Raw genomic sequence first — 72,089 nt, forward strand, 5'->3', positions numbered from 1 at the left:
CTATTCTTTCATGCTTTCTTTCTCTATCATACTTTCCCTATTGACACACAATTTTTTGCTCCTGTCTTCCTTCCAGGTTCATCTTATGTTAGAACCTTCCTTCCTAACTTGTGCCTCTTGATTACCTTCAGATAGTAATATTCAGTTCTTCAAAGATTATCGTCTTCCATATCTCTTAGGCATACAATAAGGCCAGTACGATATTAGTATTAAAAAGATGGATCTTTGCTTCTATTTAGGCTTAGTACTTTAAAAGCCTTAAAGAAATATATGGAAGCATGAGCTCTTAAATTATTATTACTTTTATAGTTTCATTCCCAGATTAAGGTACTGCATTTCCAGGAATCCATTTTTAAAATGTAACCACTCCTGGAATGGAATAGACTTCTGGAGTTGAGAGACTTTAGGACAGGAATTCTTAACCTAGCTCTCAAGGACCCACGTTTCTGGGGGGGACCCATGAACTTGGATGGAGAAAAAAGTTACATCTTTATTTTCACTAATGTCTAAATTAGTCTAATTATCTAAACTAGTGACAGTCTCTGAAATTTATCATTTCTTCCAATTATTTAAAAACAGTACTCCGAGAAAGGGGTCCACAGGTTTTACAACACTGACAACTGGGTCCATGACATGAAACATATTAAGAACACCAACTTTAGAATACAGAGTGAGAACAATTAGTGCAACTTTATTACTTTACAGATGAGGAAACTGAAGCCCAGTGAAGCAAATTGGCTTTCCCAAGACCATGCAATGAGCCTGTGGTACAGCTGAGACTAGTGTCCAGAACTGACATCATCCAAACTTCTTTCTACCATCCCTCATGATTTATTTTCTATAGTGGATTAAGGACTCGATTCCAAGTGCCTTGTCCTCTCTCCTGGTTGGCTTTTCTTGTCTGCCTTGTCAACGGGCATTGGTCCTAGAATCCGATTTCCTGAGAGAACCAAGCATATGCTTTTCACTGGCACCAACAGCCGTCGTTAGCAAGGGCAGGCAGGGGGTAGAGAGGGGGCTGGCTCTGAACTCCTGGCAGGTGGATCAGATGGGCTGGCTGCTCATTAACCATCTGAGCAAAACCATCTGGGACTCTGGAAATTCAATTGGTATCAGGCAGCAAAGCCACCATGATGCCCGCCACCTAGCACACAATGCAAGACGGGGATGGATTGCTTTGGCTCTTCTCCTTCCCATCTAGCACAGTCACAGGAAATGAGCCTGTGGCCTTGTTGGCAGCCAGGGAGCTGTCAGTACATACTGTCCATGTGGAGTCTGTATTTTTATTTCTCCCAAGCTGTCTGCAGTTGTGACTCTAAGTTCTGAAATTCAGCCCCATGATTTCCCTCCATTAGTCTATGAGGTGCATCAGTTTAAGATCTGTTGGATTATAGAAAGCTTTTGGTGTCAATTACTTTGTAGAATATAGCCCAACAGGTTTGGAAAACCTTTGAGCATGGAACATGGAATGTTAGGACTAAAAACTTTAAGAAAACAGAGCTTAGAATGTTGAATTGAAAGGGCACTGTATTACATAAGTCATGGAATTGTTATATCTGACAGGGACCTGAAAATTTAATTCAACAAATATATTTAAGTAATTACTATATGGATCTTAGATTTCAATATGGGAGAGGCCCTAGATGTTATACAATCCAACCCCTTCATTTTACAAACGAAGAAACTGACATAAAGGGAGATTAATTGATTTTCCCAGTGTTGCACAGCTGGTAAATGGGAGACTTGGGCTTCAAACCTAGGTCTTTTATTCCTAATTTGGTTCTCACTCCCTTGTCCTACATTGTAAAGCACTGAGTTAGGTATTGGGGATACAGTGATAAAAAGGACCCTGTACCTGCACCCTAGGAACCTACATTCTCCTGGATAGGTAAATCATATACAGATGAGGATGATACAAAGGAGGAAGTAATGATGGCTGAGATCCAGAAAAAGTCTTTTAGGTATATTTGAGCATCACTACTTTAGGCTGGGATACTAGGACACATTACTCCAAGTACCAGTTCTTGACTTAATACAGCTTTTGATAGTCTAAAGGTTCTGTCTGCAGTAGACCCTCATAATATAAGACCTAAAAGGTGCCTTATAAGTCATGTGTTCTAACTCCTTCATTTTACACATGGGGAATCTGAGGTCCACAAAAGTAGTGATTTTCCTAAGATCACACAGTTATTAAATAGCACAGACATAACCAGAACTTATTATGGGTCAAATCTTGTTTCCTTGAGCTTGTCTAATCTATAGCTGGCAGCAGCTTATATGGTATAATTTCAGGGCACAATGGGAGTCAACACTCCCCCACACACTCACAAATCTTTAAATTTTAATTTTTAATTTAAATCTCTCCCCCACTTCTTAATTTATGCCTAGAAATCTTCCTCTCATGGACAGAATCCCTCCTTCCCCAGACATGATTCTGCTCAAGCTAAAATTGCAGATTTTCTAGGGAGAGGGAGTCCACATTTTATATGTATTAAGGAGGAAAGGGTATAGCTTTGAGCCTTTCCAGAGAGTAGTTTTGGCTGGAGGAGTTAGGAAAGAGAATGGAAGCACCATGGTCACCAGAAGAGTCAGGAAAAATAGTACAGAAAGGAGAATTTGGGGGGAGAAGATTAAAAATAAGTTTCAACCTCTTCATACTCTTATCAAGAACCAGTTTTCTCCAAAATCAGTGGTCTCCAAAGTAGGATTCCCATATGCCCAGTACACTATGACATGAGCCCCATTGAAGAGTAGGTAAATGGATCATATCTCACTTCCCCCAGAGGAGCTGGGATCTTATCTACAACACAACTCGATATTCCTTAAATGAATTATTGCTTAATAATTAATTATCCTATCCTTCTTGGTTCACCTGGTCTTTCAATTTACCAATTAATTGGCCTCTCAGGCCACTTATGACCTAACCATTACTAGGACACGTAAACCAGAAAATACAAAGGAAACATCACTCCACCCCCAGAATAACCCTGAATCACCTTATAGTTATAGTGGGGGCTTCTGCATAAACTCTGAATTCCCAAGCAGAGGCCAGTGAGTAGCATTGACTACTCTCATCCTTTTTCTTTAAAGTAAGTTTCATAATGTGAGTAATTAATAGTTATTAGCATAGTAGTATACATACAAATCTATAAGTATATATATACATGCATACTCTATATACATACATACCTATATCTGTGTGTATATGTATATGTGTGTATGTGTATACACTCACACATACATACAGGCATTCACATACATAGAATGATCAAAAACATTTTACTGTTAGGGATATGACACCAAAAAAATGGAGATCTCTGCCCTAGTAGTCAGAGGTCAAGATTAGGAGGGAAGAAAAATGTGAAAACATGGAAAAGACAAAAAAAAGAAGGTTCAGTATGGTAGATAAGTTTATTCAAGAAAAATAATCCTGCCTCAGACAATTTTCAGTTGTGTATTCCTGAATAAATTCGATAATCTTTCAAGATATCAGTTTCCTCATCTATAAAATAATGAGTTTTAATGTAATAACTTCTTTCTTTTCTAACTTGAACACTGTGATTTCATCAATTTTTTGATCTGAAAAGAGACTTTAAATTCAATGAGAATATTGTTAATATCATGAGGGTAGAGCATTCATACTGCCTGAGAGAATATTGTGAAATTGAACAGTATAAAGCTAGCTGTTTTACCTTCTAATGGTGTGAAAGGTAAAGAATCTATACACTCTATGCTACATTCCTTTCCCTCCATTATTTTTTGAAGGCTTATAGTAGTGGCTGGTAGAAGATAAAAATAATTTATTCACTGGTTAGAGACCTAAATTAATGTGTTCCCTCCTCAAAAGAGGACATTCAAGTTCTAGGCTGTCTAGTTCTACTAATAACTTGTATGATCTTAGGAAAATCACATCTTGGGGTCATATTTTCTCATCCATAAAATAAAGAAGGAGCCACTAAAATAGATTGTCTCTAAAGCTCCTTCCAGTTCTAGAATTCTATGTTCTAAGATCCCTTGTAACTCCAAAACTTAATGTTCTGTTTTAAAATTCTTTTTAGCTCTAAAATTCCGTGTCCTAAGGTCAACCCTTTCCAGTGGTAATATTCTATGTCCTACGTTTTAGGACATCTTTCAGGTGTGACATTCTGTGATTTTAGATTTTGATGAAGTATATAAACATTTCAAACTAAGTATGTCCATAAGCGAAAACATTATTTCTTTCTAAATCTTCTTCTCCTCCAAACTTCTGTATTTCTGCTCAGAATACCAATCAACCAAAAACAAATGTATTTATTCAACACCTAAGGCTAATTACTGAAGGTACAAGCGCAAACACAAGAGAATCCCTGCCCTTGAGGAGTTTACCTCTTACTAGGGGGATATAATATGTTCACATATAGGTAAATATAAGATACATAAAAGAGAAAAACCAAAACTTTATGGTTATTTCAGCAGATGCAGAAAAAGTCCTTGATACAGGGATCATTTGTGTTAAAAAAAAAAAAAACCAAAAACATAGGCTTGGAAGAGTCCTTCTTTAGCATGATCACAGCACATTTAAAACCAAGAACTAACATTATTCTTCAGAGAGAAACAATAGAATTATATCTAGTACAAATGAGGATAAAAGTGAGGATGCCCTCTTCTTCCCACTCCTATCTTGAATAGTTCTAGAAAGACTAGCTGTAGCAATAAAACATGAAAATAAAATTAAATGAATAAGCTTTGGCAAAGAGAAGACAAAACTATCACTCTTTTCAGACATGGTAGCAGATTAAGGAAGCCCCAGGGACTCACTGAAGAAACCAAGACAGTAGCCCCACCAAAGTAACAGAATGAAATAAAAATAAATCCATAAAATCAGCATTTCTTTTCATTACTAACAAAACCTAGGAAGAACTAACAATATGAGAAATGCCATTCAAATGGAAAACATGCATATGATATTTAAGAATTAACATCTACCAAGACCCATGCAAAATATATATAAATAAAACCATTTTCTACAGAAGTAAAGGTAGACTTAAATGACTGAAGAGTTATTCATTGCTTATTACTGGGCTTTGCCAATAAGATAAAAAAGACAATTTTACAAAAAAATAATTTTTAGATTTATGGCTATACCAAAGAAATTATCAAGGGGATATGTTATAGAACTAACAAAATAATAACAAAATTCATTTGGAAGGAGGAAAAGCCCAGAATCTCAAGAGAAAAGATGAGGAAAATATGAATTAAAGAAGCATATCTTTTCCATTTTTCTTCTCTTTGTATTCCTTTTTCCATTTCATCCTTGACTGCCCTTTGGATGATTCTCCTTAGTTGGCTACCTTGCCAAGCTTTTGTTAAACTCGATTTACCCTCCACTGCTCCCCTCTTCCTTGTGAGATGATATTGCTCATAACTGTCCTTCATCTTTCTTCATAAAATTTTGAGATGAATTTATATTCTGATCCAGTGTTACCTGTGGTAGCCATCTTTCTTCATTTAAGCAAATTAAATATTTTCTGTCGAAGGCAAATTTGGGACACTTTGTCTAATCATCATAGCAACTATTTTACACTGGCTTAAATTCTCAATGAAATTATTGTAATTATCTATATTATATTGTAATATAATCTTGAGAAAAATTTGAAAAAAATCAATAATACGGGTGTTTTTATTTTTTCTCCCATTTTGAAGATCATGGAATCCTCTGATAGAAAAAACCAACATGAAAATAGCCATATATATGCACTTTGTGGCAGCAAAAGCTGGAAACAAAAATGGGTGCAGGATTGAGAAATGGCTAAATATAAAACAAGGCATATCATAGTTCAATAAGACATGAGGAATACAAAGAATTCAGAGACAAAGAAGATTTGTATGAAGCAATGTAGAGAAAAACAAGGAGAACCAAGAGAATATAAGCAATGACTGTAATGAACATGAATTAGCATATGACTAAAAAGTGATTGAATTCTGAGTTGTGGAAGAACCAGGAAAGCTTATTAAAAAGAGATAAGGAAGCAGATTTTCTCCCTCATAGCAGAGGGAGGGAGGACCTACTAGGAGAGAAAATTGCATATAATGTCAGATGTGGCCTTTGCAACAGATGTCCTTCCTTTGTCATAAAAGATGGTGTGGAGGTGGAAGGTGGGGAGGATTACTGTGATGTAATAACAAAAAGCATCAATAAAATGATTTTTTGAATAAAAATTATCGGGGGAGGACCACTAACCATACTATTCTTCCAGTCATCCAAGGAACCACTTTGGAGTTATTTTTGATTCTCTCTCTTCCCTTGCCTCCCCATTTCAGTTGGCAAGTATTGTTGACTTTTAAGTCCACAATATCTCTTGCGGTAGTCCCTTCTCTCCATTTGCATGATCATCACCATAGTTCAAGCCTTTGTTACCTCTCTCCATCTCTGGTCATGCTGATCTATATCTGGCCATTGTACCCAGATGGCTGCGGAGGAGAAAGTGAAACTGTTGACTCTGCACAGCCCTCCCTTACTAAAATCCAATTCACTTGCAAGTCATGTCATCTCCTTCCTGATGTCACAGTCCTCTTCAAGAACAAAGGACAAACAACAGCCTTTCACCAGGACAACAGCCTCTGAATTGTACTCCCAACTACTGATCACTCTTTTCTCCAAACCAGTCTCGACATAGCAATCAAAATTATCTTCTTAAATCAGGAGTCTGACTGTCACTTTCTTATTACAGAAACTTCAAAGGCTCCCTTATGCCTCTAGGACAGAAAACAGACTTCCCAAGTTGGGATTTAGAGCCCTCCCCAATGGTGCTATAGCTTAACTTTCTCACTTATTGCATGTGGCTCCCCTCCATTCCATCCAAAACGATTCCCTGTTTTCTATCTTCTTGCCTATGCAAAAGCGTGAAGTCAGGAAATCTATATGTAGGTATGGGGTAATCCCAGAAACCTGAAAAATAAAAATAATTCTTTCAGACTTATGTCAGCCCTTTAAAATACTTAAAGACTTCAAGTCTCAATTTGGGTGACATCTTGGTGGTGGTTGGGGTACCATTGTTAATCACTATTGTTTTTAGTACTTCTCTATTTCTCAAATTATTACAGATATGCTGATCAGGTTACAGCTTGTTTTCCTCTTCCACCAACACCTCTCCCACCTCCCAATAGAAAGTAAGCTCTTAGAGAGCTTTCTTCTGTTTGTTTTACTTTTGTATTCCAAGTGCCTAGCATAGTACCTTGACCAAGTAGGCACTTAATAAGTACTTGTTGGACTGCATAAGATATAGAACAAATAATTGAATTCCTACTCGTGATTCAGTAGAGGAGTGATTGGCTCCTACAGCTTTTATGTTCTGTTTAAGTCCTTTTGATGGGGGGGTGGCTAAGTAAAGTCCAATTCACCACGCTATTGAATTCCTGCTACCGTGATTTTGCATCCATTAGCTCTCTCTGCTATTGAGGCTAAGATTCCTCCAGGCCTGTTTCCCTGATTACTCTGAATTATAAAAAGAGAATAGTAATCTCTTTACCACCCCCAAAACACACACACACACACACACACACACACACACACACACACACACACGGAGTTTTTGTGTGGATAGCACCTTGTAAACCTTAAAAGAGATCTGAAAAAATTGTTATTCTTGTTTCAATGATGATGAAGGTAGGTAATATTCTGAATTTGGAGTCAGTTCTTAATTTCAAGTCCCCGTTCTTCCTTTTACTACTTGTCTAACCTTGGGCAAATCATTCAATCTCTCTTGGCCTTGATTCATTTATAATATGAGAGGAAAGGACTCAGTGACCTCTAAGGTTCCTTCCCTGTTCTAACTCTATGATTTGTGATTTCAGGGGTGTGGCTACTCCATTCATTGAAAGAGATACCAGGCCCTCCTTAATTTATTGGCTGGCATGGACAAAATAATGATCTACTTGGTGAACTGTCTCTATGGTGATGAACCTCCTCGTATGTTGTCTTCAATGACAGGTAAATAGTTCATTCACTGGGATGTGCTCAAAGACATTCCAGTTGTATGACTTGGTGCTCTACAGACAAAGTCTTTGAGAAACCTACGTCACCTTCAGAGTAAAATATGATGTCAGAGAAGGACTTTAGAGGCTCACTAGTAGTAGTCTTGACTGGTGAGCCTTCTGAGCTCATATTTGTCTGATCAACTAGAGTTAGACACACTGTACTTGACCCTAACATAGTGATGTCATTTTGGTCCTCTTTGAGAACAAAGAACAACTAGTGGTACAAGTACTACTAGCAATAATAATAACTTGAACAGAGACAAATTACTTTATATTTCAAAGCAGTCCTGGAGCAAGGTTGAACACATGTGCCTGACCACTTGAAGATTAACAAGCATATCATGTTTCCATCAGCAGTGAAAGAAATGAATAGGAGCTCCAGTGGAATAGACAGGATGAACGGATGAGTATTGTTATGACCATTTGCCAAAGGTTATGGTTTCCACCTCCACTCCATTTACTGTAAACACCGAACATGGCCCAGACTTCTCCCTGGAATCAGTCAGGATATCAAAAAGCATAAGCTAGATGAGAGCAATTCTTTAATCAATTTAGGAGGACTTAAGTGCTTTGGTCATTGGATGAAACCATGATATCATGAAGGAAGAGTCCTATGATTGGCTGAAAAAAATCAGACTTGCTTTTGAAGCTACTTATAACATAGCCAGTAATCCTGAAATCTAACAGTATAGAAGCAGGACTATTCAGCAGTGGAATAGCTCCAGCTAAGCCCCTAAATGGACATTGCTTGTGGGAGGGAGAAGAAAGAGAATTTGTCTCTTCAAAAATTGATTCTTCAAGGTCTGTGAAAGCACATCCATTAACATTAACCTGGCATTCAAGAACCTTTGCAACCTGGTTCTGACCACTCTTTCCAGCCTTGTCTTACCCCCTTTAGGTACTCTGTTTCAATAAAGCTAGATTACCCGTCATCTCCTGTAATCATCTTGACATCATCTATTGTCATACCTTGCTCCTTGCCATTCATCTTGCCCAAAATAGACTCCTGCTCTGTTCAATCTGTTGAAGTCCTCCCTTCCTTCAAGGCTCAACTTAGATGACACTTCTTAAATGAAATATACCCCTCTTACTTTTAAATTGACACTTGGAATTGATCTTTTTTTGTCCTATCATATTATCATATATTATTTGGGTCAATCAATAATTGTATATTAAATACAAATTTTGTGTTAGGCACTGCTAGATGCTGGAGATACAACTATAAGGAATGAGGTGAGTGCTCATAATGAACCTCCTAAATGCTTGAAATTAAAAGGAAAGGGATGTAAAAGTCAGGAGACCCAAGTGCAAATTCAAAATCTACCATTTACAAATTACGTGACCATGGGTGTGTCATCCATTCTCACTGAGCCACAGACTCCACATCTATAAAATAAGATGGAAAAACTATCTGTCCTAAAAAAAAAAAATCTCAGTCCAAAAACTTTGGTTTTTTTGTGAGGTTCAGATGAGTGAGGACATACTTAGATAAATGGAAACATCCCTATAGATGAGAGACATTTTCAGAAAAAGGATAAAGATGAATTAACAGGAAACTTCTCCTATACCAATGGGACATCCAGGTAGAGCTGTCCAACAGATAATCCATGATATGTGCCTAGACCTCATCTAGGCAGAAAATCACAGCTGAATAGCCTGATTTTTAGAACTCTTCTGTTTTAAGAGGATTGAAACTATAATAGCTGATGAGACCCCTGAGAATGTGGAAAGAGAAGAGGGTACAAAGCATAACCTTGGAAGATGTCTACAATTTGGGGGTGGAAAATGACTTATGAAAGAAGGTGAAAGGAAATTAGATCTTATCATAATCCCAGAGCTTTGAGGAACTTTAAAATATACACTGTTAAAGCTGGATGGGGAAATTAAAAATAATTAATGGTGTCTCACTTTTTATATAGGGCTTTAAAATGTGCAAAGTATTTTACATAGATTATCTTATTTGGATCTCACAACAACTTTGTGAGGCAGGGACTACAGATAATATCTCCCTTTTAAAGTTAAGGAAAAACAAAGATAAAACTCATTTTTCCAAAATCACATATCTAGGGAATATCAGAAGAGTGATTTTTGCCCAGGTCTTTCTATTCTTGGTTCACCATTCTCTCCACTATGACCTTAAAGTACACAGTGTCGATGATGAAAGGAACATGAGAAACCATCTACTCTAGTCCTGTTATTTTACCTAGGAGGCCCAGGGAAGTATGGTGGCTTGTCCAGGATCATACAACTACTGAGTGTCTAAGCCAGGGACCTGACTCCAGGTTTTCTGATTCCCATTGGGAAGGACAAGTGATGACTCCTGTTCACAGGAAAGTGTGACCCACATCTCTTCATCTAGTATTTTCCAGGATTTTCAGTTGATTCCTTCTCACCCCAGAGTTCACAGCTTCGCTATCTTATAGGAAAGTGTGCTGTTGTTGAAATACTAAGCAGACTGCAGGTGTACCAGGTGGGCGACATGTTGAAAACAGCCCATGGATGAGTTTTCTCTTCTCTCTTTTGATTAATCAAACAATTTAGTTCAAAACTATAAAAACTTCTAAGACAACTATTAAGGAAATAATGGTACATTCTTCATAAGAACAATCGCATTAACTTGCTTGTAACCTTTGGGAGGAGTTATAGAGGGATTGGAAATAAGAGTGTGGTATGTCAGGGGAGTTGAACCTTGAGCAGGGAGGGAGTAAAGAAAACAGAGGCATATCCACTGGTGAATTTGTCTTCTGGTTCTCTGACAGTCAAATTCTCACCAGAAGATGATTAAGTCCTTTAAGGTCAACTTCCCTGCTTGTCCCAATTGTCTGCCTCAGTTCACAATCTTTGCTTATTAATTGTAAGATAAAATCATAGGCTTGCAAAATGTCAGAAATGAAAGGAATCTTGGAATATTGAACACAGAGTATTAGACCTGGAAAGGACCTTAGATCATAGAACTCAGAATGTTAAAGCTAGAGAGTCTTAGATCATAAAAGCACTTAGCACCCAGCACTTAGCACAATGTTTGTTACATAGTGGGTGCTTAATAAATTATTGACTTCACTTGATAAAACATAAAGGGTTAGAGCTGGAAGGAATCTTAGAAAATAGAACATTGAACCTTAAATTTAGAAGAGATCTTAGAACATGGAAAAAGCAAGTGTAGTATATTTCACCCAGGCTATCCACCCTCTCCCCAAACTTCTCTATTACTTTGGGGAAGACAATCATGTTTCCATTTTGCAGTAGTCATGTCATCCTCAATTCCTATCTCTCACTTGATCTATATATCCAACCAGTTGCCAAATCTGGTAATTATTTTCCTCTGCAATATCTCCTACACTTGCTCTCTTTTCTTCATTCACATAGCCACCCTCTCTGCAGTCTCTCCTCTTCCCAAGCTTACTTTACCAACTTCAGGTCCTCATCACCTCTAGTGTCTTCTATTACAATAGTCTTGTTTGGTCTCCAGTCTTAGGTCTCTTCCCACTTTCATCTATCATCCAATCAGCTCTTTTCATTATTTTTCAATCTTGTCCAGTTCTTCATGATTCATTTGGAGTTTTCTTGGCAAAGATACTGGAGTAGTTTGCCATTTCCTTCTCTGACTCATTTTACAGATGAGGAAAGTAAGACAAAAAGGGTTAAATGACTTGCTCAGGATGACACAGCTAGTGTCTAAGACTAGACTTGAACTCATAAAAAGGATTCTTACTGATTCCAAGACCAGGTTGTATCCACTGCACCACATTTAGTGACTTCTGTGATATAGTGGCAAATTACTTTACAGGATGGCTGAAAGAATTTATTGCTCACTAAGAGGGCATTAATGCACCTTTTCCCCAACAATTGTAATATTCCATTTTTGTCGGCTTTGTAAACCTAACAGGTAGAACTTCAGTTGTTTTAATTTGTGTTTTTTATTCTTAACGATTTGGAGTACTTTTTTTTCAAATGACTTGAAATCTTGGATTTCTTCCTGCGAAAATTGCACAACCTGGCCATCATCAGTTGTCTGGACTTTTGCCCTGCCATTGGACTTGGATAACTCTGAAAGAGAGTGAGGCTGATGATTTTGTGTGCAGCTCTGCCTCAATTAAATTCAATTCTCAAGGAAGTCATCATCTATGATGTCCCTGGTCCTCTTCACAAATAAAGGAAGAACAGCAACCATAATTCAGATGCTAAAATGATTTTTCTAACTAAAAATTCTGACCATTTCCCCTCTACACTTCACCCTCTGTAGATACCAGTAACACCCCATTATCTCCACTGTGTACATATGTGTGTGTGTATGTACATATGTGTGTTTTCCCATCAGAATGTAAATTCCTTTTAGGGCACGAATTCTCTTTGCTTTTTCTTTGTATCCTCATTATAAGTTTACCATAGGTACTGAAACATAATAACAACAAGTTCTTATTGAATGACTGATCACAAGGACACTGTATATGTTATCAAGAAGTCTGAGTTTGTCTGGGCTTCACTTTTAGTCTCAATAAAGTAAGACACTTTTCATGTCCTTTCCCTGGCATTCTCTGAATCTATGAGCCTGAGCATGGACACAGACTCTTACACAACCTCTCTGGCAGGATCATTTTTAAGGATTAATTGGTCAAACTATTCCTACCGTTTACACAAGTAAAGTGCTTTATGATAATTATTATCTATTGAATAAATAATTTATCTATGAATTTATGGACTATATAGATATATATACACACACAATGATAGCAATAACACATCAGTTAAAGACAGTGTGATTGTGAAAAGAACATTGGCCAAAGGAGAGTCATGGTTTCAAATCCTAGTTCTGAGACACGGTAGTTGTGTGACCTTGGACCTGACATTGAACCTACCTGAGCTTCAGTTTCCTCCTCTGGAAATGAGAATAATAACCCTTGCATTCTGTATCTCAAATGGTGGTTGTGAGGAAAGTGCTTTCTCAACTTTCATATGAAATAAGGATGGAAGCTATTACCATTTACTTGGGAAACCTTAGGGTAGGTTACTACAACCACACGCATTTGTATTGTTTTTGCTGTTACCATCACACGATTTTTATATTTTCTGGATGCCAAAGCAAGAAGATGGTTTCCATCTCACCACTGGGACTATTTCAGACGAAGCTAAGAACATATTTGGGGAGGTTTTCTTGTTGGGAAAAACAACACCCTGCTGTCTGGCTCATGTTTTAATTAGTAGTCTGGGGGCACTAATGGCAAGTTGCAAGAATGTCACCACTTGGGTAGAATTGTGATTAAATATTTTAAAGCTTCATGGGGTGATCTGGGAACTTGGCCTAAAACATTTCTCCTTCCTTTTCATTCCTTGACAGAGCTTAGGTTCTTTGCTGACAACACATTGAACTGGTCTGACACAAGCTGCAGGTTTGTACAATTGGATTTTCACCAAAAGCCAAACTGCAGTAGAAGGAACATTAGACTTGAAATGACAAGATCTGGGTTCAACACTTCCCAGCTGCCTGTCTATGGGCAAGTAATTGTATCTTCCTCAGCCTTAGGTTTCCCACCTGTAAAATGTGGACATAAGCTTGCACTTCCATTATTGTTGTGAGCAAAGTAATTTCTATGGTTTCTAAAACTATAAAAGTGGAAGCTATCTTTGCTCCTACCATTATCAATATTATTATTAGAATAGTATTAAGAATTCTAATAATAATATTATTGGAATACACTTGATCTGAGGTTCCTTTAGGAACTGAATACACACACATCCCTAAGATGACCAATTCTAGTGAACATAGGAATAAGGCTCTCAGTAGTAAATTTGATCCAATGCCTTTGTCCACTCACTATGAGCTACTCTAGACCCTTCTAGACAATGCCAAAAGGGAGGGAGTCTGAAAGTCTATTTAATTCTTCTAGGTAATATAAGGCATTGATACAGTGTACACTCATTTGCCAAGGCTTATAATTTTTTTTCTCTCTCTCTCTCTCTCTTTCTGTCTCTCCATATATATATATATATATATATATATGTATATATATATATATGTATATATATATATATATACACACATATATATGTATGTATACATAGATATAAATATGTGTGTGTGTCTGTGTCTGTATGTTTGTGTGTAAAGTTCATGAAGCTAAGTCAATTAAAGAATATATCAAAGGACCTTCATTATCAGGTAATTTAGAGAACTTAGAATGCCAGAGGAGGAAGGAAACTTAGAATATAAAATACAAAATGTCAGAGCTAAAAAGTCCCCTGGAACACAAAATGTCAGAATAGAAGGGAAACCTAAATCATAGAATATTAGAGTGAGTTGTGACATTGCTGGGTCAAAGGGCATATACAAATATATATACTTTGGAGACATATACTTTGGAGACATAATTTTGAATTTTCCAGAACAGCTAGATCAGTTCACAGATCCACTAGTGCAATAACATTCCTGTTTTCCTTCAGTCCTTCCCACACTTGTCACTGTCTTCTTTCGTCATGTCTTTTGTTTGTTTTGTTCACTGCTTTTTAAAAAAATTGTACAAACATCTTGGCTACAATTATTTTTTAACATTTTTTAAAGATTTCAAATCCCAAATTCTCTTCCGCCAGCCCCTCCCCTACATCTTCAGAAGGCAAGCAATATAAATCCCATTATACATGTAAAATCATGCAAAAGATATTCCCATATCTCCATATATCATATTTCCTTGTTGCAAAAAAAGGAATAACTTTTTTAAAGTGAAAATCAATATGCTTCAATCTGTACTCAGAGTTTATCAGTTCTCTCTGTGGATGTAGATAGCATTTTTCATCATGAGTCCTTTGGAATTTTTTGGATTGCATTGATCAGAGTAGTTATTGCTTTCATAACTGATCATCATTACAATATTTTTGTTAATTATGTTTTCCCAGTTTTGCTCATGTCACTTTGAATTAGTTCATATAAGTTTTCCCAGATTTTCTGAAATCATCCTCCTGATCACTCCTTATAGCACAAAAACATTCCATTAAAATCATATAGCATAGCCTGTTCAGCTACGTATAGTTCCAAATTATTCCACAGAATGATTGGATTAGTTCACAACCCTCATTAATGAATCTATTTTTTTCCACATCCCTTCCAGTATGTGTCATTTTCCTTTTCTTTCATGTTATCCAATCTGATAGGTTTGAGGTTGTATCTCAGAGATCTTTTAATATGCAATTCTCTAATTATTAGTGATTTAGAACATTTTACAACACTATTGATAACTTTGATTTCTTTTTTAGAAAACTACCTTTCATATCTTTGACCATTTATCAGCTGGGGAATGGCTCATATTTTTTTCTGAATTTGACTTTTTTCCTTATATATTTGAGAAAGGAGCCCTTTATCAGAGAAACTTGAAGTTAAAAAAAACCTTTCTCTCAGTTTTCTACTTTCCTTCTACTCTTGGCTGCTTTGGTTTTATTTGTGCAAAACCCTTTTAATTTCATGCAATCCAAATTATCCATGTTATTTCCTGTTATCCTCTCTAATTCTTGTTTAGTCATAAACTCTTCCTGTATCCATAGATCTGACAGGCAAAATTTCCCGTGCTTTTTAAAATAATAATTATGATATTATCCTTTATGTATAATTCATGTACCTAATTGAACCTTATTTTGTTACATTTTGTGAGATGTTGGTCTATGTCCAGTTTCTGCCAGACTGATTTCTAGTTTTCCCAGCAACTTTTGTCAAATAGTGAGTTCTTGCCCCCAAACTGTGGATCTTCAGGTTTATCAAACACCAGACTAGTATGATCATTCGTTATTGTATGTTGTTTACCTAACACATTCCAATGATCAAGTCACTCTATTTCTTAGCCAGTACCAAATTGTTTTGATGGTTGTTTGAAATCTGGTATTGCCTGGCCAACTTCTTTCACATTTTTCTTCATTATTTCATTGTTGTTCTTGACTTTGTATTCTTCACATGAATTTTGTTATTATTTTTTCTGACCTTATAAAATAATTCTTAGGTAGTTTGATTGGTGTAACACTAAATAAGTAAATTAATTTAGATAGAACAGTCACTTTTGTTATATTGGCTTGACCCACTCACAAGCAATTAATATTTCTTGAATTGTTTAGATTTATCTTAATTGATGTGAAAAATGTTTTGAAATTGTATTCATATCCTTGTGTCTTTGTAGGTGCTTGAGTATCTTATAGTGTCTAAAGCTACATTAAATGACATTTCTCTTTCTGCATCTTCCTGCTGGGTTTTGTTTGTAGTATATAGAAATGTCTATGGCTTATGTGGATTTATTTTATATCCAGCAACTTTGCTAAAGTTGTTTCAGCTGGTATTTTAATTAATTCTCTTGGGTTCTCTAAATATACCATCATATCATCTGCAAAGAAGTGATAGTTTTATTTCCTCATTGCCTATTCTTATTCCTTTAATTTCTTTTTATTTTCATTACTATAACTAGAGTATATTACTATACACTAACATATATGCTATATACTAATATATGTACTATATACTATAGATATACTATATACTAATATATATACACTTATATTAATATATATGCACTATATACCAATATATTACTATACTAGTATATGACTATAATACTATAACTAGCATTCCTAATACAATATTGGATTATAATTGTGATAATAGATATCTTTTTTTTGCCCTTGATCTTATTGGAAAGACTTGTAATTTATCCCCATAGTAGATAAGACTTGCTCTTGAATAGACAAGTCTTATCATTTTAAGAAAAGCTCCAATGATTACTATTTCTTCTAATGTTTTTAATAGGAATGGCTGCTGTGTTTAGTCTAAAGCTTTTTCTGAATCTGTTGAGATAATCATATGATCTTAATTATTTTTGTTTTTGATATGGTCAATTATGCTAATAGCTTTCTTGATATTGAACCAGTCTTGAATTGCTGGTATGAATCCCACATGGTCAGAGGGTATGATCTTTGTGATAGATAACTATAATCTCATTACTAGCATTTTATGTGAAATTTTTGCATCAATATTCATTAGGGAAATTGGTCTATAATTTTCTTTCTCTGTTTTTGCTCTCCTTGGTTTAGATATCAAAACCATATTTGTGTCACAGAAGGAATTTGGCAGGATTTCATTAACTTTTCTTCAAACAATTTGCATTGTGTTGGATTTAATTATTCTTTAAATGTTTAGTAGAATTCACTTATAAACCCATCTGGTTCTGAATTGTTTCTTTTTGTAACTTAAGTAGCTCATTTATGGCCTGGTCAATTTCTTCTTCAAACATAGGGTTATTTAAGTATTCGGTGTTCTTCCTCTTCTATGAATCTGGTGTATTTATATTTTTTTTTGTAAAAATTCATTCATTTCACTTAGATTGTCAGTTATATTGGCATATATCTGGGCAAAATAACTCCCAATAACTGCTTTGATATCTTCTTCATTGGTGGCATATTTGTCCTTTCCATTTTTGATACTAGTGATTTAGTTTTCTTTCTTCTTAAAAATCAATTTAACCAATGGTTTACCTATTTGATATTTTTTCTTTCCATAAAACTAGCTCCTAATTTTATTTATTAGCTCAATTTTTTTTTTACTTTTAATTTTATCAGTCTCCGATTTTTAGGATTTCTATTTTAATGTTTAATGGGGGATTTTTAATTTGTTTTTTTCTACTTTTTTTAGTTGCATGCACAATTTGTTCATTTGCTCTTTCTCTCCAGTATTGATGTGATACATACACACACGCACACATGCACACACACACACATATATGTATATGTATGCACACACACACGTATATTCTTTTGGCGCAAATGTTGTTTTGATATCTTATTGTTTCTTTGCTTTTTTAAAAAATTTATTTATTTAACTTTTAACATTCATTTTCATAAAATTTTGGGTTCCAAATTTTCCCCCTATTTGTCCCCTCCCCCCACCCAAAAACATCGAGCATTCTGATTGCCCTCATCACCAATCTGCCCTTTCTTCTATCATCCCTCCCTTCACTTGTCCTCATCTTCTCTTTTGTCCTGTAGGCCAGATAACTTTCCTTACCCTATTACCTGTATTTCTTATTTCCTAGTAGCAAGAAGAGTACTCGACAGAAACTTTGAGTTCCAACTTCTCTTCATCCCTCCCTCCCTACCCATTCCTTTTGGGAAGGCAAGCAATTCAATATAGGCCATATCTGTGTAGTTTTGCAAATGACTTCCATAATAGTCATGTTGTGAGACTAACTATATTTCCCTCCATACTATCCTGCCCCCCATTGCTTCTATTCTCTCTTTTGATCCTGTCCCTCTCCAAGAGTGTTGACTTCAAATTGCTCTCTCCTCCCATTGCCCTCCCTTGCATCATCCCTCCCACCCTGCTTATCCTCTTCTCTCCCACTTTCCTGTATTATAAGATAGGTTTTCATACCAAAATGAGTGTGCATTTTATTCCTTCCTTTAGTGGAATGTGATGAGAGTAAACTTCATCTTTTTCTCTCACCTTCCCTCTTTTTCCCTCCACTAACAAGTCTTTTTCTTGCCTCTTTTATGAGAGATAATTTGCCCCATTCCATTTCTCCCTTTCTCTTCCCAATATATTTCTCTCTCACCACTTAATTTCATTTTTTAAAGATATGCTCCCATCCTTTCAATTCATTCTGTGCTCTGTGTGTGTGTGTGTGTGTGTGTGTGTGTGTGTAATCCCACCCATTACCCAGATACTGAAAAGTTTCAAGAGTTACAAATATTGTCTTTCCATGTAGGAATGTAAACAGTTCAACTTTAGTAAGTCCCTTATGACTTCTCTTTGCTGTTTACCTTTTCATGCTTCTCTTCATTCTTGTGTTTGAAAGTCAAATTTTCTTTTCAGCTCTGGTCTTTTCATCAAGAATGCTTAAAAGTTCTCTCTTTCATTGAAAGACCATTTTTTCCCCTGCAGTATTATACTCACTTTTTCTGGGTAGGCGATTCTTGGTTTTATTCCTAGTTCCTTTGACTTCCGGAATATCCTATTCCATGCCCTTCGATCCCTTAATGTAGAAGCTGCTAGATCTTGTGTTATCCTGATTGTATTTCCACAATACTTGAATTGTTTCTTTCTAGCTGCTTGCAATATTTTCTCCTTGACCAGGAAACTCTGGAATTTGGCTACAGTGTTCCTAGGAGTTTCTTTTTTTGGATCCCTTTCAGGTGGTGACCTGTGGATTCCTTGAATACTTATTTTGCCCTCTCGTTCTAGAATCTCAGGGCAGTTGTCCTTGATAATTTCATGAAAGATGATGTCTAGGCTCTTTTTTTGATCATGGTTTTCAGGCTGTCCCATAATTTTTAAATTGTCTCTCCTGGATCTATTTTCCAGGTCAGTTGTTTTTCCAATGAGATATTTCACATTATCTTCCATTTTTTCATTCTTTTGGCTTTGTTTTGTGATTTCTTGGTTTCTCATAAAGTCATTGGCCTCCATCTGTTCCATTCTAATTTTGAAAGCACTATTTTCTTCAGTGAGCTTTTGAACTTCCTTTTTCATTTGGCTAATTCTGCTTTTTAAAGCATTCTTCTTCTCATTGCTTTTTGGACCTCTTTTGCCAATTGAGTTAGCCTATTTTTCAAGGTGTTGTTTTCTTCAGCATTTTTTGGGGGTTTCTGTTAGCAAGCTGTTGACCTGCTTTTCATGCTTTTCTTGTATCTCTCTCGTTTCTCTTCCCAGTTTTTCCTCCACCTCTCTTACTTGATTTTCAAGATCCTTTTTGAGCTCTTCCATGGCCTGAGCCCATTGAATATTTATTTTGGATGTTTGGGATACAGAAGCCTTGATTTCTATGTCTTTCCCTGATGGTAAGCATTGTTCTTCCTCCTCTGAAAGGATGGGAGGAGATATCTGTTCACCAAGAAAGTAGCCTTCTATGGTCTTATTTTTTTTCCCTTTTCTGGGCATTTTCCCAGCCAGTTACTTGACTTCTGAGTTTCCTTTCCACTCCCACCTTGCCTCCAGATCCACCCAGCTAGTGCTTAGGGGCTGAGATTCAAATGCTGCTTCCCAGCCTCAGGGCTTTGGGCGGGGGCAGGGCTGCTATTCAGTGTGAGATTAAGTTTAGGTGCTCAGGTGGGGGCAGGGCCACCTCATGGGGCTCAGTTCCCTCAGGGGGTTTATGGGGAGACCTTCAACAATGGATCCAGGCTCCTGCCTGCTTTGGGAGCCCTGGTCCACTGCTGCCTCTGCTGTTGCCTCCTGAGGGGTCCTGAGTTATGGAGACACCCAGCTCCCCTCTCAGCAAGCCCAAAAGACCCTCTCACTGACCTTTGGTGCCTGTGGGTGAAGGGACCTGCGCGGCTGCTGGAGATTCCGTCCCTGAAGCCTGCTCAGATCTGCTCCTCTTGGTGCTGCTCGGCCAAGGCAGGGCTGGGCTCTACTCCTGGTCCGGTGTGCAACGGACCTTTGGTGCTGGTTTTTCAGGTCTCTCTGGAACAGAAATCTCCTCTGCTCCATTGTTCTGTGGCTTCCGCTGCTCCAGAATTTGTTGGGAGTTCTTCTTTATAGGTTTTTTATGGGCTGTAGGTTTGGAGCTAGCATATGGGTATCCTTCTACTCTGCCATCTTCAGTATCTTATTGTTTTAATGAAATTGTTGATTCCATTTTTGTCAATCTGATGGGTATGAGGTAAAACCTCAGAAGTGTCCAGCTCTCTTTTTTCCCTATACTAGCTGCCTATGATCTAAATGGCTATGTATAAAGGCTCCTCTGGCTTGGTTCTACAATTTCCCCAGTCAGGGATTTCTTCCAGAGATTTGATGTGTGTTTTATGAAACCCTCCCCTGCTCTCCCATGATTCCTTCCATCTATTTCTGGTTCTTGCCTCAGACCCTGAATTGACCTCTTCACCCTCTTTCCCTTTCTTGTGTGACTTCAATCGTCCCTGGATTTGTTCCCACTTGTGTCTTCCTTATCCTGGGTCTCCACCATGTCTCAAGCTTGTCTTTCCCTGAACTTTCTGTGACATTGACCCTTATTTTTCAAGAAGGCAAAGATATGACGCCAACACACTGATGAGTATAGCTCTCCTTTTGACAGTGCTGTAAGGTTTCCAAAGTGCTTTCTTTGAAATAACAATATGAGGTCATGGATGAGAGGAGTATTGGATCAGGAGTCAAAAAACTCATTCAAATCCAGACTCTGCTAGTGACCAGCACTGGGACACAGGATAGGCCATTCCACTTCTCTGAACCTAAATTTTTTTCATTTATAAAATGACTCAAATAAAGGAATTGGACTAGTTGATCTCTGAATTCTTTTCCAACTGTATGTCCTATGATGATAAGAATTGTCCTCATTTTATAGGGAATACTGAGTCTCAAGTCACGTAGAGAATCTCAGAGCCAATATTCAAATGCCAGTCTTCCAGTACCAAATCAGTGCCTTTCTCACTCTACCATTATGGTACAGATTTAACTAGCCTCAGAGTTTAATAAGGAGTTAATGAGGGAATTACATCATGAAGCTACAAGAAAAATAGCATAGATGGAGCCAACTTTTCCACAAAGGTAAGGGTAGGCACTGAGCCTATGATTCCATTAATATAGGTACCTCCAGATGAGACAATTCTGTCAATTCAATTTTAAACTTCCTCTGCAATTAGAGTTGCATAAAACACTTAGAGAGAGAGAGAGACTTATTAGGGTCACATAGCTAGTATGTGTCAAAAGTGGGAACCAAGCCTAGGTTTTCATGACTCTGAGCCTAGTTCTCTATCCATTGTGTCATACTGGGTTCATGAAAAATAGGCTAATTTCACATTCTCTTTGGAAGTTTCTCCCCTTCAGTTCCAACTTTATGCCCAGATGAAAGGGAGAATGAGGGGGAGCAACTGTCATCCCAAGTTCCAGATATAAGGAAAGATGGAAATACACTTGATTCAGCTATTTAACTCTTCCCAGGAAAATGGAGAGGCAGAATGTGGTAGTAGAAAGAGCCATGGACAAGGACTTAAGAGCTACACTCTGCTGGAGAGAAGAGGGCACAGTATCTAGAATCAAAGTCAACTCAACTGAAGTCAACAAGTATTGATTAAGTGCTTATCATGTTCCAGACCCTGTGATAATTTTTGAGGATCCAAAGACAAAAACACTATCCTTCATCATGCAATATTGTTTAGTATGATGATCAATGATTACATCTTATTCTGAACTGAGAGTATGGCATGTTTTGTATACACATTTTCTACCTGCTGCAGCATGTAACACAGTAAGGGTTTTATTCACAGCAGGCCCTTAACAAGTTTTTGTTGATTTGAACTGAATCAAATGGACTCTTCTATGTCCCCATAAGTCATTAAACAGGAGCCAAACACGTTGCATGTACTGCAGGGGAAATCTTGGTCAGACACAGGTTGAACTAGATGGCTTCTGAGGTTCCTTTTAGCTCTGAGACAGTGATACCTGCCCTTTAAAAAAGGGAATATGCCTGGACTTCTTTTTTGCCTTTAATTTTGCTCTCTGAGCTAAAGACTCACACTAATGCAATTTAATGTAATGGATCTTGACACAGGTGGGCTGAGATTACTAGTCAAGCATTTAATTCATGTGTCATTGCTGCATTCAGTTGTTAAGGAAAATCTTGGCCAGATGCTATTGTCAATCCATCCTCCCTCAATGGGGCAAGGGATGGCATTGTGGAGCCCTATTACCTTAGGCAATAGAATTAAAGAATTCTAGATTTGAAAGAGACTTTAGAGGTTATTTCATCCAACCTCTATCTGAAGAGTATTCCTACAGAAACATCCTAATAAGTAACCTTCTAGCCTCTGTGTAGTGACCTTTAGTAAGCAAAAGATTACACTCTCCTGGAGAACTTCATTCCACTTTCAGACAGCTTACGTAGTAAGGAAGATTTTGTTTTGTAGAGAGAAAGATCCTAAATGTGCCCCTATGTTTTCACCCATTGCTTCTACCTTTTATGACTAAGCAGAACAATTTCTGTCCTTTTTCCACATCGCTGCATTTCAAATATGTGAAGATTGTGGATGTTATCACCACTATGTTTTCTCAGGCTAACCCATGTCTAATTTCTTCAATGGCTCTTGTATGGTTGTGGTTACCAGTGTCTTTTTAAATAATATTTTATTTTTTTCTAGTTATATGTGAAGACAAATTTTTAACATTCGTTTTTACAAAATTTTGAGTTCTGAATTTTTATCTCTCCTTCCCTCTCCTCCCCTCTTGTGGTCACCAGTCTTCTCACCCTCTTGAGACTTTCCTCAGTATATGATTTAGTTTGGAAATGCCCTTCCTAATACAAGATGCCCAGAAGTGAACCCAGTAAGATACAATCTCTACAAGGTAGAGCATAGGGAGCGTGGCACCTTTCTCATTCTCTACACTAGTTCGTTCATTCATTCATTCATTCATTGCTCATTTATTTATTCGTTTGATTTTTATTTTTTAGTTTATTTTATAGCAAAGACATTTACTGAATTGGCAGAGTAAAAATAATTGCTCCACCAAACCAGGGGCACATAAAATACACATAAAGACAAGGAGGAAGGAGAAGTAGACATGTATTTGAAGTACAGTGATAGCGAGGCACTCATGTTGGGGAATATAGGAGGCCAAGAGAGCTCACAAATACGGACATTTAGGGTCTGGACATTCTTTCTCTCTCCAAATGATCTTCACAAAGTTGCCTTTCCAGGACACACTAGATACTAGATTTCTTCTCACCCAGTTGAAGTTTATGCTACCCATTTCACCTCATTACCTCAGATGAAGTTTGTAGTCAATGAAAATTCCCAGATCCTTTGTCTTTTTAAACTACTGTGAGTCTGGATTTCATTCTTGTTTTTTAGACAAAAGATGCCCACAAATTCTAATGCCCCAGACTGTCATAGTCAGAGGGCTATTTCATTCCTCAAATTCTTAGACTGTCTGAACCAGAAGGAAACTTAGCATTATGGTATAGCAGATAGGGAGAAGAATTTGGTTCTGCCACTTGCTAGTTATATAACTCTGTGACAGTCACATCCCTTTCTCAGCCTCAATTTCCTCATAAAATTAGGCCATTGGCCTTGATCTCTGAGGTCTAGTCCAGCTCCAGTTTCCATTTCTATTTCTGCATAGAACCAATGCAGTCTGGCCCCCTTGTTTGACAGGGAAATGAAAACCTAAAGAAAGGGACTGGCCTACAGTCTTAGCCTACTCACTCTCCTAACTTATAAGGTAATCTGACATTTTCCAAGAACAGATGATTGAGAGACACACACAATAATTTATAGTCTTGAAACTCCACCCCTCCCACATTGAAATAAATTTAATTTAGTGGAACCAGAGTCAACATCATTTATCACACAGAGCCTATCATTTTCTTAAAACAATTTCAAATATTCCTTTTTTAAAAAAATCAGTACTTGGCTGCTACTATTTGAAAACACCATGTTACGCTCTTCTGGAGCATGATCAGCTCTAGATACCACATTTTTGATAGAGCATTGATAAGCTGAAGCATATCCAAAGGAAACTAATGACCTCAAGTTTAAACCATAAATAGAGATTGAAGAAACTGGGAATGTTTAGTCTGGGAAGAGGAAGCCAAAGTGGAGACATGATAGCTATCTTCACATAATAATGATGGTGATAATACAGTATATGTATAGTATCTTAAGTCTTTCAAAGTGCTTTACATATGTCATCCCATTTGATCCTTTGTAAGTATTTGAAGGGCTATTAGTTAGAAGAAGAATTAGATTGGTTCTGTTGTAGAAGCCGTAGATGGAAGCTGCAATGAGGCAGTTAGGATTGAGTTAAGCCTAATGCTTCGTGAAAATGAGAACTAGCCCAAAACGTCCTGGGCTGTCTCCAGAGGTGGTGGATGCCTACCCACTGGCAGTATTCCAGACAAGGCTGAATGGCCACTTGTTGGGTCATTTATCCAAGTGCTGGTCAAAGTAGATGACCTTCAAACCCTCAGCCAGTTCAGAGATTCTGGAAATGTGTTAGAAATTGAAGTGGGGGTAGAGAGAGAAGATACTATTCACTGGTTTTAAAAGTAACAACAATTCTTTTTTTTCTTCCCCTAACCTCTGGAACTCACTAATCCCAGGCTCAAATTTGGGTTTTCTGAGAACGTGTCTAGTTCATTTTACTTGATTCCAATTCACAGGGATAAACAGTCATTCACATTCTATTTAGGGAATAAAGCCTTCTATGGAAAATTCTAAGGGCGGTTGTCACTTCTGTCTGCAAAGGAAAAAACTCTCCCTTGGAAACAGTGCAAGGAGCTGGGTGCAGTTTTTAGCTCCTTCTATCCAAATGCCCACTTTGCAAAAACAGTTCACTTCATAATCGGATTGACCTCCTTCCATTGAATTCCACAATTATCAATCCTGTCATTTGCATGATTAATAAAAAAAAAGAGGAGTCTTTAAAGACTTTTTATCTGTAACAACTGGGATTAATTCTGCTGCCAAGATAACTGAGTTTGTTTTTTAAATGTCAAGCTTTCGTGCCCATTTTTGGAGAAGTGAGAAAAGTATCTTTAGGGACAAACATACTGTCTGTGTGACTTTGGGCTGGTCCTTGCCCTTCTCTGAACCTCAGAGAGTTGAACAAGATGGTCTCTAATGTACCCTCTAGTATTCTTTAACCCTAGGGTTACATCTAGATTTTAGAGTGAAGTTTCAATTGGATTTAAGAGGTTTTTACATCTGCAGGATCCCTAAGAAATAACTTAATTACACTCAAATGTCCATGGAATTATAGATCCAGAACTATCTTCAGGGGCTATCTGGTTCAACACCTCAATTTTACAGATGAGGAAACTGAGGCGCAGGGCAGAGGTAGGATGTCAGCCCAGGCTCTCAAACTCCAGAGATACCTCTTTCCACTGTACCACACTGCCTCCCTTAGCAATTGTATAATTGAAAAAAAGAAATACTTAACCCTCAAAATCAATTTTACTCACCTTTTTGTAACCTCGAATTTCATCCTTGGTATGCATTGCGGTAAGAAAGCTAAAAAGGCAGAGGAATTAAACCAGGGATTTTATGGTGTGTTCTACTCTTGCCTCTACTACTTACCAGATGTGTAACCCAGTTTCTTCATCTGTAAACTATTTAGAACAATACACACTTAACCAGCATTAGGCTATTCTCCTTCTTCCTCTCCGTGAATCCTTTATCAACTTTGGATCTATGCATGCACACTGAATTCAGTCTTGAGGGAGCTTGACTCCTACAGAGAGGCATCCTGATCTCTTTTTTGCACTCCCTGGCTCTGGACACCCCTGGACACCCCTACACTGGAGCCCAGGGAAGGGTCACTTAAAGTTTAGATTTGCCTTATGTCTAGAGTCTTCCCAAAAGGAAAGTGTATAAGGGAAGCTATTTATTTTCTCTATGTGAAAGACTCGTAAATGCTCATTAACAAAACCTTAAACAAGCAGGGGTAATTGCTCTTAACTACTATTATATTCTCCTGGAAGGTTGATGCTGAAAACATTAAAACATGAAGATTTTTTTTCAGACTAATGAAACTCCGCTTCTAATTGTCAAAACAATTGCTTGTAGGTCCATGTCTTCTGGCAAGCCAGGACTGAGGTTGGATCAATCTCTTGTTGATGACCATCAACTCCAAAAATAGCTGGAGAGGTTGTTGGGGGCCCCTCCTGAAGTGCAGCTGACACCAGCTGAGGACCTAGGAGCCTCCAGACTCTCAAATCCCCAAGATTGACTCCAAGGCTGGAAGTGTTCATCTCAGCTGAACTAAGTAGGGACCTATCATCAGGAAGAAGGTAGTGGAGGGAGCAGCCAAGATTCTGAAATATAGTCTCAAGTTCGTCAAGAGAAACATATGGACTATATGCAAGCAATTTGCTAGTTCTCCTGGGGTGAGAGAGGGGAAGTTCCTCCCTGATTCTTCCAAGGAGAGATTCTAAGAATTCTCACAGGACCAGCCAATGGGAAGAGAAAGAGAGCCCACTGGAGACTCAAAGTCATTCCCTTTGAGATGCATTGAGTAGGCCAGTGCTGGTTCAGTTTTCATTTCTCTCTGTTGTAACTTTGGCATGGCCTCATTCCCTTTCAATCACCACAGTATGTGGGGACCACAAAATCACATGATCACCCATCATTTGATGTATCTTTTTTCCCAAGAAGTGGTCATGATGAAAATTCAGTGCTCCATGAGATGTACTCTGTCCAGAACAGATGATACTCCTGCCCCACAATCTCCCCCACCATCCTCTTTCTAGTTAGATATTTGCTGTTCTCAGCAAATCAGCTGGGTTATATTTTATACATGTGTCTATATCTCCAATTCAGAAAAGCTCTCTGGCATCACAGGGAGGCTCAAGGACTATACTTTCCAGGAATGGCTTTACGTTGAAGAGTCTCACAAAGTCAGTGACACAGTTCTGGGTGACCTTTTTCATTTTTCTCTCAGGGCTGCCCTCTTGACTTCCTAGACTTTCTCTACCATGCCTGCCACCCTGGACAGTTACTCAACCTGTAGATTTCTTCCACTGGAATATACTCATCCCTACTGCCTCTCCCTCTGATTGGTTAGTTCCTTCTTTTTTAAAAAATTTACTTATTTTCAGTTTTCAACATTCACTTCCACAGAATTTTGAATTTCAAATTTTCTCCATCTGCTCCCTGCCCCTCTGGTTAGTTCCTTCTTGAAGCTCCATTTTATGGAGAATGGTAGGCCAGCCATGTCTTCATTCCTCTCCACCACCTCTCCTGACTCTTCAGACTCTCTCTTCCATCCTCCCACACATACGTTCATCTCCTCCTCTCATACTTGGACATTTTTAAGCCTCCTTCTGTAAGTGGTCTTTCACTATCAGAATATAAACTTATTAAGGCTGAGAGAAGAGACTCATTCTTTCTGATTAAATTTGCATTTTCTGCACTTATCACAGTGCTTGATACATAGTAAGCAGGTAATAAATGTTTGTTCACTTGACATGTTTTAACTTAAAAGCCACATGAAGTCCATTCAACATAGTTCTTTGTAGACAAACCTAAAATGAATAGTCTTTGGTGAGATCCAAGGCCTATCATATCTGCTGGGTCTGGAGATTACAGTCATCTCCAAATACTAAATTATTCATACCCAACACAAGCACAACATTTTCTAAAGCTTACATAATTATTGCCTGCTTAATACTTATAATGGTGTATCACAAGCCAAGAAACTAGAAGGAAACAAAAATGAAAACATTGGAGAAAACAAACAATGGACTAAAGTGAAAGAATGGAGAAAGGGAAAAGGAAAGAATGTCTGCCCTTTCAGTAAAAAACTCTAATCCCAAATGTGCTCCCAGAACACACAGCCTCTCCCCACAAGGATTAGGGACCTAGGGTCAACTGGATGCCAGTCCTTCTCCCTCAGATTAGAAACCAAGTGTGGGAGCAAAGATGAACCTCATGAATTTGCAGAAGATTGACATTGTTTGTACAGGGCAAGCTTTCCAACGAATCTCTCCAAGGAATAGTAGGTTAAGTCCCTGGACAATGGAATAGTAACTGAATTTGCCCAACTGACTATGCCAACAGAGAGTGGGAATAAATCAAGATTGAGTTAGGAAGCCTGTTTTTATTTTTCTTGATCTGTCATTTACTTACTCCAAATTTCCCTATTTCTCTTGAGATCATTACTATCTATAGTCAGGTTCATAACCTTGTAATCATATTCAACTTTTTTCATCTCTCTCGAGTCCACTTCCAATCAGTTAGCAAGTCTTGTTAATGCTGCCTCCAGTGTAACCATCTCTTCCCTTTTCTCTCTATTATCACAGCTGCCAACCTCATTCAGGTCCTAATTGTCTCTGACCTAAACTATTGCAACGACATTCTAATTGGGCTCCTATGTTCCAGTCTCACACTTCTCTTAATTCAGCCTCCACACAACTGCCAAAATAATCTTCCTGAAACACAAGGCTGATGGTGTTAAGTAAGAATGTTAAATAGCTTTCTATTGCCTCTGGGATAAGATACCGGCTCCTCACCTTGACCTTTAAAACCTTCTAACTCTATATTCAGTCTACCTTTCAGGGCTTGTTGCAAATGATTCCCTCCCCTTCATGTACTCTGTGTTCAGCCAGACTGGCCTGATGACTGTCAGCCAAATTTCTCTCCCACATCGCTGCCTTTGTATGGTTGTCACCCTTTCCTAGAATGTGATTCCCCCTTACTTCTGTTCATAGTGTTCTTAGTTTCCTTCAAAGCTCAGCTTATATGTTTTTCTTGTCTCTCCCCGACCCTAAGCCTTAGTCACAAAGGCTTTCTTTATTCTCAGATTATCCTATATAGAATTACTTGTTTCCATGTTTCATTCATCAAGTAGAGTACAAGCTACCTGAAGGCAGATCTCATTTGTTTTTTGGTCTTTTTTTTGTATCCTCAGCACCCAGCACAGTGTCCTATACACAGTAGTCATTTAATAGCTGGATTATATCATAGATATAGAACTGGTGAGGACTTTAGAAGTCATTTAATCTAACCCCATTGTTTGACAGATGAGGAAACTGAGGCTCAAAGAAGTTTGGGGAATTGTCCAAGGTCACACTTGTCATAAGCATCAGAGGCATGATTTAAACCCTGGTTCTCTGAATCACCAACCAGTTCACTCTCCACCTTACCACAATAGTAATATATATAGTAACATGATAGTAACACAATCTATAGGAAGTAGAATGCTAGCCTAGAAACTTGGGGACCTGGATTTGAATCCTGAATCAGACAAATTAGATCATGAGCTCCTTGAGTTTAAGGATTGTCTTATGTATCTCTGTTTTTATACTTCCAACTCTTAGCTTAACATAGTGCTTGGTAAAAGGTGCTTAAAAAATGTTAATTGACTATTGGTTGTGTGATTATGGGTAAATCCCTTAATGTCTCAGAACCTCAGCTTATTTATCTATAAAATGGATATGATATCATTTGGTCCCCTCCCTCACAGGCTTGTGTGAAGAAAGTGGTTTATAATGGCACGCACACACATACATTATGTACATACACATGCACACACACACACACATACACACACACATATGCATAAAGGTACTATATATGGTGATTTATAACAACATATACACATATACTGTGTATGTATATATGTATATGTGTACTGCATAGTAATTTATAACAGTATGTTGTACATGCATGTATCTATGCATACATATATACACAGATTGTTGTCTTGTGTTCATACTTCTTTTTCGATAAGGACCATACCTAGCTAGCTAGGTAACTCAGCTCATCCTCTCTCTCAACCTAGCCCTCTCCCCTTCCTTTTCCTCTCTAAAAGAAGATAAATTCTGATGGCCACAAGTTCTCCAGTTAACTTGGGGTACACTGGCTAGATTTTCTCTCTCTCTCCTCTCTCTCTTTCTCTCTCTTTTTTTCTTTCTTTCTTGTCTTCCCTAAAACCTTAGACCCAGTGAGCCCTGAAGCCCATGGATTCAACAACAATGGGTTCCCTGCCAAACCTCCACTCAATGGCTGTTTTTGGATCCTCCTGGCTTAGAGTGAATGACAGTAGTAACAGTTTCTCTTCAAAACGACAACCCTGAGATTCCTGCCCCTCCTAGAGTGATTTATCTATTTAACTATTTTTGTTCTTTTTTATTAAAAGGGCCATCCCTCTGACTACTTTTTAAAGAGGCCCTTTCACTGAATGGGCATTACCTCACTTTAAGTGAGTACCTGAAAAGGCCTTACTCTAAAAGGCCAAGGTCTCCTATTGCATCCTGGGGTCTTGAATATCTGATCACTGAATCCAGATGGGTTAGGAGGAGAAAGTGAGGCTGGTGACCTTACACAGCTTTCTCTCACTCAAAACAAAGTCAATGAAGGATGAACACAGATATACACAGATATAGTTATATATGTACTGTTATATATAATATGTATATATACACATGCCATTTGTTGATATATTGCATACATAGATGTATACATAGTTATATATTTGCATACATATGTCATATATGTATCTTTCTGTATATGATATTAGAAACCACTATATTGCATATATATATATATATACACACACTCACACATATACATGTATACATACACAGCCTTATATTATATGGGTATATAAAGGTTTCATATATTATATATAATAAACATATGATATATAAATCTGTATAAATACTATTATAATATTTAACATATTATATTATACACAAACATATATATATATATATATACATGCAATATGTTTATTTTGTGGTATGTTTACTATATATTTACATGTCCCTAATTTGTATTCACATATATTTGTATATATAATATATTTACATATGTATCCTTTATATCTATATATTATAAGCTTAGATTAGACACCTGTCTTTACATATGCATATAAAATCTTTACAAACCTAGATATAAACAGAGTTTATATAAAACCTTTATAAATGATATGCTATAAACACATATTCTAGATAAATATATTCATATATGTATACACATATGTATATATATCCTACATAGAATTAAACACATATTTAAATATCATTGCACAATTAATGATGAGGAGAATCTCCCATACATATCGGGGCATTTTGTTTTACATAGTTCCACCCCACTGGTGGGAGAAAGAAAAAGAATAGGGAGTGCTCATGGCCAGCGTATACATGCGAGCAAGGGCACATATATAGGGAACATTTGAGTCCAGAGCAACTCATCTTCCTAGGGGTACATCTGACTTGGAACACCTCTCTGCCTCCGCTGTGCCTGGGCACTTCTTGATTCTGACTATTGATGACGTCACCTAGTGATTTCATTGAATGGAGAACTGTTCATCAAGTTCCCTTTACTTGCTCTGCTGGGCTATTCTTTCTGTCATGCTGCCCTCTACTGGCCGCTAGGTTAAGCTTTCTCTTTTTGATTCTGCACTACCATCTGCTGGTGTTTCATTAAATTTCAGCTCCTATCTAGCCTCTTCCACGCAGGAGAAGAACCTCAACTTCTTCTTAGCCCACAGCCCCACGGATTAATTTAGTTCTTTTGTGAGGCATACCCACAGCTGAACTCAGCCAGTAAAATTCTTTAGCCTAAGGTTGTCTGTCTTTTGAATATATTTGATTCTGCTTGAGCTATGGCTCCCTAAGTTCAACTAGATATTTGGTTAATTTAACAATATTTTGTTGTGTTTTCTCTTTTTAATCTGTGATTCTCAGGAGTTTTCTAATTATACACTTACCACTTGAGAAAGAAAGCAAATTAAAGAGGAACTCATCTGGCAAAAACATGTGATAGCTGATTATTTGACAAATGCTTGATGAGAAGTGAAAAATAGGTACACTGATACACTGTTAGTGGAGTTAGAATTTGGTCCAACCATTCTGGAGAATGATTTGGAACAACTACACAACTATGCAAATTCTTTGACCCAAGAATGCCACTACTAGGTATGTATCCTAAAGAGATCAAAGAAAAAGGAAAAGAACCCATAGGTATAAAAATATTTGTAGTAGCTCTTTTTCCATGATGACAAAGAATTGGAAATTGAAGGCATGCTCATCAATTGGGGAATAGCTGAAGAGGTTGTGTGATATGTGATGGTAATGGGATATTATTGTCCTATAAGAAATGATGTGGAGGATGGTTTCAAAATAACCTGGGAAAACTTATATGAACTGATGAAAAATGAAGTGAGCAGAACTAGGAGAACAGTGTACACAGTAACAGAAATATTTTGATGATGATCAAATGTGAAAGACTTAGCTATTCTGATTGATACAATTATCCAAGAAAAAAACCAAATGGCTCATGATGAAAAATACTATCCACCTCCATAGAGAGAACTGATGAATTATGAGTATAGATTGAAGCGTACTTTTTTCACTTTCTTTACTTTTCTTGCTTTTTACAAAATGGTTAATATAAAAATGTGTTTTAAATGATCCCACAAGAATAATGGATATTATATTACTTGTTTTTCAATAAGTGAGGGAAAGGCTAAAAGGAGGGGAAGAATTCGGAACTTGAATTTTTAAATGAATTTTAGAAATAAACACTTTTAAAAAAATAAACAAAAGCAGAAAAAACCTAATTTGTTTCAAACTGATGAAAAGTAAGAGTGCTCTGTGGGTCTTTTTAAATGTTTGTGCTCTGGTACAAAACACAATCTCTTGATCCCAATGATGGCTCTTCGTATTATACAAAGAGCCAACAACTGTTTGGATAGAACACTGAAAATGTTCCCAGTTCAAATAGAAGAAAAACAAGAATGGCTCCTCTCCCAACTATTAACAACAAGAGAATAAAAACAAAGATATAAACATTGGTAAAGAGAAAATAAAATTATCTCTATTTAAAGATCACATGGTGACATACTTAGAAAACCCATAGGAATCACAAAAAAAAAAAAAACTAAATAAGGTAATTAAAGGCTTCAATAAGATAGCAAAGTAAAATATAAATCCCTAACCATGACTGTTTCTATACAATAATTGCAAAATGACTCATGATGAAAATGTAGGTAAGATAAGAAAACATAAGAAAAATATAATTCAAAATGTTATCTAAAATATCTGAGTTATGATTTCCATTTCCGGGAGTCAAGATAGTGGAGTGAGTGGTAATTGCTATGATACAAATATGGTTCTGCTACATAAACCAGGAAGAGCCAAAATAGAGAAAGAAAATTATAGATTAATGTCTCTAATGAATATAGATGTAAAAATTTTAAATAAGAGATTATCAAAAAGAATATAGCAACTTATCATGAGAATAATATCTTACGATGAGGTAGGATTTATACCAGGAATGCAGGACTGGTTCAATTTTAGCATTCAACTATTAACATTATTGATCACATCAACAACAAAACTAACACAAACCACATCATTATCTCAATAGATGCAGAAAAAGCTTTTGACAAAATACAACACCCATTCCTATTGAAAACACTGGAAAGCAGATGAATACATGAAACTTTCCACAAAACAATAAGCAGCATCAACCTAAACCATCAGCAAGCATTATGTGCATTGGGGACAAGCTAGACGCATTTCCAACAAGATCGGGGTGAAACAAGAATGTCCATCATCACCACTGTTATTCAGTGTGATATTAGAAATGCTAGCTGTAGCAATAAGAGAAGAAAAAGAAATTGAAGGAATTAGAATAGGCAAAGAAAGAACTAAGTTATCACTCTTTGCAGATGATATGATGATATACTTAGAGAATCCCAGAGAATTAAGTAAAAAATTACTTGAAACAATAAGCAACTTTGGCAAAGCTGCAGGTTACAAAACAAACACACATATATCATCTGTATTTCTATATATTACTAACAAAGCCTAACAGCAGGAGACAAAAAGAGAAATGCTGTTTAAAGCTATGGTAGACACTATAAAATATTTGGGAGTCTAGCTGCCAAAACAAATCCAGGGACTATATGAACACAATTACAAAACACTCTTCGCACAAATAAAGTCAGATCTAGGTAAGTGGGAAAACATCAGTTGCTTGTGGGTAGGCCAAGTTAATAGAATAAAAATGACAATCCTACCTAAATTAATTTACCTGTTCAGTGCCATATCAATCAAACTACCAGATAATTATTTTCTAGAGCTAGAAAAAATAATATCAAAATTCATCTGGAAGAACAAAAGGTCCAGAATAAACAAGGCAACTAATGAAAAGAAATGTTAGGGAAGGTGGCCTAGCCCTACTAAATCTCAAATTGTATTATAAAGCTGCAATCATCAAAACCACATGGTACTGGTTAAGAAACAGAGGGATAGAATAGTGGAATAGGTTAGGTACTCAAGACACAGTAGTTAATGAATATAGCAATCTACTGTTTGGTAAACCCAAGAAACCCAGCTTCTGGGATAGGAACGCACTGTTTGACAAAAAATGCTGGGAAAACTGGATAACAGTATGGCAGGAACTGGGAATAGACCAAAACCTGAGACCATACACAAGAATAAAGTCCAAATGGGTGCATGATCTAGATATAAAGATACTGTAGACAAATACTAGATACTGTAAACAAATTAGGGGAGCAAGGAATAGTGTATTTGTCAGACTTATGAAGAATTGAGAAATTTATGACCCAACAAGAGACAGAGAACATAATGAAGTGCAAAATGGATAGTTTTGATTACATTAAATTGAAAAGTTTTGCACAAACAACCCAATGCAACCAAGATTAGGAGGGAAGCAGAAAACTGGGAAAGAATTTTTGCAACTAGTATCTGTGATAAAGGCCTCATTTCTAAAATATATAGAGAACTGAGACAAATGTGCAAGTCATTCCCCAATTGATAAATGGTCAAAGGATATGAACAGTAAATTTTCAGAGGAAGAAATTAAAGCTACCTATAATCATATAAAAAAATGCTGTAAATCACCATTGATTAGAGAGATGCAAATCAAAACAATTCTGAAGTACCACATCACACCTACCAGATTGGCTCACATGACAAAACAGGAAGATAATGAATGTTAGAGAAGATGTGGGAGATTTGGAACACTAATTTGTTGTTGGTGGAGCTGTGAGCTGATCCAACCATTCTGGAGAGCAATTTGAAACTACACCCAAAGGGCTACAAAAATATACATACCCTTTGACCCAGCAATATCGCTTCTGGGATTCTATCCCCAAGAGATCATAGAAATGGGAAAGGGTTCCACATGTACAAAAATATTTATAGCAGCTCTCTTTGTGGTGGTCAAAAACTGGAAATCCAGGGGATGCCTATGAATTGGAGAATGGCTGAACAAGCTGTGGTATATGAATGTAATGGAATATGATTTTGCTGTGAGAAACAATGAACAGGAAGACTTCAGAGAAACCTGGAAAGACTTGTGTGAAATGATGCTGAGTGAAAGGAGCAGAACCAGGAGAACTTTGTACACAGTATCAACCACAGTGCGCGAGAAGTTTTTCTGGTAGATTTAGTACTTCATTGAAATGGATGGACTTAAAAAATTTCCATTGGAATCTTGAGGCAAAACACCTTCCACATCCAGAGAAAGAGTTATAGAATTGGACCACAGACAGAAATAGACTATTTTCTTTTGTATTTTGTTATGTTTTGTTTTGTTTTATGGCTTTCCCCATTCATTTTAATTCTTAAACATGCATTTAATAGGAATGTAAGTGTTGAACTTATGTAATATTGCATGCTGTCTCAGGGAGTGAATGGTGAGGGAGGGAGAAATAAAAGGGAGGGAGTGGAAAAAAGCATAAAATATATGGAAGTGATTGTCAAACACTGGAAACAAATAAAATAATCAATTTAAAACAAAAAAATCTGAGTTACAAAACACATGCAAAGAAGTCAGAGGTAGAAACTGAAGCCCAATATATAAATACAACTACAAAATTTTCACTTTTGAAAGAAAAGCAAATAATGTCAGAGATATTCATCACTAATGGTAAATGAAAGTGACAGTCCTACCTAAATTAATTTACAGATTTAGTGAACGGTTAAAATATCAAAAGAATATTTTCAGAAGCAGAAACATTTACTTGTAAGAACAAAAATCACAGAGAAAATAATGAGAAAAAGTACAAATAAAAGTGGCACATCATTTCTAAACTTCAAAAAGTATTATAAAGCCATAGCCATCAAATGGATTTGATACAAGTTAACTGGAACAGCAGAAAAGTAAAGAAGTTGGAACACACTAGATAAGGAAAAAAAAAATTCAAGTAATAAACACAGTCATCTACTGTCTGAAAAAAAAGTGGAACATGCATTACTTGGTTAAGAAGTTTCTGTTTGAGAATTGTAAAGGTAATAGAAAGCAATATGGTGGGAATGAGGTCAAGTTAAAAATTTTACATCATATATGGTGATAAGCTTTGTATGGATATGTTGGTTGATTGGTAGGTTGTCATCCTTCTTTCTTGAAGTGCACCAAAATGACATCAACATGATCAAGTGAAATTTCAGTGTGTCTGATTGTGGCTAATCAGACCAATATGAGCTTGGAATGCTCTGCCACAGTTGGATGATGTCTTTTGATTCATGTGTAAATTGGATTTAAGTGAAGCAGAGTTACGCCAAGTCATCAACCTCACTTTCTTCTCCAGAGTCATCATAGTCCAGTGGTAGGATGGAGTCAAGATGTCTGGTGATGGCTTAGATGCAGTGAGTGACCTTGGTATCTTCAGTGTCTATCCAAGCTTTAAGAGTGCCACATCTCCTGCTTCAGCTGCTTTCATGGCCATTGAAACAAATTGTTGTCATCCTCCCATTCCACTAGAGGAAGTCTTCACATATTTGGGGTATACACCCCTCTAACTCACTAATAAGTTTGAGACCCCTTGGTTACCCTCAACCTGGTTTGGCCCATCTGCCAAAATGGTTTACCAGGGTGTGGCTGCTGCACATGCTGCAGCTTCTTGGAGCCACAGTTGAGAGTTGGGTGGAACAGGTGGACACCAAAGGTGGAAAGAACCCTGAAAAGGGCTCAACAGTCATCACACCAAAGGTACTTGTCCTCCCTGAACACATCGTACACCCCATATGGATATATAATCTGAATTTAAAATGTAATATCTTCAAATTAGGAGAGAATAAAATTTTATGCTTTTCACCCCTGTGGCTGAGTAATTAACCAAAAAAAGGATAAGAGGAAATAATAAAAGATAAAACATGCAATTTTGACTACAGAAAAGTTCTAAAAGTTTTCATGAATCAATGAAGACAAAAATGAAGGAAATTATAAAGCGAGAGAAATGTTTGCATTAAAAATCACTAAAATAAGTCTGATTAAAAATGTGTACAGAGAACTAACACAAATATATAATACCCAGGGCCATTCCCCAATAGATAACTGCTCAAAAGATATTAAAAGTCTTCAAAAGAGTTGTAAATTGTAAATGCCCACGCAAAAACATTCTCAAATCAACTAATAATATGAGAAATCCAAATTCAAACAACTTATAGGCTTCATTTCCCTCCAAGTATATTAGGAAGGATGACAAAAATGGAAATAGTCAATGTTTTGGTAATCTAGGAAGGCATTCACACTAATCCACTATTATTGTAGCAATGAATAGATTCAACAAGTCTGGAAATCAATTTGGAATTATGTTACAACAAACAAGTGACTAAACTGATAATTCCCATCAATCTTACTTCTAGATGTAAGCCACAAAGAAGTAGAAATAGAGGTTCAATATATTCTAAAATATTCATAATAGCACACTTTATGGTAGTAGGGACCTGGAAACAAAGTAGATACACTTCAATTGAGAAATGGCTGAGAAAAAATATGACACATGAATAATGGAGAACTAGGCTTGCATTATTCTGTCCCCCAATAGAGGTTGGAGAATAAACCCAGAAGAAGCACTTGTTGTTGTTTCATCATGTCCTCCTCTAAGTGACCCCATAGACTTTTGTCTGTGGGGTTTTCTTGCCAAAGGTACTGGAATAGTTTTCCATTTCCTTCTCCAGTGTGCCTCTATTTTACCAATGAGAAATTGAGGCAAATAAAGGTTAATTGACTTGCCCAGCGTCACACAGTTAAGAAGTATATGAGGTCAGATTTGAACTCAGATCTTCCTGACTCCAAGACCAGTAATCTATCCACTGTGCCACCTTGGTGCCCCAGAAGGAGTGATACATAGGAATAATCGAATATTATTGTATGTTTATAAATGACACATATGAGAAACACAGAGAAACAGTGGAAGATTTTTGTAAACTGATGCAAAGTGAAATAACATAAAGAACAATGTAAACAATAATGAAAGTAATGTAAGTGAAAAAGAAAAAGGAAGTTTTAGCCCAGTAACTGAAATAACAATGATAATACCAGAGATAATGAAACACACAGCCCAAGGACTAGCAGTATTCTTCCCTCACTGCTTCCAGCTCTGCTTCCTCCTCTGCCAAAAGCAACCCTTTCAGATGAAGGGTCTCACATCCCCACCAATAAAAACACCAATCATTGGTCACCAATTTTCACCAAAGGTAATTCCAAGTACCTTACCAGACATGTTTCCAGCCTATCAGGAAGTACAATATCAAAAAACTATATGGTGGTAAAAGGACAGAACTGCTCTAGCTCTCCGCCTATAGCCCATAAAATACTGTAAAAAATGACTCTACACAAATTCTATAGCAGCAGAAGCCACAAAATGACAGAGTGAAACAGATTTCCAGCCCAAGACAGCCTGGAAGGCCAACAGGAAAGATCTATAGCACCAGCTTGGAGCAGAGTACAGCCCACCTTGGGCCATGCAGCACAGAAAGGATTAGAGCAAGCCTTAGGGCACAGAATCATGGGTAGCAGCTGTGGTTCCCAGATTTCTTAACTCATAAATGCAAAAGACATCTTCAAAGGTTAGTAAGAAAGCTTTTTCACCTGGGTGAGGGGGAGCAAGATCTGACCTCAGTCCCAGATCCAGGGCAGTGGCAGCCACTGCAGCAGCAGCATCCACTTTTGGATCCACTTGGAATAAAGACCCAGAGGGAATTGAGCAACTGATCTGGTCTCAGTCTTGAGTGGTGGTCCTAGGGTGAGGAGAAGAGTTGGCATGATGAAGGTAATGGTGGCTTTGGAGAGAGAACCCTAGTTGCAGATCCAGGGCAGAAAAGAGTGCTTGTGGTTGCTCACAGTCCAGAGCTCAGGCCAGGAGAGGAGTAAACTCCTCTTCTTTGATTGTGTCACCTTGGAGGAACTGAGAATTTACAAGTCCCTAGAGTATAACCTCCACTTGACAAAGGACTCAAAAGTCAAGTAATTGACTGGGAAAATGCCCACAAAAGGGAAAAAAAATAAGATTATAGAAGGTTACTTTCTTGGTGAAAAGGTATTTTCTTCCATCCTCTTGGATGAGGAAGAACAAAGCATACCATCAGAGGAAGACATCAAAGTCAAGGCTTCTACATCTGAAACCTCCAAAAAATATATGCAATGATCTGAGGCCATGGAAGAACTCAAAAAGGATTTTGAAAGTCAAGTAAGAGAGGTGGAGGAAAAATTGGGAAGAGAAATGAGAGCAATGCAAGAAAATCATGAAAAATGAGTCAACAACTTGCTAAAGGAGACCTGAAAAATGCTGAAGAAAATAACACCTTAAAAAATATACTAACCCAAACAGCAAAAGAGGTCCAAAAAGCCAATGAAGAGGAGATGCTTTAAAAAAGCAGAATTAGCCAAATGGGAAAGGAGGTTAAAAAAGTCACTGAAGAAGACAGTTCTTTAAAAATTAGAATGGAGCAGATGGAAGCTAATGGCTTTATGAGAAACCAAGAAATTATAAAAACAAAACCAAAAGAATGATAAAATAGAAGACAATATGAAATATCTCATTGGAAAAGCAACTGATCTGGAAAATTGATCCAGGAGAGACAATTTAAAAATTATGGGAGTACCTGAAAGCCATGATCAAAAAAGAGCCTAGACATCATATTCCAAGAAATTATCGAAGAAAACTGTCCTGATATTCTAGAACCAGAGGGTATAAAGTAGTAATGGAAAGAATTCACTGATCACCTCATAAAAGAGATTCCAAAAGGAAAATTCCTAGGAATATTGTAGCCAAATTTCAGAGTTCCCAGGTTAAGGAGAAAATATTACAAGCAGTCAGAAAGAAACAATTTAAGTATTGCGGAAATACAATCAGGATACCACAGGATTTAGCAGCTTCTACGCTAAGGGATTGAAGGACTTGAAATATGATATTCTAGAGGTCAAAGGAGATAGGATTAAAACCAAGAATCACCTACCTAGCACAACTGAGCATTACACTTCTGGGGAAAAAATTGGAATTTCAATGAAACAGAGGACTTCTAAGCATTCTTGTTGAAAAGATCAGAGTTGGATAGAAAATCTGACTTTCAAATACAAGAATCAAGAGAAACATGAAAAGGTAAACAGGAAACAGAAGCCTTAAGGAACTCATTAAAATTAAGCTGTTTACATTCCTACATGGAAAGATGTTATTAGAAACTCATGAGACCTTTTTCAGTATTAAGGTAGTTAGAGGGAATATATATATACACATACATACATACATATATAGATGTGTATGATGTCTTTCCCCTTGACTGCAGTATTTGGAACAAACTCTCTTTTCCCTGTTCCTTTCCCTCAGAATTTTCCAAAAAAAAATGTAGGCTCAGAGTTTATACATGTCACCAACCGGTAAGCTCTGGGATAGTCACTGCTTGGGTCTCTCCTCTCTATAGCCAGTCTCCTAATTCAAGTGCCATAGAGCCATTGTAAATGACCACTGTATTGAATGTTTCCATTTAACCCTCACAATGGAGGGTTAAGTGGAAAGAATTGTCCCCTCACTGTATTATAAAGATACAGAGCAACCTATCCACAAAACATGTTTTTAAGCATATTGCAAAAAGTTGTACATTCACATCTGGGCTCTAAATATTTAATCTGTGCAATCCTAAGTAAATCACTTTCCCTTCTAGAGCCAAGACAGGCAGATCAATTAGGAGACTGCTCTAGTAATTTATTTTTTCTTATTTTCAAAAATTTCTTTCATCCCCCCCCCCAAATATATGTTGACAATTCTTAGTATTCATTTTTACAAGATTTTTGAGTGTCAGTTTTTTCTGTCTCCCTCCTTCCCCTCCCCTCTTCCTAAAATGGTAGGGAATCTGATATTGCTTACATATGTGCAATTACATAAAACATATTTCCAAATTAGTCATAGTTGTGGAAGAAGAAACAGAAAAAAGAAAACTACAAAAAAATAAAGTGAAAAAAGTATTCTTTGATCTGCATTCAGAATCCATCAGTTCTTTATCTGGATGTGAATAGTATTTTCCATCATGAGTCCTTTGTACTTGTCTTGAATCATTGTGTGCTCAGAAGAGTTAAATCATTCAACATTGTCATGTTGTTGATACCGTACAAGATGTTTTCCTGGTTCTGTTCATTTCACTTTGCATCTGTCTGTATAAGTATTTCCAGGTTTTTTTGAAATCTGCCTGTTCATCATTTCTTATTGCACAATAGCATTCTATTACATTCATATACCAGTTTGTTCAACCATTCTGCAATTGATGGGCATCCCCTCAATATCTAAAATTTTGCCACCAAAAAAGGGCTGCTATAAATGGTTTTTTTTCACATGTAGGTCCTTTTCCCTTTTTTATGATCTCTTTGGAATACAAACCTAAAAGTGTATGTGCAGTTTGGTTGCCCTTTGGGCATAGTTTCAAATTGCTCTACAAATGGTTGCATCAGTTCACAACTCCACCAACAAAACATTAGTGTCCCAATTTTCCAACAGCCTGTTCAACATTTATCATTTTCCTTTTTTTGTCATGTCACCCAACATGACAGGTGCGAGGTGGTACCTCAGAGTTGTTTTGATTTGCATTTCTCTAATCAAAAGTGATTTAGAGTACTTCTTCATATGCCTATGGATAGCTTTAATTTCTTCATCTGAAAACTTCCAGTTCTGCTATTGCAATTTAGGCAAAAGGTGATGAGGTCTAAGGTGGTAGCAGTGTGAGAAGAAAGCATCCTATGCAAGAGTTGTTGTGGAGACAGAAATAGCAAGATCTGACAACTGACTGGAGTCGGGGACAGCACTGAGGTTATAAACCTGGGAGACTAGAAGAATAGTAATACCTTAGAAAAGCAAAGTACAAAAGAGAGGAGGCTTTGTGGGGAAAGAGGATTCTGTGTACGTGTTTTTTAACCATAAAATACTCTATCAAGGTGAGTTTTCATTATTGTTAAGCCACCCTGTGCAAGGGGGAGGGTTTCTTCTTCTTTGTCTCTGTCCTAGTACCTTGGACAGGGATAGGCATAGGATAAATGCTGAACAAGTACTTGTTAGCCTTAATACTAATTTCAAAATACCATCATTGAGGCTGTTAAATCAGAAAAGACTTTTCTTACCAAATTTAACCTGGAACATTTTTTCAAAACCATACTTCCCCCCACTCCAAAGAACTCTCTCTTTCTCTGACTATTCCAGCCCACACTTATCTCTTCCTTCCCTAAATGCCTACAACATTTTCAGGCTGAGTGGGTAACACAGAGTTTAGCCCTTTATTAGATATTCTCTCCTATTGTTCTTTAATTGCATCATGTTTGAATGTTCCTCCTCCCCTCCCCTCTAGGACAGGAGCTCTGTGAGGGCAGAGACTTTTTAAAATACTCTGGTTTCTAAGGTGGGGCTGGGCACATAGTCTGGTAGGATTAATACTGGTCTTAAAAACAGAAGAACACCACTCTATTGAGTACTAAGTGTAGGTCACTATCTTCTCTGATCATACCAAATCTGTCACATAGGAATAATAAAGCCTGCACTATGTACTTCAAACTTGTTGTTAGAATTGTGATTTCATGAATGAATTAATGAGGAAATGATAGATAAATAAATTTAATAAGTACTTACTAGGTACAAAGCATTGCCCTAAGAGTTAGGGTTACAAATAGAAAAGTCAGACAATCCTTGGCCTCAAGGAGCTCACATTCTGGTTGATGGAGACAGCACATATGGAAAGTTTTAGCTGCAAGTCATGGAAAGAGCTCCTGGTCCTCAGGGCTCAGCAATAAAACAGATGGCAATGCCTTTCCTTTAATGTCATTTTCACTGATAAAATCACATTCTGTAGTCCATCAAGGAGGTAATAATGAGTTTTTGTGGTTCATTAGTTCCCACATCTGGGCAGAAAAGGCAGCAGTGTCTTTGGTTGACAACAACCTAAAGGCAATTTTTACTTGTTTTTGTTGAGGAAAAAGTCAGATTCTGATATATTATCAGTAATGTCATCTTTTCTGTTCAGGTCTTGAAGGTTAAGAAAGTACCATATAGCTAGAATTCATATGGCTAAGTCCATGGATGGTCTTTCTGAATTCATAGCTGGTCTTTTAGGCAGCTTAGCTTTGAGACACTCAGCAGCCTTAGACATAACTTTAGATGTTATCAGCATAGGAGTCCTATACTGGGCAGTTTCTCATAATTAGCCCCAGAACAATATTTCTTTAATAATCTCAAGAAGTAGCTGCTATGCCAAGGTTCACAACTGAACCTTGCCTGCCCAATTCAAGTGGTAATAGTTATCCTAAGACCTGCCTTGCAAGAAGCTAACATTATCTTAGGATAGAATTATTGCAAAACTTGCAAAGGTGGGGATGGGTTGGGGTGGAGAACTGTTGAATAGACAAGCTCAGATGTTGTGGCAGTTGTGATCTAGTTAAAAGAAAATTAAATTTTTTTTAATGCTAGCACATAAGCATTACCCTACAATAACTGTTTCTTCTACTTAGGAAAAATCTCTTCTGGCCAAGATGGCTGCCTAAATAGGAAGGAGACTACTGAGAATATATAAACTCCAGCAAAACCCCAAAGTTCATGCAAATTCTTAGCAAATAATGAAAAAGAAATCCATTGAAAAACTGTGGTAAATGATTTCTTCTACCTTAGGACTTAAAGGAAAGGAGGTCAACCAGAAAAGTGTCACTGCCAATGCTAGGACATAGTTTGAGCAGAGATGACTCAAAGATACATGTAGCCTCCAACATTCTGTTCCTGGAGGCAGTAAGAGGAGAGACACCCCCTGAGAAAGATCCCAAATGGTCATAAAGCTAAGGGGCTGGGGAAACACCAGGAAGTAGAGATGCTGCAGCACTCAGGTGGGTACAGTCTAGGAAAAAAGGGCTCTCAGTCCCCTAATCCTCTGCCCTGACATGCCAGAGAGGGCCCTGAAGATCCATCACACTCAACTTTAAAGATCCAGAGTGGAGGGGACTAACCCTAGGAAATGAAGGTTAGTACAGGAATCCAAGTGACCCAGGTTAAGATCAATCAATGCTGATCTCTACCCCCTCTCCCCACCCTCCCCCCCCCAAAATAAAGCACAGCAGGCTTGGGAACCTAACCCTGACCCAAAGTCACAATCGAGGAAATAGAGAAAAGAGTAAAATATAGAAAGCACGGATCCGTATAAAAAGAGTGCAAATGAAAAGATTCCCCCCAAAAGAAAGAATCAATAACTGTCACAACTAAGAGATTCAAAGGATAGGGAGGAAGGATGTTCCACAAGGGCTACATGAATACCAAGAAGCAATGAAGCAAGAGGTTTTTTAAAATGAAGTAAAAGCTCCAAGGAAAGAAATGGATGGAAAATATGTGCTTTAGGAAGAAAATGCAGTAAATCTCACCCAAGACACAGATTCCCTAAAAAATAAAACAGACTAAATAGAAATCATTGACTCCATGAGGCTCCAAGACCAAAGCCATGAAATGTCCTTCCAGGGTGAGAAGACAAGGAGCTAAGTGAAATACCAGGGAGTCAAGAAAGCTGCTGTGTTATTATGAAGAAAATTCAGGGAGTCAGGAGTGAAGCCAAGAAAGGCATCATACAGGATCACGTAAGACCTGGCAGCTTCTAATCTGAATGAGAAGAGATCTTGGAATATAATATCGCAGAAGGCAAAAGAACTAGTGTGACAGCCAAGAATGCAAAGCTGCAAGTTAATACTCAACTGCAAATCTGAATATTATCCTATTGGGGGCAGAGGGGGCAGAAACAAACCCTTCATGAAATAGAATACTTTTAAGTATTTTTTTATGAAATGACCAAAGCAGTGGCGGGGGAGAATTCTGAAATACAAACACAAGAACCCAGAAAAACCTAGAAAGTTAATTTTTTGGAGCATTTGTAAGTTGTATGATGAGCTAACATTGTAATGGGAGACAGTAAACAACATCATAACCTTAAATGTTCAGTGGGTATTGAGGGAGTTAATTTCTTCTATTCTGATGGCCTGAAGAAGGAAGAGGAGAGAATGAGGGAAATACACTAATATAATAAGAAGGAAAGGAAGGTAGGGCTTTCTATTTATCTTAATTAGGGTTAGAAGAGCATGCAAACATGGAGGATGGGATATGTCATCAAATGCTCTTAACTGAAATGGACAAAGGAGAATTGAACACACGCAGTTTGTTGTAGAAATACTTAAAACTCAAGTAGAAAAAAAAATAGGAGGAAGGGTTAAGAAGGAGGATAATACTGGGGAGGCAGCAGCAAAATAAAGCAAATCAAAGAACTCGAATCGAAAGTGATTCCTTAGACTACCTCTTCTGCAGTTGAGGAATGGCTAAGCAAATTATGGTAATTTCATGTAGTGGAGTATTATTGCATTGTAATAAAGGACAAAAGAGACACTATTAGAATCCCAAGTAGTATGAACCAATGCAGAATAAATTAAGCAGAACTAGAAAAAATATATAATACTCTAATATTGGCATTGTAAAAAAGAACAATTTTGAAAGACTTAAGTACACTAATCAATTCAATAAGTCATTTCCACCTATGATGAATCGTGTTATTTACCTTCTGACAGAGAGATAATGGAAACAAAGTGCAGAAAAAGACGTACATTTTTAGGCATAGTCATTATGTGGATTCAATTTCCTTAATTATGCTTATTTGTTTCAAGTTTTTCTTTTTCTTTCTCTCCAGAGGGTGTTTGGGAGGGAGGAGGTGAATAATAGTTATACAAAAAAAAAGCCATTGTAACATTTTAAAAAAAATGTATAGAAGAGAAAGAAGTTCAGAAGGAAACATAGATAAGTTTATTAGTTTTGAAAGTAATATGCATTACATAAATATTTATTACATATTTACTTCTGCATACATATATATATGCAAGTTGCATATGCATAGAAATAGTATGAAATGGGCATTTATAGTTTCATATATAATCTTCTTTCGTCTTTGGCTGTGTATGTATTGGAATATTTTTTAAAGTTTGTTTCTGTCTTCATGCCTTTACTAAGCTATGAGTTCCAGATGGGTTGACCACAGGACCCCTACACTTGGTAGGTGCTAAGTAAATGCTCATTGAATGGATGGATCACAGAATCATACGGATGAATGAAGAATGCATTAGGTCAAGTGTGTGTAAAACTCAGAGGAGCAAATGGGGAAAAGTTAAAATCAGGGTCTTCTTAAGGATATTGGCAAGCTGGAGGGCATCCAGAAGTGGATGATCAGAGCAGAGGAGGAACAAAAGGCTATGGCATATGATGATCATTGGGGGAAGAGGGGGAAGAGAGCTGTCTACAAATATTTAAAGAAAACTCATGTAATAGAGGTATTAGGGCCAGGAAGGTACAGTGGATAGAGCATGGGCCCTGGAGTCAGGGGGACCTGAGTTCAAATCTAGTCTCAAACACTTACTAGTGGTATGGCAAATCACTTTACCTCTATTACCACCTCCATCCTACCCCCCAAAAAGAAAGAGGGATTAAACTTGTTCTGCTTGTCCCCAGAAATCAGAACTGAGAGACATAAGTGAGGTAGTATTATGGTTCAATGGCAAGAGCTCTGATCAAGGACTTGAGGTCAAACCCTGTGTTACCTTGAGGCAAGTTTCTTCACTCATTTGGACCTCAGACTTGGATTAGATGACCTTAAAAGTACTTTCCAGTTCTAAATGAATGATCCTAAAAGGCTTTAGAAACAATATTAGGAGAGAAAAAACTTCTTAGCAATCAGAGCTCAGTGAAAATGGAGTAAGTTGCCTTGAGAGGATGGGTTCTTCTTGACTGGAGGTTTTCAAAGGCTAGATGGCCATTTATTGGTAATGATGTGCAGGGAATTCCTACCAGATGTAGATTAGATTAGCCTTTGTTGTCCCTTCCAAATCAGAGATTTTATGAGGGTTGGAGGATATAACAGTCCAGGCTGATCTATCTCAAATATCTTCCTGATTTCCTTTTTTTTCCTTCTGAACTCCTCTTATAATATCTTTTTAGAGTTTTATATAATGATTTGTATTATAGTTACCCATGTGTGTCTTATCCCTCCTACTGAATTGTCAGCTTCCTGATCCACTTGTGTATCCCTCAGCTCTAAGAACAAGGTCTTGCATATAAAAGATACTTCAATAGGATAAATATTTGATTAATCGAATTCAGATGAGATGAAATTAATTGAATGAAATTAGTAAAAGGGAGGTCTCTCTGACCATTGGCACAACTATGTAAACAAATGAGGTTTTTCTGTAGTGTCTTCTTAATACTTCACCTGTCTGAGTCTCACCTTTATCATCATTAAAAGAGTATAGTAATACCTGCATGATCTACTTACCACATAGGGCTGGTGTGAGGCTCAGATGAAATAATGAGACTGAACCTACTTTGTAACAATAAGGCTCTATATAAACATGAACTAAAATTGTTATTGTAAGTGATGGAAGAAAAGAGGGCAAGCCTCCATGAGGTCTCTAAGACTGTAGTGACTTGTCTAGGGAGCAGGAGTAAACACAGTCAAGTTGAGACAGAGATGTTGGATTTAAAGACTCTGAGTAACAGAATCTTTGAGTTACAGAATCAGAACATAAGCCAACATAGTTTAGTGGAAAGAACAGTGATTCAAAAGAGAAGAGTTCAAATCATCAAATCTTACCAGATATTTGGGTACATTATCTTACCTCTTTAATGCTCAGGTAAGGTCTTTGCCTGTCAAGTGCTATGGAAAATGAAGTTATTACATAATATCTTTGAATTTTAGAGTGTAATTCAATCCCCCCAATAAAGCAATAGCGTATAAATGTATTTGTCTTTTTCTTCTTCCTTCCACTATTCATTGACTCTGAAAGAAATACCTGGAAGTACTCAAGGTATAGTCAGCTAGAGATGAAACGCAAACAGAGTTCCCATATGACATCTGCCATTCTCACTGACAGAGTGATGGAGGCCAAGGAAGGGTGGGGTGGGGTGGGGCGGGGCAGGCTCCTTTTGCAGTCTCATCTTCCCCTAACCTCTGATCTGACTTCTGTAGGTGGGTAAAATATTGCAGCTTATGTCAAATGGTTTCACTGAAACCAGTATTTACTGAAGAAGAGGAGGAGGAGTAAATCACTGTCAGTTCTAGTGATCGACACTAGCACGGAAACAAAACGAGGGTGATTTGCAAATGCAGCTGAAAGGTTTAGAGAGAGACAGAGAAAGGGCTGACATTCCAGGGGCTCCATTTGTCCAGAGGTCTTTACCCTGGCCCATGTTCTGTTGCGATTAACTGGAATCTGATCATTCTCCCTGGAATGTTGAGGTCAAAGTTTAAAGGAGCTTCTACCTCCTCCTTGAAATATGTCTACTTTGTACATTATCCCTGTACAAGTTGCTAGGGAACCTACATAGTTTGAAAGCTCCCAATCTACAAATTCCCGCAGGAATTTTCTTTCTTTTTTTTTGATACTGAATATTTGATGTCATTTCGGGGCACACTGGGTTTGGGATAAAGACCACTAACTTGAGATCCAGGATGCCTCCTGCTTCTGCCACAAGTGACTCCCTTTCCCTTGGCCTCAGTTTCCTTAACTGTGAAGTGGAGAAGTGGATTAGGTGACCATTAAACAATGTCAGTGTTCAATGACTTAGTCTCCCGATGGACATAGGTAAATCTTGCCTTCTAAGCGTAAGCTTCTTTGTCTATAAAATGGGAGTGATAGATAACCTCTGTCCTGACTCATAAGGATCTCATGAAGTTCCATTAAGATAAAGGATGTGAAAATCTTGCAAAGCTGTTAAAGACTTTGCAGATGGTAAAGGCAAACCCTTCTTCACCAAGTCATTCCTTGGAGCACAGCCAGTTTGTTCTCCACTTGATATAATTCAATACAATTGCACAAATATTCACTGAACATCAACCTTTAAAAAAATCTATGTTGGATTATGAATTGGAAGAGACGATATTCTAAGACACTCCAAACTGGTTGGAGTTTAAGAAGTCATACATTTCCAACCCTTAACTGATGAGTACTTTACCGATGCCTCTCCAACATTCTTGGTCAGTTGGTCTTCAAGTAGAGATTCAGATCCTGACTTCAAGGAGATCAAGGCAAGTTAACTACCTAATGGTCTAGTTGGGCAGGGTGGGCTAATTTAGTCCCAATTCATGGCAGAATATATTGATATTAATAATAAGGTTATCAATAATAAGGGCAGTGGTGAGAGAAGTTGTCATATGTAAGGGATAATCAGGAAAGTCATCTTGGAGAGGGTAGTATTTGTATGCCTAGCCTGGGACCTAGCACATAGAAGTAACTTTATAACTGGGTAATATTGAACTAGATTTTCCATTATTGAGTACCGGATGAGACTTCCAAATAAGAAATCCAGAGCAAATTTTACATCCAAGGTATCAAACTCCTTGCTGCTCCAATTAAAATAGAGTTGGGAAATATTTGTTTAACAAAATAAGTAAAAATACAATAAAACAGAGATAATGTTAATTTGTGGTTTTCTAAGTCAATACAGATTTCATTTCCAATCAAGTTTGATACCAATTTTTCATCTTCTTGGACTTTTCTTTTGAAAATAGATGTATTATCTATATATATATATATTCTTATATATAATCTATTTGTGTAAATACCTTATGTCCCCTACCCCAAGAAAGTTTTTGACCTTTCTGAGTTCAGGATTATGCCTTCTTTATCCCTGTCTCTCCTCCAGGATTGAGCACAAAGCCTTTTGAGTTTGTGATTCTAGGAAAGACTACCCAACCCAGTGTGAAAGAATTGGAGGTTCTAGTGGATTCCAAGCTCAATATGAATGCAATTCAGAGCACTCAAAAGAGCCAATATGTTTTTGGTAACCTAGGAGAGGCCTAGTGTCCAGAATACATTAGCCATAGTGCTGCTTTCCACTATGGACAGATCCTGCCTAGAGAGTCAGGTTCACTTGTGAATGCTTCACTTTAGGAAAAACATTGACAAACTAGATAATCAGGGAGAAGGGAAAGGATGGGAAGGGAACTGGAACTCATACAATTTTTATTAGCTGTAACTGAGCCTCCTTACATAGCAGATATACTAACAAGTCTCTGAATATTCAACAACCAGACTTTTTAATGAAAAAGTCCCTTCAACATGATATTTATGTATGCTTACTATTTTTGGGATGTCTATACAGCTCTGATTGCCCTAATAAAGGCTGTTTTCAAAATGACTTGGAGAGACTATGTAAAAGTTATTTCTAATTATCCAGCACCAGCTATAAAATTAGAGGCAATATGGATTCAAATTCCACTTCTGCTACTTACTACCTGAGTAAGCTAGGACAAGGCTCTTGACCTCCATGGGCCTTGGTTTGCTCATCTCTAAAAGAGAAGATATGAACCTACATGACCTCTATGGGTCTTTTCAGCTCTATGTCTATGATCCTAAGAAATATGACACCCTCTAAAAACTGTGAAGTTTAATGGAAGCAAGGAATGTTTTACCCAATATCTACCTAATAATGGAAGTTGGAAATGTTTTACCTAAATGTCTTCATTCTTCTCCATGCCACACTGCGGACTGTCTTGGGCTTTCTCTAGAATCCTCCCCCACAACTAGGTACCATCATCTCCCCTCCCCCCCCACACCCTTTTGGTTTCACATTAATATTTAATCTCCCTGGACTTCAGTTTTCTGCTCTATAAGATAAGGGGGTTGTACCAGATGGCTTCTGAGTTCCCTTTCACTTCTAGATTTATGGATGATCTTATTTGTTTACTTAAAGAAATAGTAAGACTTAGATGTCTATTAGCAGGGTCGAGAAGGCAAGCTAAAAGAAATGATGTCTTCTCAATGGAAAGTTCCTGGAGCTGTTAATCCCCAAAAGAAGGGGACTAAGGCAGCTCTAAGAACCAGGTTTGAAAGGGGGGACTGGAGAAGGAAATGAGGTAACCTAGGGAAGTCACTTTTCTTCCCCTTTCTTTGTTTGATTGAATTTGAGGAGGACATTGTTAGTCTCTAGCTGTGGACTTCTCTCTTTTCCAGTCTTCCAAGGGTTAATGGAAACACTTGGAGCCTTTGCAGGGCTCAGTTGGTCAGCAGTCAGTCAGTCATTCTGGAGAAAAGCCAGAAGCTTACTTTTAAAAGGTTTCCATTGTTCTGTTCTCTCCTCCCAACCCCAGGTCCTGACCCTATGAGTTCTGTTTTCCTCTGGCTGAGCACAGGGCTATGCCCATCCCCTTCCAGACAAGCCACAACTTAATTCAGCAAGCATTTATTAAGCCTGAACTTCTGCCCTTGGCATTGGGTATACAAAAGTGAAAAGCCACTCAAACATAGGATCATCAAGCTGGATGAAACCTTAGAACAGGGGGTATTAGAGTTGAGAGGGACCTTAGTGACTGTGTAGTTCAGAAGTCCTTAACCTGGGACTCATGAATAGATTTTAGAAGGGTCTAGAAGTTCAGAATCATGCGAAATCAATGGGATTCAGAGAAAAATTAAATCTTTATTTTCCCTTAGATTAATTGAAATTTAGCATTTCCTTCAATTATTAATTTATAAACAAAAAATGGTTTGGAGAAGCAGTCCTCAGGTTTCACTAGACCATCAAAGGCATCCATGACAAAAAAAAAAAAGATCAAGAACCCCTGGTTTATTGCATTTCTTTCATTTTACATTTAACTCAGACCTAGAGAGGGTGCCACCCAGATAAGCAAGTGGGAGAATTGAAATTCAGTACTATGTTCTCTGATCTGGAATGTTGTGGTCTCTCTGTCACTGATTTCATCAGGAGTGGGGTGGAGGAAGGATAAGGTTATGTAAATAGAATAAATGTTGATTGGTCACTTAGTATGTTAAGAGTATATAGGAGATAAAAATTGTGATAACACATAATCCCTTCCCTAATCACAGAATCTGAGTTGGAAGGATTCTCAGTAGTCACTTAGACCAATTGATGCTCCAAAACAATCCCCACTATAACATATCAGCCAAGTAGTCATTGTGACTCAGCTTAATGACCTCCAGTAAGAGGAAATATACCCTCTCCTAAAGCATCCCATTTCATTTTTGGACAGCTCTGTGTAATTTAAAAAATTTGTTTCCTTTTATATTGAGCCTGGGCAGCTCAGTGGCGTAGTGGATAGAATGTTGGGTCTGGAGTCAGGAAGTATCATCTTCATGAGTTCAAATCTGACCAAAGACATTTACTAGCTGTATGACTCTGGGCAAGTCACTTAAGCCAATTTATCTCAGTTTCCTCCTCTGTAAAATGAGCAAATGGCAAACCATTCTTTCCCAAGAAAGTTCCAAATGGAGGTAAGAGTGGGACATGACTGAAAAATGAACAACAAACATGTTGAGCCTAAACTGTTTTCATTTCAACTTGGATTTATTGCTCCTACTTTTGACTTCTGGGAATAAACAGACTCAGTCTAATCTTTCTTTCACATAGCTCAAGGATTAATAGCAGGATGAGACACAAACACAGATAACCAGGGCTGGGAATATGCCTTTCAGGATCCTAATCATATAAAAGATGCTAAGTAACAAGATATTTAATTACAAAAATTTCTCCAAGCCTGACGATCCTTTTGTGAGGTATGAATCAGTCTCTCCAGCAATCATAAAGGAAGCCCCAAGTGACTAGAAGAGGAATGATATGCCAGACTCCAGATTTTCCTTCTTTTTGTTGTTGCTTTATTTTATTTTTCAGTTAACAAGCATGTATTCCTTCCCCTCCCCCCATCCAAAAGAAAAACAAAACCCTTAGTCAAGCAAAACAAAACCCCACTTTGTTCAGGTGCAAAAGTATATCTCATTCCAAATCTTAGAGCCCTTTCCTCTCTGTCAGAGGATGAGCAGCATGTTTCCTCAGAAATCATGACTGAGTTCTTAAGTCTTTTGAGCATGCTTGACTTTAAAGCATTTGCTCTTATATAACTTATTCTCCTGGTTCTTCTTCCTCACTCTACCTAAGCTCATATAAGTCTTCCCAGGTTTCTTTGAACCCAAGCCACTTCACTGAATCCCAACTGCAGAATAAAACAATTCCTGAACAGAGGATGTGGGCAACTGTGAGGGACAAAACAAAGGGTTCTTCTTCCTTAAGGGTAATTCCAAGGAAAGACAGACAGAAAACAGACCCCATCAGGAGCAGCAGCACCTGACACAAAATGCTATGTAGCTTGGAAAGGTCATTTGGGATATCTTTCCCAGGAGAGCTCTGAGCCCTCGCACATGGTCTCTTTAATATTTTAATATTTAATGTTTCTAATTTATATTTAATTTATGAATTTATAATTTAATACTTTAATATATCTTCATTCCATACAAAATAGACCCTTTCTTCAGAAAAGACATTGGTTCCCCAAGGCTACTGGTTTCAAAACCAGAGCACTAATCACCCCCCTAACTCCACTAAGCATCATTTTTACCATCTACAACATGAAGGGTAAGGTTGCTTACATAATAAGCTTCAAATGAAGGAACATTCTATAAAACTTAAGGTGGTATAGGAATTATCGTTACTTTTTAAAAATTATCTCATGTAAATTCAGATAAATAAATCTATTATTCATTGGAAACCAAAACAAAAAAAAATTGAGCAGAACTGACTGTGGGTTTCCCTGGATTAGTGTGGTTATGAGGCCAACGATCTATGTCACAATACTGGCTTCCAGTCTAAGAGATCAAGGTTTTTTTTTCTTTCCAGTGCTTCCAGATAAATGATATTGACTTCCAAAAATGAAATCAGCTGCTTTATGTGATAGTGAAGTGTCCATCATTGGAGGTACATGGGCTCATAAATCTAAGGTAGAAGTCTGATTTCCTAATCTTTATAGATGAAGAAACAGAGACCTGGGGAGGCTGAGGACTTTCCCAAGCACTCCCACTAGGTGAGTATCCAGAATCAAGATTTGAAAACAGGCCCTCTGACTCCAGAGACTCCTCATTTCCCTTTAGTGCACACTACCTCCAATTTACTCTAGCAGAAGCTCAAGAATCACTTGTCAGAGAGTCCAGAGGTTGGGATTCCTGTTTCAGGTGAGGGTTGCTTTTTTCTAGCATAATGCCTGGCACATAACAGATTATGGCCTCTAACTCTCAGATTCTATAGAACTGAGACTAGAACCTTGGTCCCTTGACTTCTAATTCACCATTCCTTCCATTAAATAAGAGACAGCCCAAACACAAGAAATGTTCACAGTGCAGGGACAGCATGATAAGAAATCATTTGTCAAGACCCAGTCTCAAAACTCCATCCCATTACTAATGGGTTCTCCCTCAAGGACTTTCGGAAAATATCCCAGGACACCACAGGGAGAACCCCACAAGTGTCTTTATCATGCTTAGACAAGTGGGGAATATGATTTGTTCAATTTAAACACCTCTCGCACATGCTAATGCAGAAGGATGGGAGCTGAGGCAGGGCTGCTGCTCAGAAAGAAAACAGAAGGAATGACTCACTTGGTACAAGTTATTTTTAAGTGACTTGAAGGCTGGTAAAAGGAACCACAATGACAGCCTACCCACTGACGGGAGGCCACACTGTCAACTAGAGAGCTACTCCAGCAACACCACCAGGGTCTAGGCCTTCATCAACTCTTGCCTGATCCATTGCCAAAAACTTGTGATACTGAGTGACATTCCTCTGCCTCTGCCCCCAGATCTCCCAATCCATCACTCACATACTGCTGATCCTTAGGCAGAGGCCTGATCTTACTCTCTCATTAAAATCAAAATCAAAAAGAATTCAGTGGCTCCCTAGGCCTAGCAAATAACTCATGAACTCTGAATCTCACAGTCAAAGCCCTCTGCAGGGTTGCTCCAGTCTACATTTCTAGCTGTATCTCATGTTCTGTTGTTTCATGAATTCTGTGCTCTAGTCAAAGTGAAACCGTTATCCACTGTTTTCGTTTTGTTGTTCAGTTGTTTCAGTCATGAATGACTCTTCGTGACCCCCTTTGGGGTTTTCTTGGCAAAGATACTGGAGTGGTTTGCCATTTCCTTCTTCATTTCATTTTACAGATGAAGAAATAATGCAAACAGGGTTAAGTGACTTGCCTGGGGTCACATAGCCAATAAGCGTGGAAGGCTGGATTTGAACTCAGGAAGATGAATCTTCCTAACTCCAATCCCAGAACTCAATCCATTGGGCTTCTGAGATGGCCCTATTCACTATTGCCCCTCCCAAGATCTCTCAAATTCCCATTTCTGTGTCTTTGTCCACACTGAAATGTCTTCTTTTTCATATTTCCGCTCCCTTCCCTGTCTCTACCTGTGAAAAACCTGCTCATACTTCACATCTCAGCAAAAGTAGCACACACACACACAAACACACAGTCATAGTCACATATAGTCACATACACACATATAGTCACAGTCACACACACACACAAACACACAGTCATAGTCACATATAGTCACATACACACATATAGTCACAGTCACATACATACACACAATCATATACATACACAGTCACAGTCACATACATACTCACATACCCACCCAACCCCCCTCCCACAGGAGTGATCTCGCTTTTCTAAGCACACATAGAACTTTGGGTGCTTCTTTTACATTTTCATATTTTGTCTTGTATTAGATTTACTTTTGTCCATGTCAAATGGATGGATGAATGTTAGGGAGGGAGGGATTGTGAACATGTAGCTTCCTTATTATAAATTTCCCATACGGAAACTCCCTCCATCAATGCAAATCAGCTCCCGTTTTGCAATTTATCAACTGAGAGAGTTACCTAGGATACCAAGAAGTGATTCTCTCAGCATCACACAGCCAGTAAATGTCAGAGGCAGGACTGGAACACAGGTCTTCTCAAGTTTGAAGTCAGTGTCCTCTCTACCCATTACTTCTGTTACTGGATATCAAGCTGGGAGAAAGTAGGGACAATGTCTTATTTAGCAGGAAGGAAGGAAGGAAGGAAGGAAGGAAGGAAGGAAGGAAGGAAGGAAGGAAGGAAGGGAGGAAGGAAGGAAGGAAGGAAGGAAGGAAGGAAGGAAGGAAGGAAGGAAGGAAGGGAGGGAGGGAGGGAGGAAAGGAAGGAGGGAGGAAAGGAGGGGGAAGGAAGGGAGGAATCTCAAGTTTGATGGTAGTAACTGAACCAAAAATAAGCTCTCATGTGCAAGGGGAGCACTGGACTGCAATTCAAGAGACAGTGGGGATCTTGGTTTTGTCTCTGACACCAACTTACCACCATGGGAAAGTCACAGTACCTCTCTGAGCCTCAGTTTTCTCATTTGATAAATGGGGCAAACATATCTACTTTGCCTCCTTCAGGCTGTTGTAAGAGTCAAACTAGATAGATTGCAAGTTCCTTGAGGGCAGGGGCAATGCCTTTTTTTCCCCACCCATAGAATCCATTAGACAGCAATCAATGTATGAATGAATCAATGACCTGTGAGTATTGGAGTGAAGTCATAATGAAAAATTCCAATGTATTAAAGCATTTTAATTTATTATTATTGTTATTTGCCTAATCTAGAAAACTAGAAAGAAATTGAGTTAGGGGGCCTTATGTTCCACACAGACCATCAACACACATTGATTAAGACCCTGCTACAATGCCCTCTTCTAGACAGTGAGGTTACGGTCAAAACAAAAGACAAGATGATCATCTAATGTGACAAAAGGGAAAGACTGTACACAGAAAAATAATCACAAGGAAATTTAAGGATGGAAAAAAAATGCTAACAACTGGGTAAATCAAGGAAGATTTCCCAGAGATGTTTGCTACTAAGCTGAGCCTTAAAAGAAAATAGGACTCTAAGAGGAAGAGATCGGGAGGGGAAGCATTCTGACCTTAGGGGATAGCTTTTGCAAATATACAGACAGATGCAGGGAGTGGCATGTCCTAATTAATCAGACCATTGAATCATTAAATGTTAAAGCCTGAAGATACCTCTGAATATAGAGGACAGGATGGGCTCCCTGCATTACAGGTCTTTATCCATATGTTGCATCTTTTCCATTAAAATGTAGTAAGCTCCATGAGGCCAGGGACTGTGACTTATCTGAACTTTTTTATCCCCTATCCGTTAGCATTTATTCTGTATACAGCAGGTACTTAATAAACATTTGTTACTGCTGTATACTGATTCCTCTTCCCAGGCAATAACGCTAAAGTCATAATTTCTTACCTCCGTGGGCCTCACACACAATTTTGTTGCTACCTCTCTTAATTCATTTTTCATGTACAGTTACTATTGTACAATATAGTTATTTGTATACATACCCCTCTAGTCTTACGAGACCCTCAAGTTCCTTGGGAACGTGGATCATGTCTTATCTGAATCCAACACTTCGCTTTGAAATTCTTATGTGATCTACGGCTGTCAGAACCTAGCCATTCTGTGTCCTAAGATGCCAGATGCAAGGATTCCATCATTTAAAATGACATCCCACTCTTAAGGTTCAAGAATTGTCTCTGACATCCTTAAGTTCCCCAACTCCTTGCATGCACAATGACAGCCATTCTTTCTTCAGCTGTGTTCTTGTCTTTTGTCTCTTTTCTTTTGTGAGTCCTTAGAATGTGAGCCAAGTGGGCAGAGACCATGCTTAATTCTCTTGGGGGTTCAGTGTCTTGGAAAATGTCTGAAACTCGTTGTCCTTCTCACCTAAAGCACTCTAAAAAAAACGCTCATCATCACCTGGCATCCTGCTCCATTTTGTGGAGAACAAGTGGAAAATGCATGGCCCCTGTCCTTGATAGTCCTTTTAGAGTTGAAGAAAGACAGCCTTGATGTTGAGAGACATAGAAAGGCTATGCAAACACTTGGAATGTGTCTATGAAAAAATATACTTGCTTTTAGTAAACACAGAGGAGAAAATGTATTTTATGCATTGGTGGAGTAGGTAATGATCTTGGATGGGGATGTTATTTGGGGGGAGAGCATATTTGTTTCTTGTTAATTCTCATAGGGAGGAAGGAAGGAAGGTAGGAAGGAAGGAAGGGAAGGGAAGGGAAGGGAAGGGAAAGAAAAGGATGATCAAATGATATATTGTATGAGAAAGCCATAGGATAAAATCTAGAGCTCATTAGAGTCCATCTAACCAAACTCTCTCATTTTTAGATGAATTCCAAAGATGTCATGTGACTTTCCCATGCACAGAAGTAGAAAGTGGTTGATCCCTATTTGAAGTCACTTCCTCTGTATCTAAACCTGAACTCTTTCTTATGTGTCAACCTGTGCTTTGCAAATTATAAAACATGGTATAAATGCTTTATCCTATAGCTACTAATCATTCCTTAAAGTAAACTTCAAATCACCATATCACTGCCTTGAAACCTTTCTTCACCATCCCCTTCCACTGGAAACTTCTATGTCGTCACAATGTCTAAAATGCTCGGTGCTGTCTCCCTTATTGACTCTAGAGCCAGAGCAAACTATTGTGGCACCTAGTACAAGTTTCGCAAACTCAGTTTGGGTCAGACCAGACCAGCAAGAGGCTCCCATGGGGCATACTCTTCGAGGGAAGAGTGGGGTAGAAGCAGAAAAGCCATCAGCCAATAACTTCCAGTTTTAAAGAATTATTCTTGCTAACTAGGTGCTAAGCTCAGTTGTCACCATCCTGTTGAAGGAATAAAAGTTTTATCATTGGCCTCTAGACTTTGGGATACATAATAATAGCAAACATGGATGTGGTGCCTTAAAGCTACGAAGTGCTTTCCATAGATTAACTTATTTGATCTTGCCACTTGTATGTAATAAATTTCTGTATATTAACTCATTTGATCCTGGTACATATAGGTTATATATTTCCTTATATTAATTCATTTAAACCTGAACTGAAGGTACCTCAGGGGAGTGTGGGTGGGAAGTAGGGAGATTAGGAAGAGGCAATGATATGAGTCTCCACACTGGGACAAGAATTGTCACTGCCTGAATAAGGCAACCCATCAAATTCCAGCATTAAGGCTGGGATGGACACTTTGTGGGAACTGGGAAGGGATACAACCTTCCCAGAGGGTTGAACCATGATGACCTTTAGGCCATGTGGCAGGAGGATCATGATGGCCCTGTTGGAAGATGTTTCTAGGACCTATCACATGGTTAGAACAATCTCTTGCTGGGGCACTTTAGTTCAGAGACTCAAGATTAGCATGACTCTGAGAATGGAGCAGCTCAACCACAGGGCAGGGCTGCTCAGGGGTTAGAGTACCTCCAAATGTTTCATAGGAAGAGGAAAATTTCCTTTTAAGCAGATCTGCTTGGTTTTCCATCCTTGAGGTCATGGTCAATCAAATCACGTTTAAGTGCCCACAATGTGCTTGGTGTTGGGTTTGAAATAGTCCCTGCCTTCAAGGAACTTAGATTGTATCAAGGGAGACAATACATCACAGACAATATAACACCAATAAGCTAGGAAGGTGGAAGATTCTCATCTGGAATAAAAGATTCTAGACATGGAGGAATTCATAAAAGGAACAAGGCAGAGTGAAGGTGGTATGATACAAGAGGAGGGGTATAGCTAGGGAATAAAAAGCTTGTTGTACTGAGAAAAACTAGCCTGGAAACTCAAAATTTTGTTTTGTTTTTCTGTACTACAAAAATCACATTAGCTTTTGTGGTTATCCTGATATACTGCGGACTCATACTGAGTTTACCATTCACTGAAACCCCAGATATTTTTTCTCATAAACGATAACCTAGTTGTGTTTTCTCAGTCCTCTAGTGTGAAGTTGATTTTTCCAACCCATGTAAAGGACTTTAGCTACATCTCTATTAAATTTGATCTTTCCAACTCTCCTGCTTCTAAAGTCTGTAAATTTCTTTTTAGAGCCCCAAAGTCATTTACTGGAGTAGTTTGTCCCCGTAAGCTTTGTGTCATTTATAAGTTTGATTGGTGTGATTTTGTTTGCCTGGCATAAGATCTAACATCTAGAAAACACCCCCATGATTTGATTCAAGTATAAGTTTAGGTTTGATACTGGAACAAAATGAGACACTTGTAGGTTATTCAAACAGTAGATTTACTTAGCCACTGTAGGAGTAGGATATTCAGTTAAGATAGGCATTGAAGAAACCTCTAGTTGATTTAGCTGAATGAGACTGGCTGATCTGAGATGACCATTGTGATCCACCCACCAATCATCACAGGCCCCTGGGACCCCTCATGGCTGTTTTGTACTCAGATAGTAAGGTAGTGATGTCAATAGTTCAGTTCATTGAGTTAACCAAGAATCAAGGATGGTCTCAATACCTTTTAAGGAAAACAGGCTACCTCATATGGGTACAGGGGTTATGATATTACTCCTACCATACAGGGCAACACTCAGGCCACCTCTTTGGTGTTATTCCTTTCTCTTTATCATACTTGGCTCTCTCCTTTTCTGATCATACATTCCTTGGTAGTATCCTTGACCACTTAATGCCCAGAGGTTCCATTGTATATCCTACTTCTCTACAGTCTACTTATCATATGCATACTCTGTCTTTTTGATTGTTCTTTTGTCACTTACAATTTTTATTCTTTAAGGATTGTGACATCCATGAGAATACTGATGTTCAAAAGATTGTCAAGGAGAGACATATGATTTCCTAAGTGCAATCCAGCTTGTTTTTCTCTTATTCAATTCTGGGCTTTGAAGAAACCTGAGCTATCCTTACTTTATGATAAACACTGGAGTAGGACTTCTGTGGAAAGATCTTAGAAAAAAAGAACACAAATATGAGCACTGAAAAGAAACTTAAAACTCAGAATATAAATTTTAGAGCTGCAAGTGACATTATAAATCGCAAAGCCTGCTATTATTGCCTTTAGGATAAAATTGAAGCTCCTCTATTTAGCTTTTAAAGCCCTGTATAGCCTGGCTCCAATCTATTATTCCATCCTCACTGGATACTATTCCCTCTCCTGTAGCATATGATCTCTTCCTCACACATGACACTCACTCTCCACCAGCTGTCCCATATGCCTAGAATGCATTTCCTCCTTGCCTCTATCTCTTAAATTTCTCTTCTTTTAAGGTGCATTTCAAGCACTATTTTCTGAATGAAGCCTTTTTCTAATTTCCTCAAATTTCTGTTCCTTCCATCCCCTAGACTATGTCATATTAAAGTATCTTGTATGTAACAATTTATACTGTATATATTTGTACTTGTCTTCCCCATTCAAATATAAGCTTCTGGCAAATAAGGATTGTTTCGTTCTTTGTATTAGTATGGATAGTGGTTAGCAAATGATAGGTACTTGTGTGTGTTTGTCCTTCATTGCCAAAGAAGACCATACCATCAGAGAAATAATAACATGACTTGTACTTGGCTTTGTTTTGAGTGAGGGAAGGCTGTACAGGTCACCAGCCTCACTTCCCCTCCAGAGCCATCTGAATCCAGTGACCAGATATTCATCAGGATGACTGAAGATGACCCAGGGTGAGGCAATTGAGGTTAAGTGACTTGCCTAAGGTCACACAGCTAGTGAGTGTCAAGTGTCTGAGGTGAGATTTGAACTCAGGTCCTCCTGACTCCTGCACTGGTGCTCTATCCACTGTACCACCTAGCTACCCTGATAATAAATACTTCATTGACTGATCATTTGATTAATTCTAGAATGGAATTTAGTGATTATCTAGTCTAATTTCCTTTACCTTTCCACTTCTTATAGATGTGGTAAATTGAGTTTCAGAGCCCAGCCTAGTACTGAGGAGCCAGTGCACTAAGTCTTGAAAATAGTATTGTATCCACTGTATCAATAGAGAGAGAAAAAGTGACCAGGTAGCAGAGATAGCAAGGTAGCTGTGGATTTAGTCAATATAGTGTTGGATATTGCAGCAACGCCTGAGGGATTTATGATAGAAGTGGAACTACCATGGTGGCTTGGCCTCCTCCACTTGACTGTGTCTCAGAAGTTCAAGTCTTTCCTGGAGTACACAGACACTTCCCCACATTTAATGAAATTCATCATTTGAGATTGGTCTGGAAGATGTGGCACTAATGGACTAACCACAGGTCTAATGATATGTTGAGAGCTTCATTAAATGGAGAAATATATTGAAAAGAATAGATCACCCCAATCTTTCAAAATTGACAGTTCGTGGTGGTGATGGTGTCATGTCATTCTCCCTGACATTTTTGACAGAACAGGATAAATACAGATTGGAGTGATTTGAAAATCTAAATTATTATGTTTGAATGGATCAATTTTGAAGAAGAAGGATGTCTCTGGATTTTATGAGAAGACTTTTAAAATGCTGGAAACAAAAGCACACAGTCCAAAGATTTACACATGGTAGCCACTCTCCTGAGGAGTACTGTCAAAGAAGCATCTATATCTGATCAAGAAAATATGAGGGCCACAAAGTAGGTGGCGAAGTCAGGCAATCTCTTACTGCCAGAATCCAACAATTCCTGACCCAAATCTGCCCAAGAGAAGGGGAAAGGGATCAGATAGTGTTGGCAAGGAAGCAATCACTGAACCAGTGACAGCGTATGTTTACTGCTTAAATCCTTTCTGTTTTCTGTGCCTCAAAACCTCAAGGCAGCTTGATTCATAGTCAGGTACACATGACTTCCCAAGGAACACACAATACAGGGGCTGCAAACAGAGGGGCAGGTGCACATGTGTATACACACACACTCACACACAGAAAGCCACCAGACTCTCTCCAGAGGTATACTGATCTTTCAACAATATTTTTAATCTCTTTCTCTTGTTTCTACTTCCAATATTACAAAGTCTATAGTCACATATGGGGCCAGTTTAGGAAACCAGCTCAGAGATTTCATCTTTCCCATCTTTATCGGCTGCCTAGAGGCAGCCACAGAGGGAATGAGAAGCTTACATTAAGGGTATTAGTAGAATCTGCTGCTGTCTCTTGTTCCACAAATCAACTTCCCCACATTCCTGATTGTGCTAATACATGGGCCTTTAAACACTGGGCCAGAAATGTTCTATCTGAAAATAACTTTAGGGATCATTAAGTCTAACTTCCTCATTTTAAAAATTAGGGTATGTAACAGGAAGGACTCCAGCATACACAGGAGGGTCTACTATATAGGTTCTTGGATCTGCTTTTTCTAAAAGCAAAGCAACTTTTGAGGGGTCAACAATCACTTTAATCAAACACATATGTCATTCATTTAGTTCAGGGGAAGAAGTCAGCACCCTGAACTTCAGAAAAGATACAAATAGAGAAATAAAGATGAACAGACAGGGCTTCCAACTGTCTGACCATAAGCAATACATACATCACAGATCAACAGACAGATCTACCTGTCTGACCATACATACATAGTTACCAGAGAGAGAAGCACCAACATCTCAGTTTTCAAATCTGGGGGGTCTCCTTAGCGGCTGTCCAGAGTCTCATCTGGTCAAACAAACACTTCTGATGAGTAAGCCCCAAAGTAAAACCTTACCTCAGAGTATATAAACACTTTTCAAAGCCAGAGGGCATCACAACCTTTGAGAACCAGTACCTCATTAGAAATGAACAAAAGGTGTGAGCCTTCCAACAAAAAGAAAACTCCCCCAATCAATCTTCCTTTAATGGGCAGGTCCATGAATGGGTGGGGAAGATTTTTGACTCTCATTAGCATTATAGGGTAAGAGTACTACTTCTCTTAAACTACTACCACTGTTTATATTGATCATAATAATACAATGATGATCAAAACAGTCATATTCATATTCATTTGACATACAGAGTGTCCCAAAATCTTAGGGCAGTTTTAAGTCTTCACCAAGACTTTTGGGACGCCCTGTATAGCACTTTAACTTTTTCAATCATTTCATATACATACTTACACTTTTAAGAACCGTATGAATTACTACATCTATTATTACAATTATTCTCATTTTATGAAGTGACTTCTGTTCAAGTTTGTTCAAGTTTTGCTCAGTTGTTGCTGTTACTGTTTTTCAAAGAGGGCCAAGGACATCATGGTGATGTCATGACTTATGTAGAATGGATTTAAGTGAGACAGAGTTGCACAAAGTTGTCAGCCTCAGTCTCTTTTCCAGAGTCATTCAAGTCCAGTGGCAAGATAAGAGTCAAGACAACTGGCTGTGGCCAGAATGCAGAGGATGACCTTGACCTTTCCAAATCAAGGTCATTTCACAGGCCTCTATTTATCTGAGGCAATGAATTGAATGAGGTAAGGGCTAGGCAAGAAATGAGACAAAAGATGGCCTACTTTGCCATCACAAAAAAATTTCAACCTAGGAGGGGAAGACCCTCAAAGTTTCTTGACAGAACAGAAAATAATTGCCATTTATTCTCATTCTAAGCTATTAAAATCTAAACCATGAGTCACAGAGGCTTGGGCTGGAGCTATTATTGGGCATACAATGAAAGCCAGAGTCATTTGGGTTTAAAAGTATAGCCAACTAGCTCCACCTGAAACACACTGAGCCAGTCCCCAGAGGAAATACACTGAAGCAGCATAGGACAAAAAGTAAATTGTCCCAATTGATAGAAAAAAATAATTAACTCCCAAACCTTAAAATATCTTACAAAATATAAGCAACCAAAATTATGTTCCTGTAGCCAGCATACCTACATGTAAGCATATCATGCATAATACAGCTAGTTAACATCCAAGGCAGGATTTGAACACAAGTCTATCTGACTCCAGATCTCTATCATGTAGTCCAGTTAGTGGCAGAACCAGGATTAGAGGAACCTATAACTCACGACACTCATTCCAGGGCACTTTTCACTACAGTCTTACCATCCGATGAGGGAGCATTGTAGAGAAAGTCCAGCAGGGAAATCTGGAGTATAGCCTGGAGAAAATAAAGGCATGGCTGGCCTGGTTGGCCTCCATAAAATAAAGGTCCTGGGAGGGGCCAGCCAATAATAGGAAGAGGCCATAGGGTTGGAGGGTACTTCCAATTTGAGGAGTCCAGGGCATGGAGTGAGCTTCCAGGGTGAATAGGTTTCTGTGGCATGCATGATATAGAAAGTCCAGAGTCAGGAACAAAGAATTCTTGATGTCTGACTGACTGAAATGCCTTCAAGGATGAGATCATGGATCTATTGAAGGTTTTATTATTTTTAATCTGATCTATTAACAAAATCGATTCTAAACCACTTGAAGGAAATCATTTCCAGTCCAGATGCTCACATTTCTTCTTTCTACAATTCTTTCTAACTACAAAGTCTTTCACAGACATTATCTAGTTTGATCTTTGTGACATACCTCGATGGGAGATAATGCATTCCCATTTAGTAACTGAAGAAACTGAGTTTTGGATATACAAAATAATCGCATACCTAGAAATTAATTAAATTAAATTAAGTGCAGAAAATATTCTCCAGCTTTTCTTTGGCATGAGTCCCTGTGCTGGGTGCTGCTGTTATAAAGATAAAAATGAAAAACAATCCTCAACTTCAAGTAGCTGACATTCTGTTTGGGGGGAAAGAGATAGTATGTGGAAACAGAAGGAACACTGAACTGAGAAGGAAGAAGTTGGATTTTTAATCTTCGCAAATCCATTTCCTGGCTCTGTGGCACAGGACAACTCCACGCCAGCTTTCTGGGCCTCACTCACTTTCTCTGCATCCTGAGGGATCCGAATGAATAATCTCTCTGCTGTGTTCCAGATGTAAATGTTGTTTGTTTTTCATTCTGGAGGAAGATCAATGACATCAGGGAGGGGATGCCATGACATGCAAGTGAATTGGATTTAAGTGAGGTAGGGCTGTGCAAAATCACCAGCCTCACTGTCTCCTCCAGAACATCTGGATCCAGTGGCAAGATATAGCTCAGGACAACTGGAGGTAGCTCTTCAGAGGTAAATGTATCTGTGATCTGTATCATCATGGGAAGTAGGGGAAGAATGGATTATGTAACCTCTAACCAGAATGCAAATTCATTTTCTATGACAGAAAGACCCTTCCAACTAGGGGACACAGTGGATAGAGTGTGAGACTTGAATTCAGGAAGTTCTGAATTTGAATACCGCCCCAGACATTTACCAGCATTGTGACTCTGGGAAAGACACTTGACCTCTCTGTGCCTCAATCTTCTTATCTGTAAAATGGGATGATAATAATTACATTTACCTCCCAGGGTTGTGGTGAGGATCTAACAATTAACACATGTAAAACACTTCATAAACCTTAGAGCATTCTATAAGTGTTGCCACCTATTGTTCTTGGTGGCAGCTAGATGGTGCAGTGGCTAGAGTGTCAGACCTGGAATCAGGAAGACTCTTGTTCCTGAGTTCAAATCCAGCCTCAGACACTGACTAGCTGTGTGACCCTGGGCAAGTCAGTTAACCCAGTTTCCTCATCTGTAAAATGAGCTGAAGAAGGAAATGACAAACTTCTCAAATATCTTTGCCAAGAAAACCCCCCAAAGGGGACTACAAAGTGTTAGACATGACTGAAAAATGACTAAACAAAAAAGTGTTATTGTTGTTATTAATACTGTTCTTATTGTTCCAAATCTGACATTCTATGTATTGTGTTCTAAGGTCTCTTCCAGTTCTAGAACATCACACTTGTAAAACTGTCCTGTCTTGTGTCGGACCGTTGGATCACATGAAATATGTAACCCACCAGTGCTATTTGGACTCTGGGGAATAGAATGCAAGCTTGTAAAAGAAGAACCATATGTGCTTCCCCTCTAGTTACCTGTTAGATCTTTCCCTAGTCAGAAGAAAAGGTGTCATTGAGAACAACGCTAAGAAAGGAAATCATTGACTGGCAAAGTAGTCAGAGGCTAACTCCCTCGAGGAAAAATCTGGGAACCATGGATGGGGGTCACACTGAGTCACTACTCACCCTCCTCACAAGTGCAGATCACACCATAGTGTGTTCACCAATTTGACCTTATTTAATTGATTTCCCAGTCTTTCCCAATTTGATCCAACTTTACTGAAGTTCATGTGTTTCATCTTAATTGAATGATGAATTTCTCAGAGTGTCAAGGTCAGGAGAAATATAGGCATTAGGAGGAAAAATAAACAGAATCTTCTATAATTAGCAAAAGTTCTGCTACCCCTATGATCAGTGATCGTGGGCATTGGGTGAGGGTAGCAGGGTGGAGATGAAGCATCCATCAGGACAAGATAGAGAGTAGATAGAGCAGTGACCGTACAAACAACCCAGTTGGTGTCCCCATCAATCACTTCCCTGCACATGCAACCAATTAACATCCAGCATTTAAGAGCCAAGGGCTGAAAGAAAACCTGTGCTAATGGTATCTAGTTTGACAGCAACCAGCTTTGGTGATCCTGTGGCAAGTTCTGTGCTTGTCACCTGTCTTGCAGGGGTGGCATTAATTGAGTCCACAGAATTGGGGGACCTCCTGTGCCAATGGGAGGAGGCAAGACACCAGCAAACCAGCCTGATTTGGACTGGTTGGATCAGGAAGGGCAGGAGAAAGCAAAGGAAGACTTTGCTAATGGAGTGTGTCTAAGACTTTATTTCTGAGTTCATGTCTCAGCTCTTTACCTACACTGTAAAATCCCTGAGGGTTGGAACCATGTCTTATTTATCTGGGTAGAGTCAGCAGCATCTAGCACAAAGTGCAATATGAATACTTAATAAATGTTTGATAAATGAATAAATGAGGCTTCCCTCTTCTCCCCTCTTGGGAATTAAGACCCTAGGGAAGAGAGCAGTTTCTTCACACTCTGACTGTACTGGTACTATATGGGATATATTTTCTCTACCATGATAGTGTTGCTCTAAAAATAACTAATAGTTTTGCACTCTTAAACAAGCTAACTCATTAATCATCCTGATTTATGGTTTTCATATTTTAAGACTGTATTAATCACCAGTGTGTTCTATTTTTTCTAAATTGCTGAGATTTTATTTTCTTCCATTTTTCATTGGCTTATTTCTGTGCCACTTTAAATAGCTGCAAATCACTCTCACCATAAATCAATCCGTTGGTCAATCAAATGGTCCCTAAGTACCTACTATGCATAAGACCCTTTGGGGCCTACAGAGACAAGAGGGTAAGGGAAAGAAAGGGGAGAAGGGGGATAAGGAAAGGCAGAGGAGGTGCAGCTGGGCCAGGATTTGAAATCCAGGAAGGAATTTCAACAGAGGAAGTAGAGGTTTGAAGGGGGAATGCATTCTAGACATCATAGAGAATGGTATGACCTTTGCATTAAAAAGGACAAAACAAAAATGGCAAATGGGAAACTGATACCCATGATAATTAAGGAGAGAGTAAGAGAGCACCTAGCTGCTTTCAACAGATTCAAATTACCAGGCTTGGATGAGCTCCATTCTTGGTTATTGAAAAGGATGACAGATAAGATTTCAGAGACACTCTTAATGATCTTCAAAAGGTCATAGAGAATGGGAGAGATGCTACAGGATGAGGAAAACACAAATACTGCCCTAATTTCTAAGAAAGGGGACAGAATGGAATCTGCAAGCAATAGGCCAGTGAGGTTGACTTCAATTCCCAGGAAAATTAGCAAACCTATCATCAGCGGTGGTTAATGGATTTCTAAAACAGAGGTGGGAGATCACAAAAAGGCATCATGGCTTCAGCACAAACATATGACACAGAACTACTAAACATATTTCCCTTTTTACAGGGCCACTAAACAATGTAGATGTTGCAAATACAGTCTTCATAGGTTTTAGTGGTGTTTCCTGTAATGCTTATGGAAGAGTTAACTATCTTTTCTGGCTAAGTATCAGTACAGTTGTGTTTTGAGATATGGTTAAGTGTCCAAACTCCAAGGATAGTTTAATGGTCCAATTAATGGTCCAATATCAACTTGGAAGGAGGTTTTCAATGGAGTATCACAGAGATCTGCTTTTGGTCCACTGCCATTTAATATTTTTATCAGTGACATATAAAGGCATAGATAGCATCCCTGTCAAGTTTGCAGATGATAAAATGATGAGAGGGATAGCTAATATCATGGATGACAGAGTCAAGATCCAAAAAGATCTTGTCAAGTTAAAGAATTAGCTTGAAACTAATAAAATGAAATTTTATAGGGACACATTCATACATTTGAATTAAAAAAAATCATTGTCATAAGTACCAGAGGAAGGAGACCCACCTCTTCATGTCTTCTCTTTTCCTCTGGTTTTCTATGACTTTCAACAGGATCTGAAATAGGATAAAGATGGAGAGAGGCAGCATGGAACACTGGAATAGGATAAAAATCTAGGAACCAGAGTACCTGAGTTCTAGCCCTAATCCTGACACTGACCACAGGGGTGACCTTAAACTAGTCATGTTCCTTCTTTAGGTCTCATATGAAAGTGAGTGGGGTGGAGAAAGAGTTGATGAGTTGTAGAGAAATGGAAAGAATACTGGGTTTGTAGTTCTAAGGTCTGGATTTAGATAGATACTGCATTACTAGTAAAATAGGAATAATACTTGTATTACTCACCTCAAAATTTTATTGTGAGAGGTGGTGTATGCACAGTGAGTTTTACTGTAAAAATGTAAAATAAATGAATATTACTACTATGATGATGATGATGATGTGACCTTTGAATTCTCATTTAACTCAAATATTCCATGTTCTAAGACCTCTTCTGACTCAGACATATTATGTTCTAGGATCTTTTCCAATTCCAATATTCTATGTTCTAAGGCCCCTTCTAGCTCTCCTATTCTAACATTTCCATGAGAAGTGGTTCAATTGAAATACTGCTTGGGCACTGAAAGAACAAGCTTCCATTAATACCTGAAAAATTCAGGTATTATGCGAAGACACCTAATTCCTTGACAATGGCAGATAACGGGAGGATTTTTATATCATTATGACTGTTAACTTTCAATCTCTGACCTAGATTACTGTTTTGAGGAGTCATTTCTAGCCAGCTACTTTGGAGCTATTATAATCCATATCATGATGAACATAAGAATATATTTGTCATTTTTGTACCTGCAAGGGCCCTTCCTTGGTGAATGCCAATGAGTTAACACTACTTGCTATTACAAAGAGCAGGCATAGGCCTAGAAAAGGCTGCACATTTCATGTGAGGTCTTTGTATGCTGTTAGTGGAAACTTTTCTTCTACCAGATATGTGCCTATATTTGTGGTGTTAACTAACACCTCTCTCCCTTCTCCCAATGGGTCATAGTGGTCAACACCTCTCCCCCTTGCTATTAAAGAAACCTGAGGGAGATCATTCAAGTTTTTGAGCTGCATTGGGGATAACCCTGATCTGGTGTCTCCACCAGGTACAGCACCAAGTATGAGCAGAAAGCCACCATGTTGTCTAAGGAAGGGTGAACCAGCCCAGACTGAAAAAAACTTCTGTGCCAGTGAGTATTTTGATCAGTTCTTGTGAATGGCAATCTCACTTCCAACCTGGACAAGATAGAGTTAAAGTCAAGAAAACAAATTCTACTACCACACAAACACACACACACACAATCCAAATTGTACTGACTAATCTGTGAAACAACAAAGTAGAAGGAGGAAGTGGTCTCTGTCATCTCAATCTGCTTTTATGCTGAGTAATGAAATTTACAATTTTTTACTGGTAGTAGCCACCTAGCATAAAATCAGCCAAATAATGGAAAATCTCTTATATTCAAGTTAGAAAAGCCTAAATTTACATTGATTATTTGTTATGCAACATTTCTTTCTGTACGGTTACATAAGACTGTTCACTTTCCTACCATTTTTTATTTACAGACCTAAGCTGCTGAGGGAGTCCTCTGTGTCTTAAAAACAAAATAAAATTAAACAAAGGTATACCATACAGATGATAACTATCTGGGCAACAAGCTTATGGTTCTTAGGAAATTATAGATAAGAGAGTTTCACATACCCCAGGTAAAGGCATTTTGAATCTAAGATGAAATTTAATAGGGAAAATGTAAAATGCCTTATAATTGGATTTTTAAAAATTGATCTCACAAGACCAAAACTGGAGAGGCGTATTTAGCTAGCCCTCTGTCTGAAAAGGATCTTGGGATTTTAGTGGAATACAAGTTAAAAACAACTGAGTCAAGGGTGTGATATGGAAGCCAAAAAGCTAATATGATCCCAGTCTAAGGTGAGAGAGGCAACCTCCCTTGGAGTATTAGTGTTCCTTCCTAGGTGCCTTGATTTAGCCTAGGGAGATTTAAGAGGAGCTTAAGCAGCATGGTAAATGGCTTTAAATTCATATCATGTGAGGAACTATTGAAGGGATGTTTAGTTTGTAGAAGAGAACTTAAAATTGGACATGATCATGGTTTTCTAAAGGCTGGTGACAGAGAAGAGGGGTTCAATTTGTTCTGTTTGATCCCAGAGGGTAGAATGAGGAATAATGGGTAGATGTTGCAAAGAGGCAAAGATACGCTTGCTGTTTAGAAAAAGAATCCTAACAATTAGCAGTATACATAAGTGGAATGGACTTCCTTGGGAGGTAATGGGTTTAGTCTTATTGGAGGTCGCCAAGAAAGTCAGTCAGTCAATGGGCATTTACTAAGCACTTTCTGTGAAGCCAGTCCTGG

This window comes from Notamacropus eugenii, chromosome 6, assembly GCF_028372415.1.
Source record: "Notamacropus eugenii isolate mMacEug1 chromosome 6, mMacEug1.pri_v2, whole genome shotgun sequence".
Taxonomy (NCBI): Eukaryota; Metazoa; Chordata; class Mammalia; order Diprotodontia; family Macropodidae; genus Notamacropus; species Notamacropus eugenii.